Here is a 71844-nt window from a genome sequence, read left to right as displayed (position 1 = left end):
TGGAGCTCTGCCAGTGATTGCTCCCTTTGTGTAGCATCCAGCAAAGCCTGATCTCCACATCAACCCAGGAGATGGCACAGCACTGATTTCTAGTCTGAAAGAGCACACAGAGGTACTCTGAATATGTACCTTATTCATAACTTTCATGCTCTGTGACAGCTACTTTTAGTTATGTCATACCCTGCGCAGCAAACCTCTCTTCTTGTAACACCCAAAGGCAAGCAAAGCCTTGTTGTTTCTCTGGAGTACTAGACCTACTCTTAATTTCCATCCAGAAAAGCCCTTCCAACATTAATTCTGTCCAGAAAATGATCATACATGACAGTAGGTGAAACACTGACTGATATTTTAAAAAGTTTGTCGGCTGCTCTTCTAGCAGAGGAGCCAGGAAGGGCTAAAATTCTAAATAACTAAATAACTAAACTGAATAACTAAAGTTCTTGAATCTCACTATGTACCCCTAATGCCTAAAAAGTCCTTGGGGTGTATATTTTAAAAAATTATTAGATATTTAAATTAAAATTATCAGATTTCAGTCTACTCACATGCCTATATAACATGCCCAGCCACCATCAGTGCTGTTCCATACTGAGTCTAGAATATAATTCAGGACAAAAATCAAGCACTCAGCTGAGCAAGGGCATTTAACAAAGTCCTAGGCTGTCTTCTCTGGTGGGGAAGGAGGGTTTGTGCAGTATGTGATTCCTCTCTTTGGTGTCTTTTGAGCAGGGTGTGAGCAAGGATCTGTCTGTCCATCTGGGGCATTCTCTGGCAGGGCTGGCAGCTCTTGCACAGCAGCTTCTCCATGTGGGAAAGCAGAGTCCCCACTCTTGGTGCCAGGCTGTCAGTCTGCTTGGGGTTTTGCAGTCTGGGCTCACACTCCTGGATAGGTGGGTGAATAACATGAAGAACTTTATTAAAAACTAGGCCTAGGCTCATTAGTACACACCAATATAATTTTTTTTCGGGGCACATGACCATTCAAAATGTGTCATCCTGCATTTGGCACTGCCTTAGGTTCCAGTCTGTGGAAGTTCCTGTCTGGGAGGTGGGTCCAGGGCAGCTGCTGCCCCTGCACCAGGTCCTGATGCCAGCTGGATCCTTGGCACTGAGGTCCCAGGCCACCTCCCTGGCCTTGGACATGCCATGCCAGGGGAGTAGGTGGCATCATTTTGGGAACCCCCCCCTTATCTCAGTTCCACAGGTTGTGGCAGGAAGTTTAATTAACATTTGCCACTGTGGTTTGACCAACAAACCAAAGTGTTTCCAGTGGCCCCTCGCCTTTAAGGAGGATTGGAAGAGTGATGTAGAGAGTTTGGGCTGTAGGCAGCTCCTTCTGTCCTTTCAAAAAGAGGATTCTGGATTTGGATGGCAAATACTTGACTTCAGGCAGGTTTAACCACAATATCTTCCCAACTCCAGTTCTTTGCTGCAGGCATCAGATATATGACTTTGCTACTCTTTTCAGGCTCACTCTGTTTTGGTTTTTAATATTACCACATACATTTCTGGGTGAATTGTTTAATATTTATTTCTGAGAAGAAAGTTTGTTTTTATAATGCATAGATGCATATAGCAAACTAAACTGGTAAATTAAAACTATCACCATCTCATCCAAGTAAAGAGACTACACCACAGGGCAGCTGTATTGCAAAAGTGCCTTGTAATGCCCATTTCATTCTTGTAAACAATGCATCTCTGTAAATGTGGACTGCAAAAATCACACACAATGCTTTGGTTCAGAAATCCGCTGGCTGATTTTCTGAATCACTGTTTTTAATATAGGGGATGTGGGCGTCTGAAAAGCCTTCTATATATAATTCTGAAGAGCCATCTCATTCTGTTTCTGCAACTTATTTTTACCAGTTTCTCCTGATTCATTTTTCAGTGAATGCTGAGCATTTTAAGAGTAGAGACTGAGCAAAAATGCTCTACATAGATCATCACAGTTTGCAGCTCCGTGACTTCCCAAGAGGTTATTATAGCTCAAGCAGTGAGAAACAGCTCTCACTGCGTAAGAAATGATTCCATTGTGTAGTATTATTCAAGCAATTAGAAATCCTACTGTGTACAAAATACTGTATCTCTAGGTAGCAATTTTGGGTGTTGTACCATGCCTACTTAAGTGTGCAGCTACAGCAAAAGAAGTACTATGTTAACAATACAACCCTTTCTAAATCAAAAGACTAACAAATTCATGAAAACAGCTATATGCTGTCATTGAAATGCATTTTTTTTATTTGCTTTAGACATCAAAATTCCCAGTTCCAGAGTGTTCTGGATTCTTGATTTCTCTACCATTTATAAATTCCTTATCTGGCCAAGGAGAGTGAGCAATATTTTATAGAATGGAGAAGATGTTCACAGGAAACAAGAGGTATCTTCCCTTTCCTTCCACAGCACTCCTGACTCTTAACTGCTCCAAGACACCCAAAACCTGGTTTTGCATTTTTCTTGGCTGGTACAACATACTGCCATAAGACTAAGCAGAACATTTTAAAGAATTTCTGAAGACCTGTAGTCAGCCTTTTTCTTTAGAAAATTAGATTGTGTCAGCATATTAACTTGAAGCATCATGTTAAACACAGCTTTGCAAATTATATAGATGTGGGCTAAGAGGGCCAGAGGTTACCAATTACCCAGCTCTTAGGGTAGATTTCTTTTATAGACAGAAGCAGAAAAAAGACTAATTTATTTTTTAAGTCAGCTAGGATACTTTTATTGATATTGGCTTCATTTGATAAGCTCCAAGGTACATTACAGTGATATTGATGAAAAAAAAGTGGCACAACATGCCAGTGAGGTATGGAGGTGCAAAACCATGATTAATACCTACCTAAAATTCACAGTCAGTGCCAGATGTGACCACAGGAGGAAGAGCTCCCATCTTGGATGTGGCATGAGGCTGCTTAAAGAGGAAATGTTTTGTGCAAAGAAGCAGGGGATGTGTGCTGGTTCAGAGCTTGGAAACCCCCCCCAGCTCCTGTCAGAGAGCCCACCACCAAACTCTGAGCTCAGGACCCCCCACCCCATGGCTGTAACTCCCTGCATCCCTGGGGAGGCTGAAGGCATGATGTGAGTTAGGTCTTGGTGCTGCTTCTCCACAGCTGTGACCTTCAGGTATTGCTGAAGGACTCCCCACCCCTGCCTGGAATGGCCAGACACTCACAGGAGCTCCTGTGACAGGTGGGAGGATCCCTGCAGGGCTGAGCATCCAGGGCTGAGAGCACCCTGCAGCAGGCACTGCCCCAGGCCCAAGGCTTTGGGATCCAGGGTGAGGGCACCCTCCAGCAGGCACTGCCCCAGGCCCAAGGCTTTGGGATCCAGGGCTGAGGGCACCCTGCAGCAGGCACAGCCCCAGGCATCCCAGGGCTGAGGATCCAGGGCTGAGGGCACCCTCCAGCAGGCACTGCCCCAGGCCCATGGCCTTGGGATCCAGGGTGAGGGCACCCTCCAGCAGGCACAGCCCCAGGCATCCCAGGGCTGAGAATCCAGGGCTGAGGGCACCCTGCAGCAGGCACTGCCCCAGGCCCAAGGCTTTGGGATCCAGGGTGAGGGCACCCTGCAGCAGGCACAGCCCCGGGCATCCCAAAGCTTTGGGATCTGTTCAGGCTGTTGGCTGACTCTGGGCCTCCTCACAATTCAAGCATCCATAAAAGCCCCAGGGCTGGGGGGAAGGAAAGAGTGAGTGTGAGAGAGGCAGGAAAGCACAAACACCTCTGTATGTGATGTCTGCATTTCATAAGGCTTTCTGTTTCCATGGCAATGAGCAGGGTATAAATACCCAGCCAGATCTCCCTTGTGGCAGTGCGTTCTGCTGCTCCCATGCTGCAGGGCCAGTCTGTGTGCAGACATTTTGATGGGCATCTGCAAACCCTCCCTGGTAAAACTGTCAATGATTTTGTTCAATCTCAAGCCTATAGTTCATTGAGCAAAAGTGCCCTTTCCACTTCATTCACCTCAACTTACTTTCTGGCTCCTACAACCAAGCAAATAAATTATTTCAAAACACAAAAAATGGAGTATTGCATCCTTATTAATTTCTTTTTAGGCTAAATAATCTATAGGAGGAACAAACATTTTAGTTGCTGTAGTTATGTTTGGAGTCAGACTCACCACAAGCATTTCCAATAACAATTAATGTGATGAAAACTGCTAATGCTGTTGAATTTTGGGTTGTAATTGAGTTATAACAGATCCAGGTTAGCCAGTCACAGAGAAGCATAGCCTTAAGCTGAGTGCAATAATTAAAAAATAAGTGCCCATGTTTCATAACACAGAAACACTTCAATTGATTTTTCCAGGATGGGTGCAGTCTTGCATGAGATGCAGACAGAAATAGGTGGATTTTGTTATAAAAATCAAGCATGATCCTATGTACAGAATTAAAATATCTTATTTTAAAAGGTTCACTGCCCCCTAATTAATTTACAGGTATGGTAATGGCAGTGACCAGATTTGCCAAGACATCTCCTTCCCATTCACCCCCTGCTTTTGGAGTGTACAATTGAAAAGAGGAAAATGAAATGGCAGAAGAACAGAATATATGTTCCTTTATATCACATCTATGCAGGAGGGCAAACTACTTCAGAAGGGGAAAAAACATGTCTTCATTTGGAAATGAGGTTTGCTTTTATGCTGAGAAAACTCAGTCAAACTCAAATTCAAGAGTGCTGGTATTTTCCACATAAATTAGCTGGGTAAATTACATATGGGAATCCCACATAGGTTAACCCAACCTGTTGTGTGGAGAACAAAATAAAAATGTCAAGCTGCCTGATTTTATCTTATGGCAGTTAACAGAGGATCAAGCCAAAATGGAAATGAGAGAAATATGCCTTGAAAGAAATCCATACTGGGATTAATTTCTTCCTGTATTCTTCCTGGTAAGAAGCATGTAATATGGAAACAAATGGGGCTGGCAGCAGGAGGAGAGCCATGGAAAAGCCAGGGTTGAAAGAACCCTTCCTGCTACCAACACTGTGTCACTTCTGACAAGCTGAAATTTTCCAGAGCAGCACTTACCCTCCCTTTAGGTTCTGAATAATACAGAGAAGAGCCCAAATGTGAGGGAGAAGCAAAAAAAGAGTGTTAGCATAACACTCCTTAGCATAACTGGGATGGGTTGTAGCTTAAACCATGAAGAGTAATTCTTTTTTAATCCCAATTCCTGACCCTCTTAAAACGAGTCTCTGCTTCTTCCCCCAGTGAAAGTATAGTTTCCTCCATCTCTTCACTTTTTATTTCTAAGCCAAACAATTAAAAATAACAAGGGAGAGCTAGAAAGAGCACTAAAGGAGTTTGGAAAAGGAAAATCTGTGTTGGCAGTGAGAGCCAGTCAAGATGTACATTAATCACATTGTGTAATAGACAGTTCTAATAGAATTGTACAGTAATCCCATGTTGAACTGAATCAGAGCTCATACAACTCTTCACACTAAATAATGTCACGATCCTGCGGTACTTTTAAATTGAAAACTCTTCCAAGAACTGGGAAATTGGTTTGACCTTTCCTTGGACACAGGTGAGGTGATTCATGTAAGGACTGGAGGGGGAAGGGGACACTGCATGAGTCACTTCTGTTTGTTATATGACAAGCACTTTCTCCTAACTGTTTACTTCACCAACTTTCATTTCCATCTGCTGCCCTTTGACCATGACAGAACATGTCATCCCCAAGATGTGGCTTACACTTGCTTCTTAGAGCTGAAATAGATCACAGAGGCCATTCAGTGGACCCAACCAACTTGAACAGAACAGGAAATTCTTGCTTGTACTGAAAAAAACACTTCTCAGCTACTGGCATGATTCTGATCTGGGACCTGTCACTGTGGCTGAAGCCAATGGAGGTGAAAAAAATGCATGAAAAATGGTTTCCTGATTAGCATTAACCACTTCTTATAAAAAATATCCCAAAATAACAAATATCACCACTCCTAATAACAAATATGCCACTCAGTTAGACCTGTAGTCTATCTAGCTCAACAACTCTTTATCCAATAGGGGCCAAACCCAGATGCCTAGAAGAGTTTAGAAGCAGAGGGCAAGTATTTTCCTTAATTTCCCTGCTTCTAGAAGTCCATAGCTCAAGGACTTGCCTGTACAAAGATTCCTGGGACAGATTTCCCGTGCCATGAGGATTCTTTTCTTTACAAGGACAAAAATCTGCCTGCAAGGATTAGAATGCCCTGTGTGCACTGTCCCATGCTGTCCTGAGGATCAGAGACAACTCTTGCCAAAGGTGAATGCTCCTCTGTAACTCCAACTGTTCAACAAGTGCTCCCAAGTGACTTGTGGGGACCTCCCCACGCCATTTGCCTGATGACAGAGAGAGGGCTAATGGAGAAAAAACCCCCAAAAGTCAACATTTAAAAAAATTTTTAGTCAAATATTACAATTTCAAAAGTGTGCATTTGGTGAATGATAAATAGAGAATACTAGGAATGGGCTGAAGGGTTACTTTTCAACATTTTCCTTCCATGTGAGCAGAATGATAATTGTGTCCTTGATGTGTCAACATCAGTCACACACTGAGAGAATTCTTTTAAGATATTTTTTTAACTCTTAAATCAGAACACATGCACCAAGATGAACATGCTGTGGAGGCAGGAATATTGTCACTTCCCTAAGAGTGACAGCATCACCGCTGTCTATCAGTGACACACTGTAAAAAGGCACAATCTTCCATAAAAGCCTTTCCAGTAATTTTGGGAAGCTGTGGGCAGGAAATCCTCTGATGTCACAGACTCTGATGTGCCAACATCAAGAGCATAACCCCCAGGATGTCCCAGATATGGCCCTGTGTTGGCCTGGAAGCTGGACAAGGTTACAATCTGCAGGCTTTGCACCTCTATCAGAAAAGGAGGATAGAGCCCTGGAGTGTGTTACAGACAGGTTCATAAACAGAGATGCAAGTCTTTCCTTTTCTCTATTCAATTTCAGGGCTGTGGGTGAGTTGGGCATGCCTTACCAATGTTCTTTACAGTGAATAAAGGCATTTTTCCTTCTGCTGTTATCACCAAGAGGTGATATCCATGTGCCTGCTCTGCATTCAGATGGCACCTCTGACAGTCTGGCCTGCACTCTGTCCACCAGCACTTGACAGTGGGCTGTGACCTCAGATTAAAGGATGCCTCTGAGTGCCTGTGCATGCTGCTGCCCATGGATGGCTGCTCCATGCCTGCAGGAAGGCTGTGGGAGCCAAGGAGAGAATTCCTACAGGTAGATAAGCATATTCAGGTGCTGCATGCTCTGACATGCAGCAGAGCATCTGCAGCAAACTAGGACTACACTGATGGGGATTAATAAAAAAAAACATTTTGCCTAATGCCAGAGGAGATTTTAAATTGGACAGAGAGGGGAAAAAAAAGAGAAATATTTTTGCGAGATACTAAAACCTCAAAAAAAAATAGCAATGATTCTTTTGCAATTGGATCCATAAAAATATACTCCATAATCCATGGAAATCTGCTACAGTTCTCTGCTTACTGTGGCATTACATCCCTTGGTATTAACTGGAAAGGCAGCAGTGTATGTGTGCATATGAGTGAGTGTGACAGCACTCAGGAGGATGAGAACGAAGCTTTTTTCTTTTTGACTGCCTTTTAATGAATGAAAAATGAAAAATTCAAAGCTTTGCCACGTGATACTCATCGCCACATTTGGCATCTGGGATTAATTCTGCAGGCTTGCTGTGTGTGGATGCCCCTGCATATGTCCAGCATAGAGACACGGAGTGCAGCATCCAGCCCAGGGTGCTGCTGTGTCCCTGCTCCCTGGGGATATTGTCTCATCACAACCAGGAAGAAAAACAAAACAAAAATCCAAGCAGGCATCTGCAGAATTGGCTTATAGACTTAACATTCAGGATAGGTTACAGCAACACCTGACTACCAAACTATTGCATTTGCTAAATATTTCAGCAGACAATGCAAATAATTGCAGCTAAAACCATTTCTTTGTGAGAAAAGAATATGGAGAGACAGGCCAGGATTCTGTTTGGCTTATGCTGGGCATATTAAATGAATCTTAGCTTGTGTTGATAAGTCTGTCAATCCACAAGAGGAGAAAAAATGCCTTAAAGGAAATAAGCAGAGCAGGAAGAAGGAAATCTGTATTCAGGACAGTGCTCTGGGTACTGGATTGCAGCAGTGATGGAGAGAGTGGAGGTGAAAGGGAGAAGCACACACTATTCCATATGCTGTCCTGATTATCAGGCAAGCTGGCTGAGGCACTGAGTTATCTGACTGGGAATAGGTGTGTAAATAGCAAGCAAATGTTATCTCTGATCCTTTTAAGATTTTTAATAGCTTTTTTAGATTCAAATGCTGAGAAACATACAAGGAAGCTGACAAGGGTATGCCTGGAAAGGGTGGAGAGCAGCCACCTCTGTAGTTTCCATGGATGCTGTCTTCACCAAGGGACAATCCTTACCCAAAGGAGTGCAGGGCACTGGCAGGGTGCTGTGCTAACACCACTTCTTTTGCTGAATAAGGGAGCATTTGAAAAAGCATTCAAGTGCAGTTCTGGTTGAGAAGCCAAATGTCTGAGTTAAATCCATGTAGTGCCAGACTTACCATCCCCTGCTGAGAGGCAGGGCCATGTTTGCATGACTGTACAGGCTCCTGCACTGCAGCTGGACAGGAACACTTACTTCAGAGTTACTAAATGCTGTACAAAGGTAAATATTTAGACATCTCTGCATACAAATGCACACTTGATGGGTTTACAAATGTGCTTATGTAGTTAGACACCTGCTCTTAAATCAGTGTGAACCTTCAGTAACGAAATCCTTCTGGAATCCCACCAAGTGTGGTGTTTTGTCTTCCCCTTTCCATTCTATAGGATCCAGCCCACTGACTGTCACTGAGGCTTTATGTACCTTTGTGTCTCAGTTCCCCCTGAAGATGGAATGGAGGCTTCTGCATCATGTAGATAACTTTCAATTTCTATTGTTTTCAGCCACCTGAAAAAGAAATCAAATAGAAGATAAGGCACAGAATCTCTAACAGGGCAGAACTTGTCTGGCTGCCCACATCAGCCTATGGCCACAACTCCCTTCCTCATCCATTGCTTTAGGACTTTACACTGTGAGGATGGACAGAAGATGTCCAAGGCCAGGAAGGATCCAGAAAGGTGGTGGCATTCCCAGGGTGACAAGGAGCACAGCTCCTGCATCACTCCTGTCACAGGCTCCAAACCACTTGGAAGGGCTGGACATGTCCTGCCCAGCCCTGGCACAAAGCAAGCTCATGCAGTTTGCCAGCAATGTTGATCCATCAGGTCCTACAGGGAGCAGTATTATGTGGAGGAAAGGGGGGCAATAATGCTTGACCTGACAGGGACGTTCATTCTAGAGGCTCCCAGATTCACAATAACGAGGTTTCTGGTGCAGCTGATCACATTTCCCTTTGAATTTTCTCCTTCTTGTTGAGTTAACTTAGGTAACCTTGGGCTTACACATATGGAACAAGCTCTAGCCTCAGTCAGTGGACTGGCTGTCAGCCACAGTCAGGTGACATCCTGGCCTACTTTGTATGTGAGCAGCATCTCACAGCTGAATAAATGGCTGATGCTGAGCAATCTCTGTAGAAATCTGTGGAGACTGTTCTACCTGTGACTGATGGGCTCACTGTGCCTTCCTCACCACCTGAGGGATTTGCACTTGACCAAAGTTATAAGTGTATTTATGAATTCCAAACTTTGTTATTGTAATTCCCTAGTCCTGCATATACAATTGCCAAGTTTAAAGAGGAAATCGATTTAGAACATCACATCTTCCCAAAAGCACAGCCTGCAACCAACAATACCTCATCCTCTATACCCTATTCTCAATTCTGCTGCTACCCTGAATACTGAAAAAGAAACTGAAAAATCCTGTGTTCCTTTCCTGGGCTCTTCAGGGGAGTGCAAAATGTCCCAAGGGCTGGCTGCACTGCGTGTCATTTGGATCTCCCACAACACCTCCAGTGCTCAGCTGCAGAGTTTGTGGCACTGCAAACTTTTAGAAGAGAACAGGAACAAGCCACACTTTACTTGAAGAGAAATTCAAGACAATTTCTTTAGTTCTAATACAGCTACTTATCATTTAGGAGGGATACCTAGACTCCTGTGATGAGTGCTAAAGAGACACATATTTTAAAAAGGTGAGAGGAAAATGTACATATACAAAACCCACAGGCATGGACACATTTCCAAGCATTCTTTAAAATGCTGCTCTAACTACCTCATACCATAATACAACCTTATCCTCTGGACATATCACACAGAGGTCTGAACTCCTCAGAAACAAAAAGGGAGGATTGCTGCAAGGTCAGGAGCACTGAGTACTTACTGCAAACACCACTGATAATTAAAACACTTTTTTTTTTTTTTGGTCAGAATTTGTCCATGTAATAATACCTTGCCTTTCTGCAATCAGTTGAATTCCGGCTGTAAATGCCTCATTGTGAAGAGCAAAGCTGTCAGCATAATGGGCACATTTCATCTCTGGGGTGAGATGTGGCAAATCTCAAAGGAGCATCAAAATCCCTCCTCAACTGCAGAGTTCACCTCATGATCCCATACAGAAAAGTCCCAGGGCTCAGTGGTGTGGCAAGGGGCCAGTGGCTCAGCAAGTGTCTTCCATGGAGATAAAAGTCATACCTGAGAGGATCCAACCAATATAAACTCTGAAATTACCCTTCCAGACTTGCTCTTGCAAAAGGGAAGTTTCTCCTGCCTTACATTATCTGAATCCCAGAAACTCAGCTGCACATGGCCTTGAGGGTCCATTGATTGTTTTAAAAGGCTCCATGAAAGGCAATTACCAAAAGATTCATTATGGGGAAAAAATCCTTAGGGATCTGAAAACTGAAAAAAACAAAGGATAAAAGCCACAGGTTTAGTCTTCTGCCTTCTTCATCCTTCCTGGAAGCCTCTACTGGCAAGGTCTGGAAATGCTTTTGATTATCTCCAAAAATGAAGAAGATGAAGGCACTCAGCACCTTGCACAATCAGGTACTTAATGTCCCTACCCTCCCTGGGGCTCTGCTGCTGACAGCAAATGAACTGATAGCTCCTGCTGCTCCCACCAGCCTGGCTCTCTGTGTCATCCACCTACACACCCGCACATTCATTCTCTCCCTCATGATTTATTCATTCAATTTATTTATTTATGTAGGTCATTTTCAGTAGTAGTTTTACAAACAATGGCAAGAAGTGAAAAGAGAGCAAGAGAGAAACAAAGTTAAGGAGAGAGCTGGTGGCAGGCAGGGGATGGCGGGGGAGCTCTGCTGTGCTGAAAACAAGGTGTGTGCCAAGGAGTGCTCCTGATTTCCTCCTCAGGCAGAGCCTGAGCAAATTCCAAGTGACACCAGCTTCACCAGCCTTTGCTGCACTCTGACTGCCACAGCCAACCCAGCTGGGCTCATGCCCTGCTCCCTGGCCCTGCAGGGTCCTTCTGACTGCACTTGAGGTCTTCTGGAGCTCTCTGAAGGTACTTCTCCATGCAGAGACAACTGTTTCATTTTTCCAGGCATTTAGTCACTAACTGTGTTTTAAAGCTTTGCTCACAGGGGTCTTTGCAGTAAAGAACAGGCCTATTTATATTGCCTAACCTGTGTGCCTAAATTAGATTATTTCCCTTTGTTTCCTTTTAATCCAGCCTCAAAAGAAACTCCCTTTTCTACACTGAACCCACAGGAATTCCAGGGAAATCACCTTCCTAAGGATATAATCAGACATGGTAAGCTGATTTTAAGGCTTTCTGTCCCTGAAAGAAGCAGTCTTGTTCCTTCACCTTGTGTGCTTTTTCCTGTCTTCCTCCTCTTCCTTCCCTTAATTCTACCTGTTTCCCACCCATGCTTCCTTAATTTTGACACTTACCTGACCCCTGGCTGAGCCGATTCAGCTCATTGAACTGACAGAAAATAAATCCAGAGACGTAAAAAGAAAAAAAAGGCCAGTTTTCTGATGGGTTAATGAGCTGCATCAGCTCAATGAATATGAAAGCCAGCCCAAGGGTGAGTCAGGATCATGTAGGAGGGAGTGTGAAGAGCAAGGAAGATTGACCCTTTTCACAGTGGAAAGTGATCAAAAGAGCTCAGTTTGTCTCCACTAATGGTATCCTTAGGTGGGAATATAAAGTAGATGCCTGGAAACAGACAGAATTTATCCTTGCTGTTCTGGCTCTGCAGTAATGAATTTATATTTCATTTTCTTTCCTTTCTATGCTCATCTGGCACGTTCTACCACAATTCATAGCCTGAGAGTGTTAGAGACCCCCTTCAAGCACAGCATCTCTACCCTGCTAAGAAAATCTGTCTCTCAGATGCTTCACAAATACAAGAAGCACTGGAAAACATTAGGTGTCAACTATGACCTGCCCTGTTATGGAGTCTAGTGGAGAACCACATGAGGGGAGCTCAGAGCAGCACAGCTGACAGACTGTGAAACTCAAACTGTGGCAATGAAATGAAACCTTGGCTGCTCCATTTTTTGATACCTTCATGTCACAGACATGTTTTCTGAAAAATTCCTTTCCTTAGGATTTTTCCTCCTGAGAAGCTGAGAGGCCTCAGGAACAAAATGTAAACAATGATTATCTGCTTCTGTGAATGCAACAGGTGCATCTGTGATTGGTCTCATGTGGTTGTTTCTAATTAATGGCCAATCACAGTCAGCTGGCTTGGACTCTCTGTCCCAGCCACAAGCCTTTATCATTCCTTCTTTTTCTATTCTTAGCTAGCGTTCTGATGAAACCCTTTCTTCTATTCTTTTAGTATAGTTTTAATACAATGTATATAATAAAATAATAAATCAAGCCTTCTGAAACATGGAGTCAGATCCTCATCTCTTCCCTCATCCTCACACCCCTGTGAACACGGTCACACCTTCACACCCAGACTGGGCACTTTCTTCATGGCATACTGTGCCAAGCATAAGGAACATAACATGTTCTTCTCAGAAACACTGTCAGTTCAGTGAAACTGAAGGCTCTGTGATATATTGAAGGTCAAAGAAAATAATCTTATATTCCATAAATCTGTAAAGCACTGATTACACAATGGGGAAAAAATACACCAAAGCAAGACTTTTTACTTAATGAGCACAACCAACTCCCATTGTTCTTCCAAAACAAAGAGGATTTCTCCCTAAATCCTTAAATTTGGATTAGTAATCCTTATCTAACAGGAGGAGAGCTCCTTTTCTTTTGATCTGTGGACATGAGCACCAAACCAGCAATTAGAGCAATTGCAGGTGTCCTCTCTGTTTTTAGCAAAGTAATTTTTGAATGCACATGGGGCATCTCAGCATTCTCCTAGCAATGTTCTGGAAATGCTTTTGTCACTTCTGCTTCTCCCATGGTGTAAGAAATTATGTGCTCTGCCCCAGACTTTCCTGCTCAGGCTGTGATAGAAGCACAAAGCAGAACATGCATCAAAGGGTTAAATACCACGTGGAGACCTTCAAGGCCCTGAAAATGTAATCTCTATTCTGAATGCAAAATCTGCAGAAGATATTTTATTTCAACAAGGCTCTCAGCCTCTCTTCATGGGTTAAGGAGAAATATTTTCATTTCCTATCTTCATTATCATTTTTTACATTCAGAACACATGCAGACAAATCCAGTCTGAACTACAGACATTAAACAGGTGGGTGCCTGCCCTGGCAATAGTCTGTAACTCTTTTTTTAAGGAGTCTTTCTGTAAGGCTCCTTGAATCACAGTCCTCCAGTGGTCTAACCAGTATCCTAGTTAGCTTTCATCCCCATCATGACAAGTTATGGATTGCATTTCTCCTGCCTCGATTTAAAACTAGTCTGGCTTCCTACAGTTCCTTCATTTCTCTAACCTTCTCCCTTTTTCCTATGACTAACATTTGTTTTTCTGAGTTAAAATTTGTGACAGGTTCCTACCCATGGCCCAGGACTAGTGTAAATAGTGACTATGTTCTGTAGCAAGTTGGTTTCCTGTTGCAACATCACCCACACTGAGGAAACCACATCTGTTCAGACACTGACCCATTTTAAGAACAGTTATTTTTAGGCTGTAGAAGATTGAGACAAAGGGCTCAGGTGAGTCCTTAAAAAAATAGGAGAGTAGGGAAAGCCTTCTGATATACTGAGATACTGGAGGCAGATGGGAGAAATACCATTTGCAGGTTGCTCTGCTTAGGAGAATTAAATTAATTATTATTTCAAGATAGTTAGAAAAATTTTTGTGTTTGAAAATGAAACAGTGCTCTGACAGGAAGGACTAAACAGACTAATGGGTGAAATTATTGTGGGCTACAAGACAGGCTTTTCTACTTCAGTGTGGGCAGGGAGGATGACATCCCCCATCTTCAGTGCTCTTTGCCACTCCTCCTGCATGTTCTGAATACTCTGATTTATGGCTCTTATCACAGGAGAGATTAATGCCCTGGCCAGGTTGATCCCTGCCTGCTGCTGTGCTGTGCACACAGATGGACACCTCCAGAGCCTGAGTGTGTGCACAGGGGCTCCTGTCACCTCTGCCCCTTTGGATGCAGCTCACAGCATGGCAAGAGTCCCAGTCCTCCCAGGTAAAACACCCAGAGCTGATAAACTCCTGCCCTGTCCTTCACCTGTCCCTGCTCACCCCTCTCCAAGGTGTGGGGATACATTTTGCCAGCACAGTGAGGCCCTGGACACAATTTCCTCATGCATTGTAATGTTACAAACACGGAGGTGATGTGATACCTAAGGTGGGAACCTCTTCAACAGGGAAACTTTGGGGTGAAATGAAGGGACAGCTTGATAAGAGCTCAGACTCAGCACTCTCTGGGGAAGCCTTCATTGTTTTCCTGTCACATTTCAGACTGATAAATACCTCTTGTGCATAGAGATTTGTTGCTCTTTTCTGGCTGGATTAACTGCAATTAAGATAGACTTTCTTTGCATGGAGAAAAGGCTCTGCCCAGCTATTCTGGCTGCAGACATTTTGCACTACAGAACTACGTGGTCTCTTTTTACCTATTAGAAACAGATTAACCTCCACTGCAGAAGGACACTGTTTGTACAGTATTAAAGGATCTATCCAGGGAAAGGTGCAGAATAATCAGCTTTTAAGTACATATTTCACTGATTTTCAGCAGCTTTCCCATGTACACAAACTCATCCCTAGAAATGTTAGGTTTCTTATCTACATTCTAGCAAGTCAAAGGAACAGGAATTGGTTTTCGTTTTCATTCCCTGTTTTATTCCAGAAAATGTTCAGTTTTTATCTCCTGATGTACTGGTATTTTATGTACTGTACCTCTGAGTAGGGCTCTACAAGATGCTAAAGAGAAGGGGGATTTTTTTATATCTGTCTTTGTAAGAAAACATATTATACATTTATGAAAAAAAAAATCATCAAAAAGACCGCTCTGTATTTCTGTCTGCTCCAAAGCAGCCTTAACACAAACCACTGATAAGTCCTGTTCATATGCTTGTGCAGGGAACAGGTTTCCAAAGTCCTGTTCCAGAGAGCCCTGATTAGATAACACATAACAGAGAGAAACCACGGGCTAGAGGACTTTGTTTTCATTTGCAGCTCATTAGAGGCAGCCCAGAGCTAACCTAAGCCTCCTGGCTGGGAGATACTGGATCAGGATAAAACCAGGCACAGACAAAATAGCACTGTTTACACTTGATACAGCTGTACCCTGAGTTCCCACAAAACCAAAAAATAATAAGCCACCAAAGGAAGAGGCACTGTCTTCAAAAGCCTCAAAATCCATGCACTCAGATTGCTGCAGTCCTGTACTGGTGGGGGTTCTTGCACTAATAAAGCTGGCCAAGAAAAGCACCCTTAGCCTATGGAGGTGACTTTACCCTCCTACAGTTTCAGATAGGAAATTAGACCAAACTCTCCTCCTGCTGCAGAGGATGACACAGGCAAGTGGTGGAGGCAGGTCTCAACCAGTTCCACCTAGACTCGTCATAGGGCTCCCTTAAACCAAACTATGAATGCCACCTTAGAGGTGGGGAGAAATAAGAGTGTCCATGTGTATCTAATATAATTTCTAAATTCATTTAGTTAAATCAGTATGTGTTATGTGAGCAAGGATTATTGTCAGAAAGCTAATTCTTATAAAATGAGAAATAGAGTGATGTCACCTATTACAAAGGAGACATGGGCTGGAACTACAGCTGAATTGCATGATGCCTTCTAAAAATACCAGAATGCAAGGATTAGGTACAAGAGAGTTAATAAGGTGTTGCATTCTGAAGGCTGCTCAAAATTAGCTGTGAATGTGCTTTTGCTTGTCCTAAATGCATTGCACAAAGACAGATATTTTTTTTCTTCTCTTTCAGTCTTCCTTTGAGCTGTCATACTCTGGAAGTCTGGGTCTGTAGGCACTAGAGGGAGAGATATTGCTCTGTTGTTGCTCTTCTTTCCAATCTTGCTCTCAGGCCTGAAGGAATCAGTTCCAGTGAGTGACATTCTGAGGTGAAGCACAGTCATTTCCCCACACAATTTGTTTTGTTTGCACTATGTTGCCATTGGGCAGTGCTGTGCTTTCTGGTGAAAGCACATATTCACAAAAAGTGCCCACTTTCAGGATCAAATAATTTCCTATAAACCAAACAAACAAAATATAGAAGGGGATAGAAGGGGCTACAGTTCTCCTGGCTGAACCCCAACTGAAAATAAAACATTGCCAGGATTTACTGAGATTCTACTGTGTCTTCTGCATTCTACAGCTGTGCAGAAAGGTTACAGTTTGTAGCATTTTGCACAGTGCTCAACTAGCCACAGGCTATTAATTACTTCTGCAATCAGTAGGGCAGGGAATCTTCCAGGCTCAACTGTAAGCAGCATGAACTGTGGGCTGCATGCAGTTCTCAGGATGTGGTCTGTGCTCCACAAAAATCTCTGAACCATCTCTCAGCCAGGTGCTGCCTGGCCCCACGCACAGGATTTCCTGTCCCTCTGCCACAACAGGCTGTGTTTGGGTAGGTTGAGAAGTTGGTGCTTCCAGGTGAAATACAATCCTTGAAGAGAGCCGATTCCACCCTCAACCTACAATTTCTGATCTTCCAAAACTGGCACTGGCCAAAATTGCTGCCTGCATGGAAGACCCTATAGCATCTGAGAGCAACCTGCACCTATAATCTACTAGAGAATCATTATTCCTGCACTGCTGCAGATATGAGTTTGCCTTTTTACTGTACTCTTCAATTTTAAGGGACAGCGAATTGTTGCTGGAGTTCACTGAGTCAACCAAGTTTTCAGTCACAGTTAAACACATAATCAGCTCTTGAGCCTGGAGCCAAACCTGTTCTGGCATTCCCCGTTGTCAGAGCTGGCATCTTGGAGCTTTGTGACACAGGCAGTGCTTAGATAAGATTCCAACTGCTACAAAAAATGCTGGTGTATCCCTTCTGGGGAAAAAAATATCCCAGTCTAGAAGCTGTGCAAGAAGGAAATTTCTTGGACAGCATCTTAGCCCAGTAACTTCCTTCACATCCAAAGCCTCAGTGGAGGATGGCAGCTCAGACACAATCCTGCATGTCCTTACTCCTGAGAGGGAGGGTCAGCATTTAAACCTCATCTGAGCACAGCTGAGATCTACAAAGAATTTGCAATAAAGCATGTTCTGGTACCCACCTTTGTCTTCAGAGGAGCGTGAGAGTTTGCACTGTCTGAATGTATCAGGCAGCAGCAGTTAAACACAATCGAGCTGTCTACTCCTAAGGTCAGGGCAGAATCCTTCACAGCTGCAGGCCTGCTCCCACTGGGTGTGACTAATCACATCCACTTCCCTGACATTCTCTCCACCTCTTTTAGGTGTTTGCACAGATAAATTCTTTCTGCCCCGAAGTGCTTTCATGTTGAAATAAGGGCTCACTTTGTATTTTTTTCAGCACACATGTATCTTTTTCAAATACTGAGTAACACCCAGGGATGGTTAGACGGGGAGGAATCACAGGGTTTGGAAGGTATTGTCAAATTGTCCAAGTCCATGACTGAAGAGTGCAATTCATCACTTTACCCCCTTGTGCCAGATTGCCAGATCAGGGGCTCTTTCTCCTTTTCAAATATGTGGGGTTCAGAAAGGATGTCACTGTTTTGCTCCCATTTCAGAATTACTTGCGAACAAAGCATTTTTTTATACACAGAAAAAAAAATGCATCTTCTATGGTTAAAATAGTAAATTGAGTTGTAATTAACTTGATGGCAATAATAATGAAAATACAGTCTTTTGAGGATAGCAAGGTCTTTAGCTGGCTTTAGTTCCAGCCTGACAGAAATAAATCAAATTAAAATTTACACTGGATATCAACATTGTTAGTAAAAAAGCCTCAAAAGAAGCTCAAAGTAATACAGCTATGTTCAGTATTAAAAAAAAAAAATCATCCATTTTGCCTTATAATAAGAAAGAGGACTTTTGTAAATTGAAGTAAAATCAAAGATTCTATTTTATGGCTTGGAGAATGTTGCTTTTCTTAAGTTGTTCACAACACATAATTAGAACTGGGGTGTACTTTACTACACACCACACAAGAGATTCTCTGTCTCACTAACCAGAGTGACTGATGGAGAACTCTCAATCTGTTACTATAGGTCTCATCATTCAAAAAAAATAGTTGTCAAACTTAATCCCACAGACAAAGCAGATAAAAAAAGAGACATAAAATTATAATTTTAATGCTTATAAATTGGAGGCTTTTTATTTTTTTAGTTGGTTCCCTTTGTGACCCTTTTAATAAACAGAAAAAAAGCAGAGCACCTGCAATAACCAGCTACAAACCCTCTTCCTTTAACACACACACACAAAATTTTGCAAAGAATGCTTTATTTTTGGTGCAGCAAGCCCTGCACAAATCACAAAAAAGTGATTTGTGGCTTGAGGTACAGGACTGTCAACAAATTAATTAATTTTAAAAGTACTTTTAATTACTAATAAAGATACAGGACATACAATAATTTGTGATTAAAAGGTCACTGATATTTTTCTACTGGACTTTCAGCATAACATTATAGAAAAAGTCTTACATTCATGCAAGTGTTATAATAGAAAAATCTAATATTTTTTCAGTATTGGTGTTTGATTTAATAGTGACACATGAAATCTCATAAGAATTTAAATATATATCTTCACTTTTATTGAATCATAAGCTCTGTAAGTTTATAATATGTAGCACTGCAATTACTGATACAGTATGTGGGAGCTCTGCCACACTATATCTGATTCTCTCATGTCTTCTAAAAAGAATGAAAGATATGAGACTCTTATTACTCATAATTTATATGGGCATTTGGATATAACATCCCAACACTGTATGAATTAAATGATTAACAAGAAATCTTTGCAGTATATTTGCATAGTATTATTTTTTATTATTTAAAAAAATACTTAAATGTCAAGTCCAGGAGGTGCCTGTGTCATTAAACATTTCTCTTATTTAAAAGCCTGACAGAGAAATGGAATGCCCACGCTCTGAGCCACACAAACACAGGACAGCTCAGAGCTGCCTTGTAGAGCACAAAAAGGTCTGGGCTCCCTCACACTGAACATTCGCCCCAGGGCTCCAAGAACAGTAAATGTTTAACTTCCCTGGAAACAGAAAGTCACCTGCTGCGCTTCCCATTAGCTCTGTAACCCTGTCAGCTCCACAGTTAATAGCAACAGGTTCTGATCAACCAACAAATCCCTATCTGATGTCAGGCTTCTGGGCTCCTCAGTAGGGCTTTTTACATACAGAGGGGTGCAGTGACTAGAATCATGGAATCACAGAATAAGTCAAGCTGGAAGAGACCCACCAGGATCATCAAGTCCAACTCCTGGCCCAGCACAGGACACCCCAAGAGTCACACCATGTGCCTGACAGCATTGCCCAAACACTTCTGGAGCTCTGTCAGGTTTGGTGCTGTGACCACTGCCCTGGGAAGCCTGTTCCAGTGCCCTGCCACCCTCTGGGGGAAGAACCTTTTTCTAATACCCAGCCTTAACCTCCCCTAACACAGCTTCAGGCCATTCCCTTGGGTCCTGTCACTGGTCATGAGAGAGAAGAGATCTGTACCTGCATCTCTGCCCCTCATGAGGAAGCTGTAACTGCAGTGAGGTCTCCCCTCAGTCTCCTCCAGGCTGAACAGACCAAATGCCCTCAGCTGCTCCTCACACGGCTTCCCCTCCAGACCCCTCACCATCCTGATGCCACACAGTGGGGCACACACAGGAGCTGGCCAGGCTGATCCAGAGGCTGGCTGCAATGCTGGGCCATCTCCCTGTGTCCCTACCACACCCTCCTGCCAGGCAATCCACTCCTTCCCCTACAGCTCTCAGGCTCTGTCTGTGCTCCATGACAGAGCCAGGCAGAGCTGCTCATCAAGATGGCTGCTTTTCTGTGAGGCCCTGCCACAGGGTGACCAGAGAAACCGTGGATGCCCCATCCCTGGAAGCGTTCAAAACCAGGCTGGATGGAATTCTGAGCAACATGCTGTAGTGATTGAAGGGTGTCCCTGCCCATGGCAGGGGGATTGGAACAAGATGATTTTTAAGGTCCCTTCCAACACAAGCCATTCTATGGCTTGAGCATTGTGCCTAAATTCACAACTTCAGCTTGAAGGAATTGGAAGTACCTTCTTGAAATCTCTTGGGGTGGAGAAATGCACATTCAATGCGCGTATGGGCCAGCCAAGCCTGCACATCAGGTCACTGGGCAGGACCCAGTGCCACTCTGAGTGTCTGTGTGACACCGGTCACTCAGCAGGACCCAGTGCCACTCTGAGTGTCTGTGTGACACTGGTCACTCAGCAGGACCCAGTGCCACTCAGAGTGTCTGTGTGAGGGGTTGTTTGTCTGCAGGAAAGCCTCAGGTCAGAGCCAATGCTTGTATGAGACTTACCAGGCCTGTTATCTTCCCATTGCTATGAGAACATTTGTCACCAGGTTTAAATGGCAGAAGTTGGAATCTGATGAATGAAGAGAATAAACACAAATGAAAATACAGTAGCCTTTGCAAGGAGCTCTCTCTACCCAGAAGTCTTGCTACTCTTTCCAGCAACCCCACTGGCCCAGCTTTCTCCTTCATGTAGTTTTGCCTTTTTCCACCCCAACAGATTTCTGGAACCTACTTCCAGTTCCTTCAAGCTGAAGTTTTGAATGTAGGCACAATGCTCATCCTTCCTCAAAGTACTTGTGTCAAAGAATGGTAGCACTGCCAACCTCAGAAAGGCAACAAGAAGCAGGAAACTGAAATATTTATTTTTCACTACTGTTATGTAGGCCAAACAATTGGTTTTGAAGTCCTAATGCTCATCTCCATCAGTTAAAAAAACTGACCTTGCCAAGTCTCCCAACAGCACAATTGTTGTGGGCACAAAACTGTAATCCTTGACCTCCTGAAATTTCTCTGTAGCTGTTCTTCCTTTCTTTGAAAACAGTATCAAGAGCTTCTCTCCTATGCAGCCACGTGAGAGGAGAGCTCAGCACAATCTGTGCCACAGCACTGATTAACTTCTCTCCAAGAGGAATGGAGCAAGGCAGACACACTGAGGACATCCATCCCTCCAACTAATGCTGAAAACTTCACCAAGACCAGGAAGGATTCAGCAGCAAAGTTAAGCTGCATCAGTATTTCCCACCTGCTTTTTCATTAACAAAGTCTGAGCTTGTGCCACTGAAATCAATGGGAACTTTATTACAGACTAAATCAGAAGAGAAGAGATGGGAATAAGGAGGGAAAACAATTAAAAATCCTGTATTTCTATGTTACAGTTCTTATAAAGAGCCTAATGAGATTCCTGTGTAAGTCAGTATTTTCTTCATTAGTGCAGCTAGCTGGCTGTAAAAAGGAGTACACTGCATTTATTCATGCATGTAGAGTAAAAAAAATAAAAGATTTTCATACATTTGGAAAAAAAAATCTTTAAATGGGCAGACAAGAACTTAAAATACATTAAGTCAATAACCTTTATCATAATATGATCCAGAAAGTATTTATCATTCTATCCTTTAGAGATTAATTTATATAAACAGAACGAATATTTCTTTCATCTGTACAGAAAAAAAAAAAAAACCCTCTCAACTAATCCAACCCCCCCAAAAAAAAACCTGATAAAAAACACCACAATCAAACAAAAAAAAAAAACCAACAAAGGTTAGGTATAAATACATTTTAATGATTTTAGGAGTAAAAAATTCCCAGCCAACAATCATCATCCAGCCCCAGCTCAAAGGTTCATCTTGCTGTGACTGAGGCAGCCCACAAACCTTGCATGGCTCACAGCTGCAGCAGTACTGCCCTTCCTCCCTGGATGGGTTATTGCTATTGTTAATATTATTAAACTGATTACACACTTCTCAGGTTGAAAAATGTTTCCTTTAATATTTAACTTTCCTGGAAAAATATGTGTAAGAGAAGAGGTTTTTAAAATCTGCACTTCATATAAAACAAATAGGACCTCTCCTTTTTAGTAAACCTGGAGGAGTTTGGGTATTTATTATGCTCATTTCAGGGGTTTCTTTGTAATCATAAGGCAAGCATTTATGATTTAACACTTGACTGAATCCTGACACAAACCACCCAGGATTTATAGTTTCCTTACACAGTTCCCTTTGGTAACCAGTACACAACACATCAATCTTCAGCTGTTTGCAGACCTCCCCTCTCCCTCCCTTCAGTAGCGCCAGTTGATCTGTAAGGCAGAAATATGAAAAAGTTCCCAATGGTTTGTGTTTATCCCCGAATCCCACTGGATGTTCTGCTGCTCATGGCTCCCTTTTCTCTCTTTAACAATGATCTCAAAGGATGGTGAGTGCTTCTCACTGGATACCCCTCACGAATGGATCATCAGGAAGGGACTGGCCAACCTGGAGTCCAGCAGAGCCCACTGCTCCTTGACAGCCCCAAGAGCTGCATCAAAGGCATTGTTATAAATGACCAAATCTTGAGCCAAAATTTTCAAAAAACTTAGCAAAGATTTATTAATTTGTCTGTGAGACCCAAGTTTGGTCATCGAAACCACCACTGCCAAAGAGTCAGCGTCGAGCCCGGGATCGGCGCCGGGTGAACACGGATCTGACCTCCAAGCGTCAGAGTCTGCCCCGTTCACGCTCGCGGCTTGGCGCAGCGAGGTTTTACACAGTTTATTCTGCCCAGGAAAAGATGACCGAATGTTCTTTGTGTCTCTTCACATGCATCCATCGCTGCTGCTTTCCATGTGCAAAGGTGGACAAAAGCCTCGTCTAGGTGTGTCGTTGGTGTCAATCGACTCCGGAGAAGCCGTGTATTCAGGTGTATCAGGGTGGCGCTATCTCTACAGATGCAATCGGCAGGGCGATAATAGCTTTCGGGTGGTCCCCGACAACTCGGGGAAACCAACGATTATCACCCTGGAAGCTTCTATTCTTACCTCAAAGCGTCGATGTTTATCTTAACCTGCAGTCCGGGAACTAGATGTATACGAATAAGACAGCTGCTCCCGGCCAGGGTAGTCGAAAAGACATGGTTTGGATTTTACAATATTTTATACCATACATTAATTGCATGAATTATCACTACCATATACTACAGCACTTTTGAGTCTATAATCGGGTTCTCCTTCACCCTGGATTTCAGTAACATCAGCAGATACAGGGGCAGGGAGGGGATCCTGTGCCTCTGCTCAGCCCTGTGAGGATCACCTGGAGTGCTGTGCCCAGTTCTGGGCTCCTCAGGACAGGAGAGACATGGAGCTCCTGGAACTGATCCAGTGAAGGGTGACAAAGATGATGGAGGGACTGGAGCATCTCACTGAGGACAGGCTGAGGGAGCTGGGCCTGTCCAGCCCCGAGAAGGGAGGGCAGAGAGGGGCCCTGATCCCTGTCAGTGTCTGCAGGGAGGCTCAGGGCATGGACCAGGCTCTGCTCCGTGGGGTCCAACAATGGGACAGGAGGAACAGGCAGATTGATGCATAGAAGTTCCATCTGAACATGAGGAAGAATTCCTTCACTGTGCAGTGACCGAGCACTGGGACAGACTGCCCAGAGAGGGTCTGGAGTCTCCCTCACTGGAGATATTCCAGAACGGTCCGGACACAATCCTGGCCATGTGCTGTGGGATGGCCCCGCTTGACCCGGGAGGTGGGACCAGACGGCGCACTGTGGTCCCTTCCAGCCTGACCCATCCCGGGATCGAGCGGTCCCGTGGCGCACGGGCAGCGCCATCCACATGTCCCGTCTGTGTGTCCCTCTGTCCATGCGTATCCCTGTGTCCTGTGTCCGTGTGTCCCGCCTGCGTCCGTGTGTCCCGCCTCCGTCCCCCCGTCCCGCTGCCCCCGCCCCGCCCGCGCTTCCCGGAAAGGTTCCCCGTTCGCTTCCGGTTCCGTGCCCCATCATGGCGGCGGCCCCTGCGCCCGGCGGGCTCTGAGCGCTGCGGAGCCGCCCCGCTCCCGCCGCCCCTTCCCCGCTCCGTCCGTGCGGGGCGAGCCGGGCGCGGTGCCGGCGCCACCGGGAGCCGTTCCCGGGCTGCCGCGCGGCTCCTGCCCGGGGCCGAGGCGCCGCCGCCGCCATGGCGCCGGTGCAGCTGGAGAGCGCCCAGCTGGTGCCGGCCGGCCCCGCGTCAGCCCCGGCCCCGCCGGCCCCCGGTGCCGTGACAGCCGCCGCCAGCCCCGGCTACCGCCTCAGCACCCTCATCGAGTTCCTCCTGCACCGCACCTACGCCGAGCTCACCGTGCTGGCCGACCTGTGAGTGCCGCGGATCGCTCCGTGCCCGGCTGGCCGTGCCGCCTCGCAGCATCCCGGGAGGATGCGGAGGCCTGGCCGGGATCCGTCCCGGAGCTCATCCGGGGCTGCAGTGGGGGGAGGTGGCCGCGATTTCCCATTCATAAAATGGTTTGGTTTTGAAGGGACCATATAGATCACCCAGTTCCAGCCCCCTGCATGGGCAGGGACACCTTCCCCTAGCCCAGGTTGCTCAGAGTCCCATCCATTCTGGCCTTGCACATGCCAGGGATGGGGCATCCACAGCTTCTCTGGGCAGCCTGTGCCAGGGCCTCACCAGCCGAACAGGGAAGAATTTTTTTCTATATCTAACCTAAACTTACTGTTTTTCCATTTAAACCCATTCCCCGTTGTCCTGCTCTCATAAATACCCTTGTCCATCCTCCCACCCGGGCAGATGCCTGTGCAGGCACGCTGGTCTCTGCATCAGGCTGTGTCCAGAGCACAGTGAAAGCTGCTGAGTGCTTTGTCATAAACGGAGAAAATGACTCTGAGAACTGAGAGCAGCTGCACATTGGCTGCTTAAATGCTTAAGTCTGTCCCCAAGTTACTGCCAAAAAACCCCAAGTGGAGTACTGGTACTGATATCAATGTGTGAAACTGGAACGTCTAAAACCGAGATATTTTCAGATGCTGCAACTCCTTGACTTACCTCTGTAGTTTTTAAAATACCATTTGATTATTTTGGGGAAATAAGTTATTTTCATTTACTTAATGATTTGCTATGTTGGTGTTGTTGCAAAACAAAGGGGTGGTTTTGGGCCAAGAAAAACTTCACTTAAAACATTTGGACTCTGAATAAACCTGTTTCCCCTCTTACTTTGTGGGGAAGCTGTGTGTTTCAAGAAGTGACATACAGAACAAATGGGAACAGATAGGTATAGCTGTTGTACAGTACCATGTCTGGTGAGGGTGCAAACAGAATTTTGCCTGGTGTGAGTTGAAGAAGGTTCAAACTCTGGAAAGGATAAGGAATTTTAGAGTTTTAGTTTGCTTTGAAAAAACTTCCAATATATCGGTCAAGAAGTCCTTCCTGTATGTTTATGGCACATGTAGAGTAACTGATCTCAGCAGCCTCCATCAAACTTTTCTGTTAATTTGAATAGTTCCAGTGTTTTAGTGACAGGTGACCCATGGTGTTATTTTTTATATACTTTGTAGTTGTGTAGAATTTCCTTTAACTGAAAGTGTCCAACAAAATTTCTGGAATGTAATAGAATGATATATAATACGTCTTCTTTTTTCCCCCTCTCTTTCATATAGATTACCAAGAAAGACTGATATGGAAAGGTGAGTTATGATAAGAGAATCTGTAATACATATTAAAATATAGAACTTCTTTAGGATGTTAATATTGATATACTGTTGTTTAAATGAAATCTTTTTCACGTAATTTTAGATTTTATGCAAGAAAAGAAGCTTTGCCTGTCTTGCTGTCCCTACATAGTTTCAAGATTTTACTCAGCATCCTGACAATATTGGGATTTGTTGGTGTTTGGATTTATAGATTTTTGGGGTTTTGTTTTGTTGCTGTTAAAGTAGGTGAACTGTTAAGGGTGTTTTTCTCTTCATGAATCTTGAAGCAATGAATTGACAGTAAAGCTGACCTGAAAGAGAACTTTAGAATTTCTACAGATTCTAGTTAGTGTAATAAAGAAATGTTTTGTTCAGAAGAAACAGTTCAACAATGACAACAACGTAAAAATCTTTTTTCTGCATTTTTCCATGGTTACCTGGTCTTTCTTATCATGAACAGTTTTCTGCTCCTGTTCTATGTGGTTTTGAAGTTTGAAAATTATTAGAGAGCAAATGTAAGAGACCAGAACAGCATCCTGCTGAGATGAAAAGAATCCTTTTACTTTTCTGTTTCTCATAATGTTATGAAACTTGTCAGAATATTGTTCCCTTTATTTGACATGTTAACTGACCTAAATTTCTTCACAGAGATATAGGAGCTATGATATTTCTAAGAATCTTAATAAGAAATTCTGTGTACCAGGGTGATCATTAATTGTTATCTCAAACCTTCCCAAACTCTCATAAAATGTGGAATTAATCCCATTTTCATGGAATCATAACCTGGAATGATTACTTGTACCCATTTTCCTTCTGCATAGTGTTTTATTAAGAGAAACAGTGAGGGTTTTGATTTGGTTTAGTGTGAGTTTTTAATTATCACAGTATTTACTGAAGAAATTACTTCTGACCTGGATCCAGAGCTCCCTTGTACTCATGGGAAGGCTTTTCCCATCTAGATATTTAGCATTTCTAGGTAAAGTTGGATTCTACTTTGTTGGGCAACAACAAAGGGTGTGGGGCAACAACTTAAATCCTACTGGATTAGAGAAAAGAAAATAAGACAACTTTCAATGTACAAAAAATGTCCTTCGACTGAAATTGTCTTGAAATTAAATGTTCACATCCTTGTTGACTTTAACTCAGAACTTCTCTTGGTGGAATGGATTTCCTGCTCTTGGAGGAGCTCATCTGTAGGAATGTGGCTTAATTATCCATATTTTCTCTAGCTTTGAGACTCTGATGGATTCTCTAGTTGGGCTTCAAGCTGTTTCTTGCAGCTAGAGCCTGGTCACATGGCACATACACTTGGTGAAGATGTGGTGGTGTTATCCTCTAATAAAATTCACATAAAATATAAATTCTGTACTACAACACCTATTTAAAAGATGCTGGGATAAGAAAACCTGATGAGAAATTATATGTCATGATGCTTTTTTTCAGGGTCATTTATTAGTTATCAATTATAGGAATAAATAACTCTTACATGAACGTGGTTGGATTAAAAAAAACATTAGTACTGTGGTGGAAAATTAATAGTGCTGAGTTGTGGGGGAAATCCAGGGGCTTTCTTCTGGGTAATGGACTATTGTTATCTTTCTATGGATGACCTACTTCAGTCTTTGACCACATCACTGTGTTTGTTTCTTTTCCTCACATCTAACTAGTTTTTCACTGGTTTAGTTTGTAGCTGTTGTACCTTGGCCTTTTGCACTTCTGAAAAGTGTCTGATTCCATCTTCTCTACAATACCCCTATAGATACTTGAGATGTCAGTAGGATCTTGCCACAGCCTATTCTTCCTAAGCAGAAGCAAATTCAGCTTCCTCAGCCCATCCTTGTATTCCACATGTTTTCTGGAAATGTAAATCCATCTTTTGATCTCCCATTGACCACAGAGCAGTTCATCCTGTAGAAGGCAATCTGTTGATCAGGGGTGGTTTGCCCTCGGCAAATTTTGGTAATTGTTTCCAGGTTAATTTCATGCTTGGTGTTTATCAGGACATAGCTTAGAGAAAGATTTGTCCTATGAGATTTTTTTCTGAACTGAACTTCGGCCAAGTGATCTATAGATCCAAGATCCTCCTTTGCCCTCTTGAAGAAGGACATGGTGCTTGCCTTTTTGCTGTCATCAAGACCTTTGATCACTGTGGGTTTTGAAAATGATAGAGAGCATCTTTACAGTGGCATGGATCAGCTCCCTCAGAATCCTTGGATGCAGCCCATCTATCCAATGGACTTTTTTATGTCAAGCTTGCTTAAGTGGTCCTTAACTTGATTTAATTCTACTGTAGCTAATGCTTTACTCCCCAGACTCAGCCATTAGTCTGAAGGATCTTAAACCTGAGATCCAAATTTAGCAGTGAAGACCAAGGGTAAAAAATGCAGTGAGCAACATGGTTGTTAGAAAGATTTTTAATCTTTGTTTCTTGTTCTTCTTTCCTTAAGTTTCATCTTCCTTGAATGTAAAATTATGTGTAGCCCAGCATGAGGTTATGTACCTATAATGAAAGGCAGTGTAGCAAATTTGAAGGCCTTTATGTTTTATTAGAGAAGTAGCTTCCCCATGCAGTTGTCAGTCAGGGATGATGGAGGTGGTTCTGGAAGCAGGATTCTGTCAAATCAAAGTAATAAGTCTTCTCTAACTTCATTTAAGTGTATTAATGGAACAGTTACCAGAATTCTCTGTCTAGATTTGTCAATCATTTTCATTATTAAATTGTTGTGCTTTTTGGGAGCTGTTTTTTTAAATTTCTTCTCAGTCACAGAACATCAGTTTGAATTTTTCCTGCTATCGTGCTGCTTTCGCTGTAGATGTTTGACATAACTTGTACCAATGTCTATGTGGAGTTCATCTGAGAGATTAGATTGCTGGCTTTCTAAAGTCTCACTGTAGTCATCTTTCAAATCTCATAAAGTTTTCCTGAATCTTTCAAAATTCTCAACATGTCGTTTTCATAGTGTGGTTACTGTTAGAGCACTGTGTATGTGTAGCAGTTTGACCACCACTTGAAATCTTAATATCAGGCTGAATGCCATTCCAAAACGTGCTCTAGAACACAGAGGCATTACTGGCTTAATGCCAAAGTTCTTGGATGAGGTTCACAGTATGTAATGGAAGAAACAGGACCAGATGGTATTAGTTGTGCTTCTGGCCTTACATGTTCATCTGCTACATGCAGATAATGCTTGCACAGAAGAGTTAACCTCATTACAACCAGCCCTCTCAGCAGAATCAGGCTCTTTTTGTGTCATGAGTTTGTGTTTTACAGATTGGGATCAGAAGGAGATGCAGCTTCTGTTTGGTAGAGGCCAATATCTTATGCACTAATTAATGTTCTTTTTGTCCAAACGCTTCTGTTACTTCAGAAACCCATATCAGGAAAACAGCTTAGGTTTGGGGTTTTTTCCAAACTAAGTAGAAAACCATGGTGAAATTAGTAAATTGAACATATAGAAGGGGAGGAAAACCTCTATAAATTGTTGATGAGGTTGTATTTTGGAGTGTATGGTATTACAGGTCTACACAGTAGATCTGTGTCTTGTCTGATGCATCTCCCGTGTAGATCTGTAATAAAGCATGAAAATCTGCATGTGCCCCTATTGCATTCTCTTTTACAAAAAATAGCTCTGAAGGCATGCAGACATACACTCCTTCATTTTGACTGTCTTCTACAAAAATGATGGGAGGAATACTGAGAGTCAGTAAGTTCTTACCTTAATTTCTTTGCAAGGCAGGAATGGAAAGCAAAGGTAAAGGATGGGTTTTTTGTGGTCTTCCCCACCAACACCCTATTTCCATATTGTAGCATACTGTGTAAAGATATTGTAAAAATGCTAGAATTTTGTTTAGTATATTATCTATCTATCTATCTATCTATCTATCTATCTATCTATCTATCTATCTATCTATCTATTTCTAGTGTACATAAGTGTATTGTTACTGTCAGGTCCTGTAATCCTTGGGTATGTTGCCTACTTCAAACTTAACCTTAAGCCTTGGGGAAATCCTATAAAAGCTGTAAAGATAATTCAGTTGAGCTCACTATGGAATTGTTTCTCTTACAGTCAGTAATTAATTCCTATTAATATGCTTTTTGTTTCACCAGACAGTCATGATTTGTTAGAATCCATGTATGTTGTTAAGTATTCAAAACAGAGACTTTTTTCCCCTTTATGCTGTTAATCAAACAAGCCCCACTGCATATTACTGATGCCTGCATTAACACAATTAAAAGTTATCGTTATAGCTTTTTTTTTTTTTAATTGTCATACAGTTAAATTACAGCTTTATTATGTATCTGAACACTGGCTTAATGTGCCATTTATTTTTTTCTAGAAAAATAGAGATAGTGCAGTTTGCAAGTCGCACTCGCCAGCTGTTTGTTCGTTTGTTAGCCTTGGTCAAGTGGGCTAATAATGCTGGGAAGGTGGAAAAGTGTGCGGTAAGTTAGACAGTCTGGCATGAAAAAGGTTCTGAGGGATATTGCTGCACCCTGGCTTCTTCTTACTACAGAAATTTAAAAAATATTCCTGTTTAGAAATTGTATAATCTTGTTATTTACAAGTCGTGTTCCCAAAAACTCATCAGTGGCATCGAATGAAAGGCATGTCTGCACATAGTGTCAGAAACGATTTGGGTTAAGATAACAGGACAGGGAAGATGGTGATCTGAGTGTGTTAGTTCTTATTATCACTTTCATCCTGATCTTGGATAAATAAGAATAAAGTCCAGAATGTTGCAGAAAAACAAGCCTCTACTGATTACAAACAAGTATGGTTGCATTCCAGTAGCAATCAGCAGATAAAGAACTGGGTGCTGTACAGATCCCCCACAGCAGCAGGAAAGGCATGTGGATTTTAAGTGTCCTTGCATGTGAATGTAAGCAGTGGCCAGAATATTCATTCTTTCTTTGTTTTGTAAATGCAATTACTTGAATTGGAAGTAACAGATAAACTAAATATAAAGGGCCATTGATTTGTGCATTTTTTAATTTGCTTCTTTTTTTTTTTAATTCCTTGTCCTCTACAGATGATATCCAGTTTCTTAGATCAGCAAGCCATCCTGTTTGTGGACACTGCTGATCGTCTGGCATCGCTGGCTCGAGATGCTTTGGTTCATGCCCGGCTGCCCAGCTTTGCCATCCCGTATGCCATTGATGTTCTGACAACTGGATCCTACCCTCGGCTGCCCACCTGCATTAGGGTGAGGAGCTGCCCTGCCTGGGGGGTGTGGGAATCCCCCGCATGGTATCAAATGCACAGTAATCAAACTAATTGTCCATGTGCAGATGGAGCTGTAGCTCAATGCAGGCCCAGCGCCAAGGCTCTGCAGTGTCAGTTTCTCATGCCGAACACTTCCTGTTTGAGCAAGTTATGCTTTCCCAGTAAAGCATTCCCTCCGTTTGTTTAGTTCCGCCAAATTTAGTGATTTTATGCAGTGGTCAGTCTTGGGTAAAATGTAATCAGCTAGAAAGCAAATCTGAGTGTAAGATATAAACTTCACTGGGCAATGGCCTGTAGTATTTATATTTTCAGACTTCTGGTCTGGCTGGTTTTCACAATTGCTGCTATCAATCTGTTATACATGTCTGAGGTACATAGACTTGCTTGTGTTTATTGCAACAGGATAAAATAATCCCTCCTGACCCAATAACAAAGAGTGAGAAGCAAACTACACTTCATCAGCTAAACCAGATCCTTCGCCATCGACTCGTGACTACAGATCTCCCTCCACAGCTGGCAAATCTTACAGTAGGTAAGAACTGCAATTATTTCTTGAAGGATACATTATTGCAGGCTGATATAAAAGTGCTGTTTTAACACTAAAGCAAAGCTAAATGATAGCTTAATTGAGATCATTAAGGAGCTTCATCTATTAATACTGGGATCCGGTCTCTGTATGACATCAAAACATGTGGTTTTCCCCCTGTTTGAAAAATGACAGCACTGATAAAATTGCTGAAATATTATTTATTTTCAGGAAGAAATCCTATGCAGGTAGTGCCAAAAAGTTTTAGACATTATCTTGCTCTTTCAGTAAATGTTCTGTGAAAGTCTTTGGGCTACTTCATCTTAATTAAATTTTATAATTAAACTGTTAGGTCTTTCTGCAGAAACTCTTTGAACTTGAGTTTAAACAAGTCACTCAGTGTTGCTTTTTTAAGCTGTTTATATATTCATGTTCAGGCACAGAATTTATTCATATTTATGCATGCCTTTTGTTCAGTGGCTCACCACAGTACAGATCTCTTAACCTGTTTTGGGATCTGTTTTCATTTAGCCCAAACATTAAGACAACCTTTTGTATAGGAAGGATGGCTATAAACTGGACTAGGTTATTGCAGATTCACAGAGAACAGGGTGGGAATGGACCTAGTCCATGCTTTTAACCAAGACAAGGTTAGCCATTTGTAAACCATTCCCCACAGACCTAGATCAAAGATGTTCCTGAAGAATCTTAGTGCTAGTTTTCTCTAGTCCCTGTGTGAGTGCTTGCAGTATCAGTATCAGAGGTATTTTTGTCTAATGGAAGTATATATGAATGATATATGAATAATATGTCTGAGCTCTTAAGAGTTTTCAGTCAACTAAACATTTCAATAACTGTTACTTTCTGGTTTAGAGTGTGGTTTGTTTTAAGAGTGTGCCTGGGGTGCTCTTGAAAATGAAATTTCCTGAGTTAAATGGTTAAGTGTTTTGCAGGAATATTGCTAAATGTCTTTAATTGTAAAGGTATATAACATAGTTTGTTAAATGATTGAGAAGGTTGACCTGAATGTCAGAGTAAAGACTTGTACTTACTTGTTTGCTTTGCCTCTCATTCTTTTTATGACCTTGCTTGCATAGTTTTAAAGTCCTTGCTCCCAATTTGTGAAACAGATAGCAGTGTTCACAGGTGTGAGGATGCACATGTCAATTAGATAAATAATGTGCATAAACTTTGCTTGTTGTGTATGTTTAAATTATGCAAAATATGATCTTCCTCTCATGAAAATGGATTTAAAATATTCTAATATTAAATAATACTTTGCAGTGAGATGTGTTTTCAGGGCTGGATTTCAGCCTGGGCTGAGATCCATGTTCTGAATGTCATTTGAGTATTGCTGAAAGCATCCATTGTTGATAGTAGCAAAGAATAGGAATATTTCAGCCAGATGTTTTGTTTGTCAGGCTGGTGGTCAGCTCAGTGTTACTCTGTATTAGAGAAGCACAAGTGTTAACAAGTGATCAGATTTAACAAGTTAACCTCAGGACAGTTTGTACATCTCTCTGTGCTGCTTATTGACATTGGGTCTGTTGCAGACTGTAAAATGTTCACAGTTGCCCAGAAACATAAGCAACAGAGCAGAAATGATTGGGAAGTAATCCATTATGACTACCAGGAGCTACCACACTGTTATTTTTCAGGCATCTTAGGAGGCTGAGTGAAATAAAACATTCTTGTCTTCCTCAGCCAATGGCCGTGTGAAGTTCCGAGTTGAGGGTGAGTTTGAGGCCACCTTGACAGTGATGGGTGATGACCCTGACATCCCCTGGCGCCTTCTCAAGCTGGAAATTTTGGTTGAAGACAAAGAAACTGGTGGTAAAGAAAAAATTCAACCTTTACACTTTGTTTTTAACATGATATTAATCTCTGACACTTTATAAGTCTTGTTTATGCTGGGTTTTCTGCATATCACCACTTAAGAGAATGAAGTTAGATGTACTTGTCCTGTTTTGACCTTGCTTTATAGGCACTTAATACCTTAATAAAGCTGTACAGTGACTGTGTAGTAAAATGACTGAGTAAACCAAGAGTAAACCAAGAATTTCCAGAATAAACCAAGAATTTTGTTGTTTTGTTATAATACCTAGTATGGAAATTGCTTGGTACAGTTGTATCTTTTTTATTTTTAATTTATCAATTTACTGAATTAATTTGAATACCTACTTTCCTGATGATTAATGTGCCTTATTTTTCATTTGCTAAAGACGGTCGAGCCTTGGTTCACAGCATGCAGATCAACTTCATCCATCAGCTGGTCCAGTCCAGGCTGTTTGCTGATGAGAAGCCCCTCCAGGACATGTACAACTGCCTACGTATCCTTCTGAAAGGGGCTTCTGGGTTAGGGGTCTAATGCAGCCTTGCTCTTGTTAGCTGGAAGTGAGAAAAGATGAATTCCCTGCTAAGCTTGGGGGAAATGTCTGGGCAGGAAGTTATGGTGGCCTTGAAGTAAAGGATGGCCTTGGAAGCAGTAATTCTCAGGTGCATGTCAAATTTAATTCTACACACTAAATCAGCAAAGGTGAGGGTGAGGTATTCAAGGCAGCAGGTTGTGTGGTAAGTCAGTGCAGCAGCAGCAGGTAATTTTGGAGATGAAATACAGAGCTGACTTGGAAGTTCTGGGAGCTGGCAGTTCTTGCTACCAAGAACAGCAGTAAGGTGTGTTAACTCTGTTGTATCTGTGTGAATAATGAGAGGAGATACAGGATGTGCAGTGATTTTCCACTTGGAAAGGGCAGATTGCTCGACAGTGTGAAATGGATTTCAGTGAAAGTCTGTCTGCAAAAAGAGTCATGTTTTTTTAGGGTCACCATGGGAGTTTGGGTTAGTGGTAACTATAGGGTGGGTGGAATTTCTTTGTTAGTAATCATCTTTTCAGTAAAAGGTAGTGACAACCAGAAATCTGTAAAATTGGGCTGCGACTTTCTTGTCTATCAACCTGTGCTAGGTTAGAGTTTAGAAAACCACAGAAATAAACCCCTTTGAGAAATACTTGGTGCTGTTTATCTATCTGTATCTCTGGATTAGTACATTTGCATGTTTTCAGACAGCATCTTATGTGACTTAGATGACAAAAGGGTTAATGCAGTATACAGAAACAGCTTTGTGTAGTACAGAGACTTCCTGGGCATCTTATATTTCCTTAGCTCCATGCATTAGACTCCTTCTGCCTGGCTCTGCAGCTGGAAGTGCTGCATTCCCAAACACTAATGCTGATCCGAGAGCGCTGGGGGGACCTCGTGCAAGTGGAGCGCTACCATGCAGGGAAATGTCTCTCACTCTCTGTTTGGAAGTAAGTTCATTTCAAAGGGATTGTTAACAAACAATTAATGAAATAACAGGAGGGATTATGTTTACCAAGCTTGGGGCATAATTTGCAGAATTGTACTTTCTTTTTGATGTGAGACTCCTAAATTCTTGTATTTAAGTACTTACATGTGTTACATGATTTGCAAATTAATGGACATAGGAGCAGTAGATGCAGTTATAAATGAGTTTGTATTTACACAGATATCTAAAAATTGATTAGATCTCTGTCAGACTTCTACTGTATTTATTGCTTGACTTGCACTAGATAAAATTTTAAAAAGCAATCTGAGTACACTTCTGATTGTGTTAAATTTGCAGTAATTTAAAATTCTTCATGTAGTTACAGTTTACCAACAGTTCAGCTTTAAAATGTCATCTGAAACAAATGCCTTTTTCAGTTCAGCTGGCATAATGTTGTTTTTAACCAGAGCACACAGAGTCAAGGTTTAGCTACTGAAAAACATATTTTCTGTTCTTCCAGTTGCATGGTTTAATTATTCTATTTATTTTAAGTCAACAGGTACTTGGCAGGAAAACAGGGACTGCATCTGTCCATAAGGTCACTATAAAAATTGATGAAACTGATGTCTCAAAACCCTTACAAATATCTCATGAGCCTCCACTGCCAGCCTGTGATTCCAAACTGATGGAAAGAGCCATGAAGGTAAAGGTTTGCTTTGCAGGAGACATCTAATATTGTGAATCAAAAATTCAAGTGCTTTACACTGTCGGTTTGTTCAACTTTGATTCCTTTTAAGGAGCTGTTTCTAAGATTTCTAGTAAGCAGTTACTTTGGGTTGTGTAATGTTTATGTGAGGACTTGCAATTGTTATTACAATTTATTTTCCTTGAGTTAATCTTAGAAATTGCACCTACTTCACAGTGCATTGTACCACTTGTGAGATGGAATGCTGAAGCTAGGGGGAAACAACAGCAACATATTAGTTATTATTAGGATTTGGCCTGAAATGCTTTATAGAGACACAGTTCTTCCCTTTCCTGTCTTGGAGCTCCTCTGAAAATCAGCTTCTCCTTATCACTGGAGTTGGCTACCTAGCAGTGCTATGCACTTTAGAAAATATTACATTATGATTTGGAAATCTTGTGCTGAAGAGCTCATGTGGTTTGTTTGTTACAAGTGTTAGGTGAAACTTGGTTTTACATTATAACTAACCAGATTATATCATGTGGCTTATCTCAATGTTCAAATTCCTGTATTTTAAAGGTGGGATTGTTGCAATGATCCAGAATGAGTAACTGCAGTTAACTTCCTACTTGGATCATGCTTCTCTAGGGATAATTCTAGATGTTGGTTAAAGATTATTAAGAAAAGCTGCATTCTGGGTATTATAATAACTCCTCTGTAAGTCCCTCAGCAGATGTGGCTGTGATACATCAGGATGTCTGTTTGTCATTATTTCTTTGGGTTTAGGAGAGTTAATAAACTGGAGTGAATGGTGTAGTCTTCACACTTTCAGTACAGTTTTTTCCCAGGGAGAAGCTCCCCAGCTCAGATCTTTCACCTGCCTCTACCTCCTGATGGTATCCTCCCCCTCCTGCACATACTTTGTGTTTCAGCCTCTTGGCCCATCATGTTACCAGTGCTGACAGACAAGTCTGCATGGTGAATGTCAAGAACTACCAAGGTTTCAGCTACAGGGGCATGTGGGAAACCTAGTGAAGCATGGTAGCCTTCTACTCTCCTTCTAGAGTAGGAATTCTACTGTTAGTCTAGTAAATATATACTACATTTACTAATTTAGCTACTAAATATAGAGTTGATTTAGTAAAGGTGCTGTATTTATGTGTAAATCTAAGAACATACTCTTTATTTTCAGCATCTGCTGAAGATCCCCTGGAGCTGACACAGTCTAAGCTCACTGAATCAAGTCTGCAGCCTGTAAATTAAGATATGAGGCCACTGTAAATTTGAGATATATCAAAGTTAATGCTGTCCCCCTTTATGAGGACTTGCTTAGCAAAATTATCAGCTGTGGTAAATACAGTGCTGTTGTAGTGTTTGAGGAATGATCTCAGCTGTAATGACGTAGATGGCACACTGGGTTTCTGTTTGTTTAAGATACTGTATAAAACAGTGGCACAAACAAACATGTTTATCTGAGCAGGTTGTTCTGCATTAACCTACTGAAAATTGGATGGAGCTATAGAACATGTAGTCACTTAGAGGGGAAGATTTAACCCATTGCAGCTGCTAAGGTGAAATGTTGTAGTGGATAAAGACATCCATTTTTAAGGCCTTGTCTTGCAAAGCTTGTCTTTAGGGGAAGGTCATTCTGGTATGCAAAAGCTTGCACCACATATATAATTCTCTTCTGCATTTATCTCCTGTGCTAGAATAAAATTTGAGTTTAATTCAGCTAGAACAGCTTTGAAAGCAATGTGATGTTACCTAGAAAAAAGGTTTTGCTGTAATCTGGAGCTTTGCTTGTGCAAAATATGTGAATAATGTGACTGGAATGTGAATGAATGTGATTGCAAATGCTTTAATTTAGATTGTACAAGTAAGTTACAGTGAATATAAGTATAAGTGGTGGCACGAGCTTCAGCACTGGCAGTGCAACAGAATGTAGATGCATGCCCCTAGATCCTTCTGTGTTCAGTAGGGCCATACTCAGTGTCTGTCACTGCACTGTTACCCTGTTAAACTTGGTGGATTTCATGTTACAGCTGCATTTGTGTTTGTGTAGAGGCAACCATATCCTAATGAATTGTTGCTTTGGGGTGTTTTGTGTTTGGTATATTTTTTCTTTAGCTTCAGCTAGTTACCAACGGCTGAGAAAAAAAACTTAAGCTGAAAATGGACCAACCTTGATCCAGAACAAATAGGTCTGCACAGGGAGTGGCAACAGCATAATTTGTAAACTGTCTTCTATACCTTCTTTTAATCTTAGCTCAAAACTCCTCCCGCTGCCTGCACGGACAGAATCTCATGGTAGCTTGTTGTATTTTATAGTTCTCCAAATCCTCGAGTTAATAGTCAACGTGGCTCACCACAGTTCTAAGCAAATTGTTTCTGAAGTGATTGTTTCATTAAGTACCTTTGTTCCAGTGTGCTAATGCAGAAAGTCTACACATCAAATATGAGCTTACTCAAGTATTTTTCTTTTTTACAGATTGACCACCTATCAATAGAAAAACTCCTAATAGACAGTGTCCATGCAAGATCTCATCAAAAACTCCAGGAGCTGAAAGCCATTCTTAAGAGCTACAATGTTAATGACAATTGTACGTGTTTTCTGATGAAGTTTTCTAGTTCATTTCCAGTTGTGTCTAGGGATGGTTTCCTTTTCTCTTGATGTTTCTTGTTTTCATTAATTTAGATTTAAAAAAATCAAGGGAAATGTGTTCAAAATTAACAAAACTTAGCTTTGAATTATTCTGCATTGATAATTGTAAAATAGCCATACATCTAAATGCAGTATAATAAATGAAGCTGGTAGAATATTGTAGTCTGGCTTGAAGGGTTAAAATTTGCCTACTGTAAAAGTTGTTTGTTGTTATTTCAGAATTGAAAGCAAATCTTTTAAACTACTTTTGGATGAGACTTTCTTTAAATGCTCTTGAAACTTTTGGAATTTAGATTGATAATTGTGAAGCAGTGAGTTAAAGGATATTTGAGGATTAATAATCTTCAGTTTTGGTCTGCCTTTTCTCATTGGTTTGTCACTGTTTTCACAGAGAAATTCTTATATTCAAATTCCTCTCTATGTCAACACTATAATAATGTGCAAGTAAAGTTTGTTTCTCTAAAAACAAACAGGGTTTTTATTATAATTGGCTAAGTTTTAATACAAGTTTGAATTTTGAGTGAAATTATTAACACCAATTTTTTTTTAGCGTTCATTGAGACAGCTCTTCCCACTCTTGTAATTCCAATTTTGGAGCCATGTGGTCGATCAGAGTGCCTGCATGTATTTGTTGATCTCCACTCTGGAATGTTCCAGCTGATGCTGTATGGTGTTGGTAAGTAGGCCCAAAACCAGGAGATATTTCATATCTTGCAAGAATCCTGTGCTATGAGGTAATTTTGTGGGAGCAATTCTGTGAGATCTGCAAAGTTTTGTGAGCAAATGAACCCCACACTTGGGTCAAAATCTAGGTATTGGAGTTTGAGGAATAGAAAAGAGGATCTTAGTGCTTAAGTGTCACAGTTCAGTTAAGATTACTTTAAGAGGACAACAGATAATTATTGCTGGAGGTCAATGCACTTTATATTCTTTATGACTCATGATTCCTGGCTTGTGCTGTTAATGGATGGGGTCATTTCATGTGGACCTGAGAATTGTATGATGTGACCTTATACACTTTGAGTTACTTTTGTTCAAGTCTTAGCTTCAGGTTTCCCCTTGCTTAAGAAAAGAAAGGAAGTTATTTTAGTTTATTTGGTTAATAACATCCTGCTGTGGTCTTAAAAGCATTATGGATCATCTGCTGGTACAAGGGACAACAGTTACAAGTTGCATCAGAAGTTTAATCTCAATATGAGAAAGCAATTCTTTACAGAAAAATCAGACAACGCCCTGAGAGTTTTAGTCGAGTCTGTAGCACTGGGAGGTGTTGAAGATGCAGTTAGATCATCTCATCTCTGCTCCCTTCCCCACAAAAGGTTGGACCAGAATGTCCCCTTTGAAGCCTGAACCTGGGCTGTTATATAATTATGAGATCAGTTAGATGAGACACTTTCAGTGAGAGTTTGAAGTTTTGTTTGAAGGACTGATGCTAAGACCATTCTCCCACCTGATGTTCTTGCAGATCAGCTGACTCTTGATGACATAGAGAAGTCTGTTAATGATGATATGAAGCGAATCATTCCTTGGCTTCAGCAGCTCAAGTGAGTGACTTGTACAATTCGCTTTGTTTGCATGGAACGAATCACCACATTTGTATTCTGCATGAGGACACTTGCATGGCTTTGGGTTGTACCACACTAGGGGTTATACTTTCTCACTATTGTAAGCAACCTTGAGTATTTGTCATCTCTTCTAAGCAGTGAAGGAAAGTCTGGTTTTATTTGGAATTGATTCCATAGCCCTGCTTTAATTTTCCCTCTTACAGGTAGCCTCATGCATTGCCATATGCACACTTTGCTTGAAGTCTTTTCACTTTGAAGTAGCAAACCACTTGCTTCCTGAGAATCTCTTTTTCTGTTCATCCTCTATGTCCTTTATTCCACTCTGTTTCTACAGATGAGCTCTGCTTGTTTCTCAACAAGAATGATCTCACTTCTCACAATACAGAGGAAAAACCAGGAAGTGGCCTAGGATGATTTAAATAATACCTGTTTATCTTCTTGCACTTCAGCCCTTGCTGGTTTAAGTCTCTAATCTTCCTTCCATAAAGCCCTGAGATATAAGCACAAGATACATTTGGCTCCCATAAGAGGTTGTAGCAAATAATACAAACACAGTTTGCATCTGCATGAGAACTGAGTTCCACCTGCTCTGTCATTTTGGAAATTCCCAGTGCTCTGAGTTAATTGCAGGGTGAAATCTCTATTTGAGGAATTCTGCTTCTAAAAGAAGCTTGATGATGCATGAAGCACTGGCACCCTGGAGAAACTAATCAACCTCCCTTTGTTATAAATAATGTACTTGAGATAATGGCTTGGGTAGTGCTGCAGTTTCTGAGCAAGCTCAGCAGTCCACAGAATGTCTTTTAGGACTGCTGTATCTGACATGTAGTGTTGTGATGGAGAGGTGCTGAGCACCCCCACTTCCCACTGCTGTTGTCAGTGGAAGTTTAATGAATACCCAAGCCATGCATTTCTGAGCCCTTTCAAGCCTAGCTGGTCTCCCTGGCCTTGCCACTATAGGCAAAATCCATTGGAGTAGGACAAAGTTAAATTCTAAACATGAGAATAAATTTGGTGTCTTCATCTCCAAACTTATTCAGGTGAATGGGTTTGTTTATAACATAGCTCAGAGTGACATCCAGCTTCAGTGACTTTCTTTTACTGTATTGCTTAGCAGCATATGGGAGCAAAGATTTTCCTTTCTATACCAAAATGTAATTGAAGATTCCAGATTGTCAAGTGGCTGCAATCTGCATATTTTTTTAATGTTTTCCTTCTATGTTTTATAATGTTTGTAATTTCATATTGTAGTATATAAAAATTTATTCAGCAAATTATTTCAGGGCTTTTCTTCTTGAACTAACAGCTGTCTGTTAAGCTGAAGACAAGATGTAAAGCTAGTGATAAGGAAATATAAAGTAATGACATTTTCAATGTGATTTTTCATTATTTAACTTGTGCTTCAGTGATAGATGTTGGCTTAGAATATGACTGACTCCTAATTTGACACTAATGCTGTAATACACTGCAGTGTATTAGAATCATGAAACCATCTCAGGGCACTAATACCTTTATTTCCATGCAAGGTTCTGGCTTGGACAGCAGCGCTGCAAACAGTCTATAAAACATCTGCCTACAGTGAGCAGTGAAACTCTTCAGCTAGCTAATTATGCCAGCCACCCAGTGGGAAACCTTTCCAAACACAAACTGTTCATCAAACTCACTCGCCTTCCCCAGTACTACATTGTAAGTAACTGAAAAGTGCTTCTGTCTTTTGCTTCCTGTCAGGGATATCCCAGGCAGTCTGTTGTACTGTTAACTCTTAACATTGGCAGCCGAGTGGTTGATGTAATGTTTAATTCCCTCCTCTCCCTCTCTTCTCCTGTGGGTTTGTTAAGCACTCGGGTTCACAGAGAAGAAGGCAAATACAGATTTATTACTCAGCAACCTTCCCATTCTCTGTGTTTCCTGGAAGGTTTGGTCTTTCTTCTCTTCTTGGTTACCTTTCCTAGCCATAGTAATAATACATTGAAAAAACTAATGTCTGTTCTTTGAAGACTTACTCGTAGCTTGAGAACTTTCTCGATTTGTTTTGTTTAAATACAGGTTGTAGAAATGTTTGATGTTCCTGGCAACCCCACAGAACTAGAGTACAAGTACCATTTTCTGTCTGTGAGCTTTGCTGAAGGAGATGACAGCCCTGCCACTGCAGTTTTACTACAGCAGTTCAAACCAAACATTGAAGAGTTGGTACTGGACACAAAAAGTGGCAAACAAATGAAAAGTGGTGTCAAGCGCAAGGTACGTGTTCCAAAAGCCACGGGGGTGGTTACAGAGCATGAAAGCTCAGCACAGGTTCTGAGCATCAATTCCAGCTCCAGTAGCCATGTTTCCAGTGTTTATGTGACTGACATCTTACTTTGGACTGCTTCCCTAGGGAGATGCTGGGAAAGTGTTTAGTAACAGTTGTCCTTCAGTTCATGCCAGGCCTGCTCTGCTGCTCTCAGAGCCAAGGCAGAGCTCTGTGCAGAGGAGTGTAGAGTGCTGCTATCTGTGTGATACACTTTGGGCCATGTGTGGATTTTGAAGGACTTGCAGGGGCTGATAAGAGTTATTTCTTGGGGCCAGGCTGACATGACTTAGTGATCTCTTAAGTACTGTTTTAAGGACAGGCTTTAACTGAATTGTTTCAGTCCTGAAGTGGATCCTTCCAGGAGTTTGTGCTCAGGGTGTGATTCATTTAACACTTAGAAGAATGAGGTCATTCTGTGGCATCTCTTCAAAGTGTTTACTCCAAATATGCAAGTACATTGGTTTTTATTTTAATTCTAGTTATCTGGAGATCCATGTTCCATAGAGCCCAAGAAGCCAAAACGGTCGGGAGAAATGTGTGCCTTCAATAAAGTGCTAGCTCATATTGTAGCCATGTGTGATACAAATATGCCCTTTATAGGGCTTCGGATAGAGGTAGGTATTAAAAAATATTTTTTTCCTTCTTCCCCTCCCCTGCTGCTGATTCTGGTGTCTAGATGTGACTCTTGTGGTCATGTGCTCATTCTGGAGTTCCCCTGCCAGCTGAGCCCTGGTGACTCAGTCTTCTGCACTGTGTTGCTCTAGTCTGACTTGTTAGAGCTGCTTCTCTTAGTACCAAGCACTGCAAAAAGCTTGAAAAGTTGAGGGAAAAGGGAAAATGAGGATGAAAGATGCACTTGTGGGAAGGATTGGGAAACAACTTTTTACCAAATTTGCACAGACTGTTTTTTGGCTTTCCAGTGCTTGAGGATGTGAAACATCTGTCACCCTCAGGGGGAAATAAAAAAGTCCTTGAAAATGTTGCAATTTCTTTGCTTGCCTTTTTACTTGGAATAACATTTTTCTTGTTCACTCCTAGTTATCCAATATGGACATTCCTCACCAGGGAGTACAAGTAGAAGGAGATGGCTTCAGCCATGCAATACGTTTATTAAAGTAAGAGGATATTCTCTGTGTTTCCTTTTATTACTGTACATACACTTGAGAGAAAAAAAAAAGACTTGTTTGGAGATAACAATAAGAATATCAGGACAGGGATAGGATTTTTGTTTGGGGTTTTTTTTTCCTTTTATTTTTTGGAGGGATGTTAATACTGTCTGTCTTCTACTTGCATGTGAAGCAGTGCTAGAGAAAGGGGAAAATTAGACTAGACTAAGAGCCAACTACAGATTTTTCACTTCATTAGCCTAAACTGAGGGGCTCTGAAAACAGTTTGACAGTCCTCCGTCCTTAAATCCAGGCAGTGCTAAGGAAGAAGTGGTGATGATTCATGTTTCATGCAATTTTAGATCAGATCAGAGGCCTATATACTCCATATGGTATTTGACAATTATGTGAAACTGCAGAGGAAAATGCCAGGAATCCCAGAAAAGACAATTGCATGGTAAAGAGGTTGTAGAGGAAATATCTGAGAATCATACAGTAATTTAATAGGTTATTTAGGCCCAAGTGCAGGACTTGGTATTTGTTTTGATGGAATTCCTAAGATTCCTGTTAACTTGTTCCTCCAGCCATCTGTGATCTCTCTGAAGGGCAGCCCTGACCTCCACCATGTTAAGTGCTCCCTTCAGTTTGTCATCATCTGCAAATTTACTATTCTTCTGTATCATATAGGTACTGAAATAGTTAAATTGAAATTCTTAATAGCAGGCCAATAGTATCTGCCTCTGTGTTAACCCTGAGGAATCCAGCCACAACCAGCCACTAACTGGATCTGCAACAAATAAAGTTTAAAGCAGAAAACCACAAACCCCAAAGACACCTCCTAGAGTAAAACCTTCATAATTCCTTTTCTGCTGCAGAAATCTACAGTGACATAAAGGCAGCAGTGTCCAAATGCATCAGGCCCTACCTTTTTAACTTTGCATATGAGCAGAGAACTTGTGAGCTGAAGTTAAGGGTAGAACATGAGATTTCTGGCTAGATCCTCAAGGAATTTGAAAAAGAGTTTGGCATGTTTTTACTTAAGCTTTATTTAGTCTGTCCCCTGAGCTCAATTCACACATTGGGATACGAATAAATTAGTGAGTACCAAGGGAACTGCCGGGGTGTTCACTGCATGTAGAGCAAGCTTGTTCTACAAGGCAAATGAATTCAGATTGCCACAGAACTTAGTTATTTTCATCTTTTTTTGGCTTATTCCTCTGTATAAGAGCTTTATATTGGTGAGCTCTTGGTTCACCAGGAGATAAGGACAATTCAACAGATCCTTAAACAGTCTGTAATTTGCAGGTATTGAATCCATATAAAAAGTGGTCTTAGCTCAGAGTGTTTTTGTGACACACTTATTACAGTCCTTGAAGAGGAACAGGTTATCTCACTGGGCAGTCCAGCTGCCTCTGCTGTTGATTTGTTCATTCTTTCATGTGCAGACTAGGGAGTCCTTCAGGAAATATTAGAAGGTAGTTACTTGTGGAACTGCACTGTGTCTAATGGAGATTTTGTTTTTGTCATGTATAGAATTCCTCCCTGTAAAGGTGTAAATGAGGAAACACAGAAGGCTCTGGACCGATCTCTTCTTGATTGCACTTTCCGACTACAAGGTAGAAATAATCGCACGTGGGTGGCTGAGCTGGTGTTTGCAAACTGCCCTCTGAACAGCACTTCATCCAGGGAACAAGGCAAGTTTCATTGAGGAACGCTGGTAAATTCTGTTTCTTTGTAGTTTACATTGTCTGGTACAGTAGTTTTAGTGTCTTGGTGTAACTGGACAGCTGTCTGCTCCAGAGATTTCTAATAAACAGCGATGTACCTTAATCAAAATTCTGACTGCTGAGTTGATGCATCTTTGTTATTTCAATGTGCTTCCTGGTCACTTGCCACAGTTCACTCACAGTCTGTAAACCACAGCTCAGGAACCACGGGGTTGCTCAGTATTTCCCATCTCCTCACACTGCAGGACCAACCCGCCATGTTTACCTGACGTATGAGAACCAGTTGTCTGAGCCAGTTGGAGGACGCAAGGTGGTCGAGATGTTCCTCAATGACTGGAGCAGTATTGCTCGGCTGTACGAGTGTGTCCTGGAGTTTGCACGGTCCTTACCAGGTACAGAATCACCTCCTTTTTGTCCAAGTGGTGGGCTTACAGATGACTTGTGATTTTCTCACTTTAACTCCCTTCCCTCCTCTCTCCACAGACATCCCCAACCACTTAAACGTTTTCTCAGAAGTTCGGATCTACAACTACCGAAAGCTTATCCTTTGTTATGGAACTACCAAGGGGAGCTCAGTGAGTAACTCCTAAATGCATTTCAAATGTATGACTGAAAACAAAATGGGTAGGCTTAGACTTATCAGAATTTTGCTGCACAATTTTTCTTTGTAGTGGAATTAATATAGATGAAGGTAGAAAAGACAGAGGGTGCCACATTGCTGATTTGCTGGGTTGCTAGAAGTTCAGTGTTTTTGAGAATTTCTATTAGATGCTTTATATTGTGGGAAGGACAGTTGTGTGCTTCTGACTGACAAAGGCTGGTGTGGCATCCTTTTTCTGAAAAACTTTTTGTAATATTGTTACTGCTTACTGCTGTACTGGGATATATGGATGGGTATGTGTAAGCTGAATGCCTAATTCTGCCTTAAAAGACAGGACTCTAACAAAGTTTTAAATGCATGCTTTCAATGTGGTGTTTATTGATTATTTTGTAGCAGTGCTGTTCTCTTGTTCAGAACTCTAGCTTCTTCTGTAGTATTTGAATTTTCAACTTTTAATTACTTAAATAACTGAGTACTTGCTCACGTCTTTGCGTTAAGTACAAGGTAGAGGAGGAAGTCAGTGCACATTTATTTCAGATTAAGAATATAGTTTTGTCTGTAACTGATGTGAAATAGCTTGCAGTTTGCTTCCTGGGACCTTTGTGTGTTCATTTTCTATACTGAATTTTATAAGAGTATTTTTATGTGCATTTTTGTGGGAAATGTGTGCAAATAAATAAAAAAAAAAAAAAAATATATATATATATATGTATATGTATACATAAATACGTACATATGTATATGTATGTAAGTAGCCAGAGCAGCAGTATGGACTTTGCATTTAACTTCCTTACATATTATCTAGTACTCATTTTTGTGTAATGTAACTTAAGAAAACCAGTCCAGCTCAAACAACTTACTAATCAATTTTCCACACCACAAATCTCTCAAAGTTCAGTTTTCTCTCTCTCACTTTGGCAGAAAAGATTCTTTTGCTTTTTGGTTGAGTTGCTGATATAAGCACCCAGTTCTTTGGTTGCCAACAATCCAGGCAGCTAAATGGGTGTTAAACCTGAGGGTGCCTTTTTTTTTTCTTCACAGCCTCAGCAGCTTTTGAAGAAGGTGCATTATGAATCTGTTGAGGTTTGATAGAAAATGGGGGGAAGATTAAATCTGACCAACTTTCTTGCTATAATCTCTTACTATAACCTCGTTATTACAACCTACTTGTTCTAGCTTCCAAGACCATTTTATGTTTGTGGCATTGCAGATCAGCATTCAGTGGAACTCCATCCTCCAGAAGTTCCATATTTCACTGGGAACAGTTGGCCCAAACTCAGGTTGCAGTAACTGTCACAACACAATTCTGCACCAGCTCCAGGAGATGTTTAATAAGACGCCAAACGTGGTGCAGTTGTTACAGGTAATGTTCTAAAATCTTCTATCAAGACAATTGCAATACACTAGGGAGCTGAATTCAGATTAAACTGTTCTCTTCAAGGGTGTTATGATTGTTTATGAATCTCATTGCCAGAAAGCAATTTTCCCTGCTATGCCTCATTTTCCCTGACCTTTCCTTTTGGATGAGCTACCTGACCTCTCGCTCTCCGCTCTCTCCCAGGTTTTGTTTGACACTCAGGCTCCACTAAACGCCATCAACAAGCTCCCAACCGTGCCCATGCTGGGGCTGACACAGCGCACCAACACTGCCTACCAGTGCTTCTCCATCCTGCCCCAGTCCCCCACGCACATCAGGCTGGCCTTCAGGAACATGTACTGCATCGACATCTACTGCCGCAGCCGCGGCGTGGTGGCCATCCGCGACGGCGCCTACAGCCTCTTCGACAACAGCAAAATTGTGGAAGGGTTTTACCCCGCCCCTGGGCTAAAGGTGAGCACCCCTCTGTTCTCTGGCAGCCTGTAAAGAAATGAATAAAATGAATTCTCACTTGGAAGTGTGAATGTGAGGTGAAGAGCTTGCTGAAGGTTTTCTTTGTGGAGGTCTGCGGTTCTTCCAAAATTCTGAGTGTAGAAGGAAGTTTTTGATTTGTAGATCTGTTAATTAGTTTGAATTAAAACATTTCCTTTTTAAAAAATAGCATCAAGTGCTAGGCTTTTTTTTTCTTCTTATCTGTGTATTCAGGCATCCTTTTGTTGAAACTTGTGTCTAGGCTAGATGTGTGGTCCAGGATTAGATTGTTCTGTGTGGCAGTACAGTGCTCATAAGTTGCAGGTGGGACAATACTCCATGTCAGATGATTCTAGACAGAAACTTCTCTTTTAAAACAGTTCCCATCAGCATGTGGCAGGAGCCTGTGTCTTTCCTTCTAAATGCAGTGCTGATTCACTCTTCCTTAAAAAGGAATCTGTGCACACTGACAGAATACCTGTACCAGGTATTATACCTGTACCAGTGCTAGTTATACTGAAATACTGGAAAATGGCACCCTTTAAAAAACAGATTAATTTGATAATTTTTTTTTTCCTGACAGTTGCAACTGAATATTGATTTTCTTATATTGCATTTAACTGATCCTGAACATCTGCCTCTTTAACAAATGCCAAATGAAAGGCTAATGGAAAGAAGGAGATTGTAGATACCAGTGTAAAGTGGTAGAAGAGAATGTAAATGGGAAGGTAGAGGAGGAACTAATTGAATAAAGTTGGCAGATTCCTCTGGGTAGAAGAGAATGCTGTGGAGCAGGTGACTTAGATGTTCTTAACCAAACAGGGCAGTTGCAGGTGTGATACAACAGCCCTGTAGGTTCTGGATACTCAGGAGTTGTTCTGGAACAGGTGTTTTTAAGTGTAGACTTTTCCTTATCTTTAAGGAGAGAATAAAAATGTTGGTATTTCAATTTACTGGAAATATTTCTTGTTACAAAGCCAGGTGTCTGTTTATTAATTGATATATTTTGCAGACTAATTACACTGTAATTAATGAATGCCCACTAGTATTTAGTTCCAGAGACTTGCCTGTCTCCTATGTGCTGTAGCTGATAAAGGTAGTTTTAAAGCTTAGCAAATACTGCCTTCATTTGTATAGTAAAATTTAAATGGGCAAACTGCTAACAAAAGTGCTTTTCCCACAGACATTCCTGAACATGTTTGTTGACAGCAACCAGGATGCACGGAGACGATCTGTAAATGAAGATGACAACCCACCCTCTCCCATCGGAGGAGACATGATGGATTCTTTGATATCACAGCTCCAACCCCAGCAGCCACCACAGCAGCCACAACAACAGGTACCCTTCAGGCAAAATAAATGCTTATTGTCTCCCACAACAGTAGATTTCTAAGAACTTCATGTTCTAAAGGGATTAGCAATAACAAAATGGAAAGGGAGACTATAAACCCACTCTGGTGTAGAATTCCCCTTCGGGCAAAATGTATTAATTTATTTTGCATTTCTCATTCCAGTGTAAACAGCCCTTAGCATATGAACAGCAGCTTTGGAAGGTCACATGAGACTTGCTGCCTAGAAGCAAAGGACTGAGGGAGGGAAAACAACTGTTTAAGATAAAAGATGGGAGGGAGAGTCAGGAGGCTTTGCTGTTGCAGGGTGACAGATAAAAGGAGAGAGGTACAGAGGTATTATGTCTTTAGAAGAAACTGAAAAGAACAGTGAGCACTAAACAAGATAGTCTAGAAAATCACACAACTGTGTGGATGAACCTGTAAGACCAAAGCCTCATTACTATTCTCCTGCATATACTTAATTTTTGTTTTGGTACAAAATGATCAAAAGTTTTTATTGTCCTGTGTTGACAATTTCAGCCATTTGCAAAACAGGCAGGAGCCTCTGGAGCATATCCTCTCACCTCACCACCCACCTCCTACCACAACACCGTGACACCCTCCCCGTCCATGATGCACACACAGTCACCAGGTAGGATGGCTGGGTCCTGTCCTAGAAAAATAAGTCTTTGTGCTTGCATGTTTTTTCTATTATTTGAGCTGTGTTTAGCCCCAGATTAGCCAAGAGAATGCACCTTACAGTGTGGGGAAAAAAAGCAGGGTCCTGCCATGCATGTTTTAGAAAGTATATTTTGAAGCTAAAAAATCCCATTAAGTAAAACTGCTGTCTTTAGTTGTGTAATAATGGGGGCATTTCATCATTACTGTTCATAACTTGCTAAGACATAAACCTGTTAATTTTCAATACCTGCTTTTTCAGAAAAGCTTTTCATCACCAAAGTTCTGCTTTCTGCTTCTAGCTGTTGTAGAACAACAGCTGAAAATATTTAAATTTGAGGAAGGGCTGGGCAGGGGGGAAATGCCATTCTTCAAGCCAGATATAATGGGAAGTTTCCTTTGTGTGGTAAATCAATCTGAAAAATATAACAGTCATGCATGTACAAAATAAAGTCATTGAGTGCAAAAACAAATTCTCCTGAATCTTGTTTGCTGTCTCCCTAAAAATGAGGGAGCAGTTGATAGAAAAGAATTAGAACAGAAAGATGGGAAATGTGTATGTCAAATGATGTGATGTCTTTGATCAGGAAATTTGCATGCTGCAAGCTCTCCTAGTGGGGCTTTAAGAGCACCATCACCAGCATCCTTTGGTCCAACTCCTTCACCTTCCTCTCTTGGAATCACAATGGGACAAACAGCTAACTTTGCAAGCCCACATGGTGAGTTCTTTACTGGCAGGTAAATGTACTGACAGGGAGGGCAGATTTGCTTCTTAAAATTAAGTCTTCCAGAGCAGATCTCGTTAATTGAGAAAAAGTCATTGGCTCAAGTAGCTGTTTTCATATATGTGAGTGTTAATTGTTAACAGTAGTCAAAAGTAGCTGCATGGCATGTTGAGGTGTTCCTAACATGTTAAAAATGGGCTCTCAGTCACTCCTTTCTGCTTACTAATGTAGGGAAATTCAGTGTGGTCTTGTAGCAGAACAGTGGCTGCAGCTTTTAATGAGCATTTTCTTTTGTTAGATTAGTTTAGTGGATTTTCCCTACTTACATTTCCTGGAAAAATAATTGGAACAGGTTAGAAATCCACATACTTGCAATGTGAAAATGTTGTCAAAGTCTGGCTGGTTTGACATATCTGTATGTGAGCAACATGCCTTTTGGTTGTTTCCTGTATTAATTTGGTTGGTGTTTTTGGAAAGCTGCCAAAACAATCCTTTGTGTAATCACAGTGCATTGGAAACTGTTCTATAGATCACAACAAATGAACAGTTCAGATGGTAATTTCCACCCATCAACAGTTTGACTGTTGAGATGAACAAAGTGAGAGAGATGTACCACAGGGTAGGTTTAAGGTTCTGATCAGTCTGTAGAGCAGAGATACCTTTGCAGCAATAACTGTAAGATACTGAATAAATAAGGAACTGTCAGGCTGAGCCTTCCTTTGCTAAGGAGCAAAAGAAGTCCAAGTCTGTAAACAAGAGCTGCTTTTGGTTTAGAACCCATTACTTGTTGAACATGACTATTTTCCTTAATATTCTACTTTTTAAAAAACACAGCCTGGAAACCCTTGAAGTCTGTGTCTTGATTTTTACTCTCTGCCCCCACTCGTGTGTTTTGTGTGGTTGTAAAAAGTGGTCTGAAAGCTTGCAGGCACTTTCATGCCTTACAGATTTTGGTAAGCCTCTTTTAGATGTTTCTATTAGAAAGCCTTTTACTTTTTAAAGAAATAATAATGGTCTTGTAACATCTGTAGGTACCATAGACCCAAGCTCACCCTACACCATGATGTCACCCAGTCAGCGTGCAGGGAACTGGCCGGGATCCCCGCAGGTCTCTGGTCCATCACCAGCAGCACGGATGCCTGGAATGTCACCAGCCAACCCTTCCCTTCATTCACCTATCCCTGATGCCTCTCATTCCCCACGAGCTGGAACAAGTAGGCTTCTTTATCAGTGTTATAACTGTGAAACACTCATGTTTAACGTTTCTAGTTGTGTTCTTTCTGGTGGTTCTTGTGTCAGTCTAACAGTCCTTACTGTCCTTGTGCAGTAAAATGTCTAAGGAAATTAAGCCTTGATTCTGTCCTACTTCAAATCTTCAATAACAAATTGGAAAAGTGACCTAAGGCATACAGCATAAATGTCAGCAGGATTGATGGTAGCTTTTCTTGCAGTGCAGAAATCAGTCTGAAACTATTGAACTCCATGACTAAGAGAAAAGTCTTCAGAGTGAGAGCAATGATAGGCACATTTGCCAACCCAAATACTAACTTTTCACATCATAGATTTGTGATGCTGCTCTTGCACGACTGATTTAGCCATCTTTACATCCCATTGAGTTTGTTGTGCAAAGTTGCTGTCTGCTGGCATGCTGCAGAAAGAGGAAAAGGGAGGAGGGTTTTAATGTTACTGAGACTCTTTGCATGGGGTCAGGGTCAAAACTAATTCCTTGTCTGTCTGATGCCTATCACTAGGCAGGCAAATTCTAAAATAAGAAGGATTGAGCTTTGGTCCAGAGGGTTTATGAATAGAGATAATTGAAGTGAACATATATCTAATGTTTCAGCTTAAATCCTCCCTTACTGCAAGTCCTTGTGTCCCCACAGGTTCCCAAATCATGCCAACAAGCATGCCTCCCCCCCGGAAACTACCTCAGCGCTCTTGGGCTGCATCCATTCCTACAATCCTCACCCACAGTGCCTTGAATATTCTGCTCTTGCCCTCTCCTACCCCTGGGCTTGTGCCAGGACTAGCTGGCAGCTATCTGTGCTCCCCTCTTGAGCGATTCCTTGGGTCAGTGATCATGAGGAGGCATCTTCAGAGGATCATTCAGCAGGAAACGGTAGGGTTTCAGTTTGAACGGACCTGTGGGTATGTGACTGCTCTGTGTCCTTCAAATTGTACACAAACTGAAATGCTTCCAATAAAATAACTGTTTGCTGTTAGACTTGTGCTGTACTTTTCTGATTTTTGCCATCTAAAGTGTCAAAATTTAGAGAAATCTTTTACTTCCACTTCTTTTCCACACAAATTATATTTGGTCAGGTGAATTTTGGTAATTGTTAAAATAGCAAGTCTATGACCAAGTTTCAGATCTAAGTCTATGACCAAGTATATGATCTAAGTTTCAGATGCTGTGGGTTTTTTGGGTTTAGCATGTCCATTGGGAGTTTACTAGAAAAGCCACGGGGTTACTGTGGATAGCACTCCTTGGCAGGATTTCCAGAGAAGTGAGTTACTAGTTAATGTTAATACTCAGTTGGGAATGTTGCTTTAGGGTTTGGAACAGACAAATGTGCCTCTTCACTTCTGTGGCGTGGATTCAGTGACAGAGAAAGAAGCCAAATCTGGCATAAGCTTATTTCTCAAGACAAATTTACCTGTATTAAAATATCACGTGTTTCTTTCTGGAAAGAGAGGTTGATCACTACAGTTTGGGGAGGGAGTGAGAGAGTGTGTCTGTCTGTGTGTGTGTGTCTGTCTGTGTGTGTGAGTTTATGCCATTTAATGAATGACTAATTGACTGTCTATCTCCTTTTTATTCAGCTACAGTTAATAAACTCCAATGAACCAGGTGTCATAATGTTTAAGACGGAGGCACTGAAATGCAGGGTTGCTCTCAATCCCAAAACCAACCAGACCTTGCAGCTGAAAGTAACACCTGAAAATACAGGACAGTGGAAATCAGAGGAGTTACAAGTTTTGGAGAAGTTCTTTGAAACAAGGGTATGTACTCAAATCAAGCATGTTGATGTTTTCATGCTTTGCTTTTAATCTCTGGTGTTGTTTTGAGTGGTCCTGTTGAGTTTCACTGGCATGTGTAAGAGCTGCAAAAGATAAAACTAACAGCTGTGCATGCTGCTTGCATATTTATTATCTAAATAGGTACTACTAAACAGTGTCTTTCTTTAGGTTGCAGGACCACCTTTTAAAGCAAACACCCTGATAGCCTTCACAAAGTTACTAGGGGCTCCCACACACATCCTCAGGGACTGTGTACACATCATGAAACTGGAGCTGGTAAGTCATCTGTTCTATTTATTTAATTCACCCAACTTTGGTTGTTATATTTTTGAAAAAAAGCTGATGTATCTTTATCTACAAATACACAAATTACTCTAAATTTATACGTAAGTTATTTAATGTTATTGGAGAAGTTTTCATTTTGCTGCTAGCTTTCCTGGAAACGCTCAAAATTTCCTCATTTAAACTGATGATTTTAAGGAACTGCAGACATGTTACAACAGGCACATGCATAGACTGACTAGAATCTTTCTGATTGTGTTACTGTGCTCAGTCCTTTCAGAGTTACTCTGATTTCTCTAAACCTGGCAACATCTGCAGGTTTAGCTAAAGAGGCACATTGTACTTTGTGGTGCTTCCCTGTTTCATAGCTGTGTATGTCACTGACATGAGAACTTTGCTGTTCTTTCTCTGTGCTGCTCTCTCTCTGAGCAGTTCCCTGACCAGGCAAGTCAGCTGAAATGGAACGTGCAGTTTTGTTTAACAATCCCTCCCAGCGCTCCACCAATTGCGCCTCCAGGAACGCCTGCTGTTGTGCTGAAATCCAAAATGTTGTTTTTCGTAAGTAGAGCTATCTCTTTTAAAATTCTAACCCTGCATGTCTCTGAGATCATCACGAGTTCATAGCAAAACATGAACCCACTGTATCTGACAGCTGTAATAGCCGAAAGTGTTGTGCTGTTTGGAATCCTCGATTTGCTTCGATCTCTTTTGTAATGAGTTCGGTTTGTATTCCTACTCTCCTTCCTACTAAAGCACAGCAGCTCCTCGTGTTTCGTGTTCTTGGAGAGATGTTGACAGTGTATAAAGTTCAGCTCCCTCTGGGCTGCATTTTCAAGTGCTCCCCTTGTGGGTGTTTAGTTGTTCTTCGAGGCACGAACCACCTAGATGGGTGAAGTGCACATTAGTGGTGCTGGGAGAGGAGAGAGGGATGAGATGTTCAGAACAAATCTACATTAGTGCTGTGCTTTTCAGAAGACAATAGTCTCCACCTGACTGATAATTTCTCTGTTACAGAATTGATGTTTGAAAACAGGGGTGGGAGTACATGCTGTCTGTAGGCCTGGAGTGTTTATCTGTATCAGAAGTTGCACTGAAGTACATGGTCATTTCATTTAACACACTTTTTGGGTTGTTTCCCCACAGCTTCAGCTAACACAGAAAACAACAGTCCCACAGGAAGCTGTTAGTATTATTGTCCCAATTATTTATGATATGGCTTCGGGTACAACGCAACAGGCTGACATTCCCAGGCAGCAGAACTCTTCTGTTGCTGCTCCAATGATGGTTAGCAATATTCTAAAGAGGTTTGCTGAACTGAATTCACCACGACCAGGTACTGTACATGTCCAGTAGATATATTCTCTTCACCCAGACATCTGTGACAAATCTCCAGTGTAAAACTAAACTTCTCTTAAGTCTGACTTCTTCTTGGTTTCTATCTTACTTCTTTAGTGATTACAAACTCCTGATGTGACAGGCAATACATAATTAATAGGAAGTACTGGCAACACAGCAGAAGGTTGCACTGATGATTCAGGCTGGGTTTTGCTGTTCTGCCCAAGTGATAGAATGCACCCACCTCTTGTTGGCCCAACTCTTGCTGCTCAGTAAGAGTCACACTTTTTGACAAATGGGCCTAGAATGAGTCACAAGAAATATGCTATGGCCAAGTGTCAGTTTTCATGGTTAATTATGAAGTTACTCAGCTTAACAGTAGCATGTAAAGGGATATTAAAATAGTTACCAGAACTTGTCCACGTGCTGTGAATGATTTAAAAGTAATTGCAGTGGTTGTATACTCCTTTGTCAGTGTGCCCACTAGCAGAGGTGCATACAGTTCTGTCCACCAGATGTGCTGTGCAGTGTTTGAGCTAGGTTGTTCTGAGTGTTCATTGGCCTGTAGGTAGTGCACTGTGAGCAGCGTTGTGCTTTGCTTTCCCTCTTGTTTGTCATACCTTTTATTTTTCTTTTATTATCTAAAACATGGAAGAACAGCAGCAGGTTCTTTGGGCAGCATGTTGTCTGTTAGCAGTGGTTTGGGGTCCTAGCACACAGATGGCTCATAAGAACAGTAACTTTCAGTTCTGATGAAGAACATAATTTTTCCAGTAATCCAGTGAATAGATTGAAGTTGTGAATCCAGAGGTTGACTCTTACTTCTCTTTTGTATAATTACTCATCTCGTTGTTATGCAGTAATTTTAACTATGCTTGATGGATTATTTTGATTGGTAGAACATGAGCAATGTTTACCTTAAATTGGTGTGGATATGCAGACATTTCTGAAGCTTGTGATGGGATTTAAATTAATATGCACTTTCTGTTTAACATGTAGTAATAGTGTAGGTAAATAGGAGAGAAGATAATCTTGAGAGCATGTGGAGTTTCCTGTAGGAGTTCTGTATGTGGAAAAGAGCTGTTGTTTGTATGACACTTTTATTCCAAAATACTTTAACTAAACTTCAGGTGTTGCTTTTGGAAGGTGCTTCCCTACAGATTTCCCCTGGTGTGGGGAGGGGTAGGTTCTTGCTTTGCTGTTTGTTATTGCCCTGAGTTGTGCTTTAAAGTAAACCCTCCACAAAATACCATAAAATACCACAAGCAGAGCAAGTAACTGTCAAAGCTGCTCTGGAGATGGGTGGTGAGATGTTTTCTGATGGTCACTAGATAGATCAAAATGGACAATTTTTGTTTGTCGTGCAAGTTTTGAAGCAGTTTTAGAATCCAGTACAGGGAGCAAAGTATAGATGGGGGAAAAAAGCATAGGAAAAGCATTGGAGCCACAAGCAGAACTGGCCCAGGCAAAGGAAAATGTAGCTGGCTGAGCAGAGGAAATTTCTAGTAGTCCTTCCTCTAACTTCCAAAAGAAAGAATGAGTGTGTATGATTTTATTTATTTCCACCATCACCCAGCAAAAGTAGGATAGTAGGATCTTCCCTGAGGATACTTGAAACGCAATTTCCTCTGGTTTTATTGTCGAAACATAAATTATTATAGCTGATCAAAGAGAAGAAGAATACCTTCTTTTCTTGACCATTGAAAGGTGATAGGAGAGCCAGCAGATAAAGGTAGATAGCTGGGAGACTTCTCTTAAAACAGCAGGACATGGGAGATCCCAGATGTGTGTCCTTTGTTATCTGATGCTCCTCTGTCTTCTGCTGCTCCTGTGCTGTACCCAGGATTTTCCTGACTTTCCTACCTGTTAGCTCTCTGCTGCACTAATTGCAATCTGCTTGGTTAATAAGGGAATTTTTCACTGTTTGAGTCAGGAAGGAGCAGGGCCTCCCATCGTGCACAGCTGATGTTACTGGCACTGTTGTTGTAACCTGGAATCAGTGTTGCCTTGTTCTGGCTGTATCTTTTTTACCTTTCTCTCTTTGTGAGAAAGTATTTTGTATTCAGCTTAATTTTCCTCTTAATAAAATGGTAGTGCCTGAAAAGTAAGTTCTTTTGAAAGAGTTTTCTTTTCAGATCTGTGGGCAAACACATTCTGCTGTGTTTAACAGTAAAGTGTTGACTCATTGTGAGTACACATTGTCTAAAACCACTTTACCTATGCCTCCATGGGAGAAAAGACTTTACTTTGGGGAAATGCTTGTATGAACTGAGAGAAAATCAATGCCCTGCAATAAAAAGCTTAAACTTGAGTTGTAAGTCCAAAACCTACAGTATGTAGTGGACATCAATCTGGTAAGGAAATTAAAGTCCCTATGGATGCTAGAGATGACCCTTAGAGAGGAGCCCAAAGGACTTGTGATGATTCTTAAAGCACTTCACAACTAAACATTTTTCAGTGTCTGTTTTTCAGTGATGCAGTGGATGGTATTTAGCCCAGATTTGTAGCTTTGATATGATAATGACTTGTCCAAAATAATCTTGGGAATCCCTAGTCTGGCAGTTAAGATTAATGCATCCCAACAGGCTCTGCTCTTATCTCTCTGCTCACACTGTTGCTCCTTCAGCAGCAAAATTCAATGTCTTCTAATTGATATTTCTTGAAATATGCAGGAAAAATTCAGCCCACAGTGACCAGGTTACAACAGTGGCTACTAATTGTATTCTCTTAGCAGGAAATAGTAGATGAAAATCACAGCTGCCTGTTGCTTCATCTTTTGTTGTTCTTACTAACCCTTTCACTTCTATTGGTTTTAACTTCTTTAAGCTATTCAGAACGTGTGTGTTTTTGTCAACAAGTGCTATTTAAAACTTGGGGTAGCTGTGGCTGGTTTTTCCTCTCATTATTGAATCTCAGCTGTCTGAAACAAAGTCCACCTGCTCTGTATTTTATTTTGCAGTTTGGATGTCAAGGGTAGACCCAAAGCAATTTGGTTGAAAGAAACAGATTGCCCAGTCTTGGAATTAGAGATGTTTCCAAGACTAAGCTTAGGACAGAAAACATCTTCCAGCTGTTTCAGACTTGAGTCTTTCAAAATGTTTAGTTTCTGCTTGTAGTCAATAGAAATAAAACTTGAAAAAGTTGGGTTATTTTTTTTGTAAGATGAGGTGCTCTTAATTAATAATATACAGAAAAAATCCGACCACAGTCCATGTGCAGTCAGTTCTAGCATAGACTCAATCTGACATTCAAAAGCAGTTAAAAGTTAAGAGCTACTTGCAATTCCACCAGCAGCAAGAGTAGTTCTGGAAAAGCTGGAGCTCCTTCAGCTGGTAACTCCCACAAATCCCGACATGCCTGGAGGCTGCTGGGGTTTGGGAGTGGCAGCCTCTGCTCCCTGGGCTCTGCCCTGGAGGCTCGGTGAGGAAGGGCTGTGGGTGTGGGGCTAACCTGTCTCTTTTCCCTGCTCCAGAGTGAGGAAGGGCTGGCCGGGGCGCGGTGCTAACCTGTCTCTTTTCCCTGTTCCAGGTGAATGCACAATATTTGCAGCCGTTCGTGATTTGATGGTTAATCTTACGCTGCCCCCTGGGGGGCGTCCCTAGACACTTTTAAAAGAAGGCTGAAAGTGAGACAAAACAGCAAAAAAAATTAAAAAAAAAATAAAGCCTTCAGTTAAAAGAGGACGTTTTAATTTTACCTTTTTTTCTAAGAGCTAACTATAAACTGGCAAACTTTCAGGGATGCACTTTCATCACATGAGTATCACCACGACTTTTGTATAGTGCTGTTGTATAGTGTGTTTTAATGGGAGACACTTCAGACTAGGTAATAGATTGAAGTATCAGCTTGCTGGTAATAGATTTAATATTCTGTTTTATACTATAAAGATTATGAAAATGCCAAACTTGTTCGTTTTTCTGTTTTTCTTATGTTTTGGTGTAATAGTCTTTTTTTAAGGCAGGTCTGTCATTTTTGAATACTGTAAAACTGTGACAAACTTTATATTGAAGCTGTATTTTAATATGACTGCTTTGAATCCTTAAACAATTTATTTGGGCTTGTTGTAAACATGTCCCCAAAAAGCAATATTTAATAAACTGGATTAAAAAATCTTAAACTGGATGTTGTATCATCTTAAACTTTATTCTTCTCTCCTGTAGCCACTGATCAGATCTCTTATGTTCACACTTCCTGCACTATCTCTTTATATGATCTTGGTTATACACATACACACACGTGCTGCTAACTTAAAAACCCAAACAAATCTTTATTTATTTATCCTCTGGGTTCCATTTGTTCCAAATCAGAGTAGAACAGAGTTTGTTCATTTTCCTGGTTGTAAAAATAATCAGTAACTACTTGAAATGGTGCTTCATTTCTTATACCAGGAGCTACATCTCTTCTGTCCCAAAAGTAAAGCTCAGTGGAAGAAAGAACCTTTTGTCATCTTCTATGTAATCTGTAATGACAGACTCTTGTCTTATTGCAGAGGCAGGTAAGGTAGAAGTTGGACCTGCTGCCACAAAATTGGAGAGGCTGATCCAAAAAAGAAACAGCCTCGGGCTTAACTTCCTGAATTGGATGTTTGTAGATAATTTTGTCAGTAACAACTGAAGGCTCTTGTAATTTAATAAAATGTCCATTCTTAGGAGTTAATGTCATTTAACCATTTGTCCTCCTGGATCAGTATTCTTAAATTTTTATGCAGGTGGTTTTGTGACTTCCTACAACAGTGACTTTCAGCTTTGCTGCCTCCCTGCCCTTGGAGAGCTCTGGCAGCTCCCTGCTCAGCTGAAGGATGCTTTAAACTAATTTTAAATACCTTTAGGTGAATGTATTCCAGCCTGCCTTGCTGTCTTCAAGGCTGCTCTTGTGACTGTCACAGTGCTTCTTTCTCTGAACCTCTTGCTGCTAGAAATCACCTTTTGGTTGGTGCCCACCTCAGATTTCAGCCTTGGACCTGTGGTGTGACAGTGAGTTCTGTGTCCCTGCTGCTCTTACCTGTGTGGATCTAACAGATGGTTATACAGCTTCTGCTTCTGAACAGCAAAACCCATCCCCTGGAGTCAAAACCTGCAGTTTTTAAATGCTGCTGCTGCTCAGTTGGAAAGAGCCAATATTTTTGCTTTTTTACAGCTAAACTAATGTTTTAAAATTGAGAGCTTTCACAAGGATGTCTGACAAACACTGGCTGTTGTTCTGGTCACTGGTCTGGTTTTGAGGTGGGAGCATTCCCATGCCCAAAATCAGCTTCCTGACACGTGAGCAGTACCTGCTGCCCTGTGAGAAGGGACAGGGAATGTTGAGTGTGGTGGCAGCAGAGCTTCAGCACTTGGAAATAAAAGGGAGGGGAGAGGCCTCCCCACAGGGCAGAGAAAACAAACCATGTAACTACTGCCAGATGGTTATGGACTGGCACTCCAGATGATGGGAAGGTTGAATTTTGTTTTATATTATACACAGCACTCAGAACATGCATCACATTTTAAACATTTCTCCTAAAAAATTAAATTCTTGAGGTAAGCACTACTAGTAAAAGGAAGCATTTCCCACTCACCAGAGACACTTGTTTCTTTCAAAGCAATGACTGTATTTACAATTGCAGTTTTAAGTTTTGTTTTCCCATGTGTATTTACAACTTCAGTTTTAAGTTTCATTTTCCATGTGTTCAGTCCCTTTTTCTGGCAGCCAGATGATGTGACCACCTGCTGCATTGGGACTATTTGTAGATTTCTTCCTTATGGTGGATTTCTTTGTCGATTTATTTTGCTGCAGTAACTCCACATCCTTCAGTATTCTAGAGGTTTCTAAGTTCCTGATCAACCCACCTGTGGGACAAGGATGGGTTATTGAATTATGGAATTATAGAGAAGAAAAACAGTTGTTCTGAGCTGATCCAGAGCTCTGGCTTAGGAATGTTGGCCAGTGTCAAATGGAAACACATTTTATGCGTCCAGAAAGCCATTCCCAATGGCAGCCATAGATTTTGTGGCTTTCCAGATAACAAATACTGATCCTATTAAAGTTTTCCTCAAGATAGAAAATAGACAAGATGCTTTTTTGAGCCCTGCAAATACTGCAAGACAAGGAGTGGAGTCAAGGTGAGGTGATGGGGGTTTTGGTTTGAAACTTAAGTTTTAATTTTTGTTATCTTTCCACATTTGAGTGTTCCACAGGTCGCCTTTGAGTCTGCAGATGTTTTTTTTTTTTAACTGAGTTTACAAAGGCTGCAGGGAAACAAGCTCTGATGATAAACTGCTGAGACAAAACAAAGCTCCATAAAACCAGAAGCTGTTTTTCTTTACGAGCTGCAGTTTGTCTTTAGGCATGTGCTCGGTTTCATCTGTCAGTTCGAAGTTACTGTGGTTCACAGGCATTTTAAAGCAAAATCTTCTGTATGAAAAATAGACAACTAGGAGAGTATTTGGGTCATTTCAATCAGATCTTTGATTAGTCTGTCAAAGGTGTCACTTCAGAAGTTTTGCTACACTGACCATCTCAGCTCAAGTGGTTATAGTTGTTCGCCTGGCCCAAATTTTCCATCTACCACAGAATTTCAGAGCTTTTTAAGGTAAGAATGTCTTTCAATAAATTAACTTGTAATTGAAATGTATTAACCATATGTAGCATCGAGGCTGTAATTACCGAGCAGTGACTCTGTGTAACCCCATAATGGCGATGTAATTGAGACTTTCACATTTAGATTAAATCATGCTGACTTCAAATACGCCACGCTTTTCCGGAGGTGCTCCAGCAGCCGCCGGGGGTTTGCTGCTCAGCGGCTGGATCATTATTTAGGGGAATGTTTTTAGGGCTGAACTTTGGCTCCAGGAGCAGGTGCTGAGCTGCCCCCTCACTGCGTACCGTGCTGTACTCCCAGCTCCTCACGTTCCTCCAGAGCAGGAATTAATTCTTTGGGAAATGACCCTGGTGGAGGCTCTGGCAGGAAGCGTGCGGCCTCTGCTCCGGGAGATAAGGGATGCTGAGAGGGAAGGGCTGGGTGAGGCTGTGCACGGCAGCACGGATGTGGCAGCTTCAGCCTGGGCAGCTTCAATCCCTGCTGTGAAAAACGCCAAACACTTGGTTTTAAAATTTTTAAAGTTTAATAGTAATAAAATGGTTATAAAAATAGCAATACAATTAGAGTAATAGTAATTTGGACAAATTGAATTAGGACAATATGAGACAATAGAAACAAAGAGTTATGGATGTCCAGGTACCTTTTACTGGGCAGCACGAGCCCAAAAAATGACACCTGTTAACAGAGGATTAACGCTTAAAAACAACAACCTGTTGCATATTCATACACTTCATACATGATGCATAAATTCCATTCAAACACAGGATTCTGTCTGGTCATCGTCAACTTCTTCCTCTGAATCCTAACAGCGCCTTTGAGGTGGGAAGAAGTTTCGTTTCTCCTGATAATGGGGCAATAAATTCTCTTTCTCTGAAAGATTTAGGTGTCCTGTGGCTGCTATCTCAGTGCTAGTCCTTTCTTTAAAAAAAGTATCCTACATAGCATAGTTTCTATTTTAACATTTTTTATAATCTAAAACTATATTTAACACACTACTTAAGAGAATGAATACAGCATTACTTTCTAACACAACACATATCATATTCATTTTAATATTTGTGAAAAGCCAATCATAAAATGCGCATTTTTCACAGTGCCCTAGGACAGGAGCTCAGAGGGGCCTCTGAAGCGCTGGAGGCACAGCCCCTGGAGCAGGGCTGCTGGAGAGCTCGGCTCACAGCCAATGTTTATTGGAATTTAATACCAATATAGCTGGACAGGACATGCCTGGGCTCGTCTGGGCCTTGCTGCTTGAGCAAGGGTGGCAGATGTGGTGGTTTCACCCCACAGACACCTTTGGCCAGCTGGATGCTGCAGCTAGGCACTTGGGACAAGTCCAGGCAGGCAGGAGCTCAGGTTTACCTCTGGCGGAGAGACTGTAGGTGAAGTGAAGGAAAAAGGAGTCGGTTCTGCTGGAGGGTTTCGATCCAGAGCTTTATTTCTGGCCCACAGGCCTCTGAATCCAGCAACAGCTCCAACAGAATTCCCCAACCACGTGGTTGCTGGCTTTTAATCCCAGGGAGAGAAGGAGGGAAGGGGTAGGGATCCCACCAACCAGGTAAAGGGAGGGAGTCTCAGGGGACAAATGACACCTGGATGGCCCAATGTCCCCCAGGGCTGAGAGGCATCTTTTGAACTTCGTCAATCCAAACTTGGAATGCCAAGATTGCCAGACAGCACTCAGCAGGGGCAAGGGAGGGGAAGGGAGAGGTGATTGGCACACCTGGGGAAGGAACCGGGATAACTGAGTCAGGCAGTTATCCTGTAATAACTATTACATCACACCTCAACAAATGCTGCAGGAAAACGTGTCCCTGCCGGGCGGGACAGGGCTCCCAGAGCGGGGAACGTGTGCTCAGCCTTGCCATGGGCCGGTTTTACTCCTCCGGCCATGTCCCAGCTCCACACGGGGCAGTGGAAGGGCTGCACTGAGGCTGCCGGAGCGCCGGGAGCGTCACCCGCACCTGCACTCTTGGAGGGCAGCGGCTGAAGGGGGAGCTCGTCAGAAATGACAAAAATGGGGCTGTGAAAGCTCCAGGGTGGGAAGGGGGCTGCTGACATCCCTGCCCGGTGTTAGGGCAGGCAGCTCCCTGGGCTCAGGGAGTTCAGGCAAGAAGGGGTCCCCTCCCTCTTCTGTGCCCCACACAGGGATGTGCCTCCCTCATGGATGTTGTGCCTCCCTCATGGATGTCCAACCTCCCTCAGGGTCACGGCAGCTGATCAGAAACAGACGTGGAGTCCTGCCCACCCTCGGGAAGCCTGCCCGTGGCCCTGAAGAGCTCAAATCTCCCCATTGTGATGAGCTGGTGTGTGTGGGCAGGGAGCCCCATCTCTCACCTGCAGCCCCCCGGGACCCCCGGCCTGCCTCACTGCACAATACTCCTTCCTGCACCTTCAGTTTTGAGGCTTCCTCCGTGATGAGTACACCACTGAAAGCAGCTGGCAACCTGGCAAAGCAGCATTTAAAAGAGACAGAGAAAAGCACTCCTGTCCTTTGGAGCTGATTTTGCAGCAGAAGGCTGGGGGGCTGCAGGCCAGGCTGGGCCTTGCTGTGCCTTCAGCACAGATCTCTGTGATGGCCATCCCAAAAAGCAGGGACAGATCCAGCCTGGCACAGGGCTGGGAGCTGTGCTGCTGCCTCTGGTGCTGCTCTGCACGTGAGCTCTCACCTCACTGCTAGAGGTTACAGAGGAAGGATAGGATAGGATAGGATAGGATAGGATAGGATAGGATAGGATAGGATAGGATAGGATAGGATAGGATAGGATAGGATAGGATAGGATAGGATAGGATAGGATAAGAAAAGGACTATTTCAGTTGGAGAGGACCTGCAAGGATCTTCTAGTCCAACTGCCTGACCAATTCAGGGCTGACCAAAATTTAAATCACGTTGTTAAGGGCATAATCCAAATGCCTCTTAAACACTGGCAGGCTCAAGGCATTGACCACCTTTGCAGGAAGCCTCTCCCAGTGTTTGACCATCCTCTCAGTAAAGAAATGCTTCCTGATGTCCAGTCTAAATGTCTCCTGACAGTGTGGGTTTGAACCATTCCCACGCATCCTGTCCCTGGATCCCAGGGAGAAGAGCTCAACACCTCCCTCTCCATTTCCCCTCCTCGGGAAGCTGCAGGGAGCAATGAAGGCACCTCTCAGCCTCTTCTCCAAAGGAGACACGCCCAGAGTCCTCAGCCACTCTCCACAGGACATTCCTTCCAGCCTTTACACCGGCTTTGTTGCCCTCCTCTGGGCACATTCAAAGATTTCAACATCCTTGTGAGACAGACAGGCCCAGCACGGAGTCCAGTGGGATAATCACTGCTGGCACCTCACTGTGCCATGGCTGGAGCACCCCGGGATGGGCTCTGCACTCCTGGCTGCTGGAGCAGCACTGACTCCCCCTGATCCCTTTCTGCAGGGCTGCCTCCAGCCACTCCTCTCCCCCCTACGAGGCCTCTGCTTGTGAAGTGCTGAGATATTGTAGAAACTTGTCAAGGTTTCCACACCCAGCTGGGGAACCACATTGTTCACCATGCATGTGCCCCCACAGAAGCTACTCCACAAGCTGACACTGGGATTATCCCACTGGTGCTGTGGAATTACACTCTGGCTTGCTGATCTGTGTAAACATCAGCTGGCAGGACAGATACATCTTGTTTACTTACAACTGTGCTCTGTCCTCCCATCAAAAGGAGGACAAGGACAAGGCAAAGAAAAGAGGTGTTTGTGCACATGTGCCATCAATGATCTTGAAGAAAAAAAAAAAGGAAAAAAGGATGTATGCTTTAATTCCTTGGACAGCCTGTAAAGCTGACTGATACCTAGGGATTTAGCTATGTGAAAATAGCTGTTTTGACAACAGTACTGTGTGAGAACTGAAGTGTAACTCCAAATACTACTGAGACATCCTCCCCCCACACTGAAGCAGCTGCTTAAGCCTAGCTCAGTCCTGCTTGGCTGTCACCTCAGTGCCCAGAGGAGAGCTGCCAGCTCCAAGCTGAGACCTAACCCATGTTTGAACCCAGCTCTACCCTCTCCACCTGCTTTGCACTCAGAGTTCAAGTTTTCCAGTTCAGCTCTCTATTAAGGTGTCAGGACACCACACCAGAAGCTGCTCAGTGGCTCCCCAGCAGCACCAGCCCAGCAGCTGGAGGATGTGCCAGCACCAGGGCTGGGAGAGAGGCCGCAGGGCAGGAGGGAAGAAGCAGCCAGGGGCTGTCCCCCTCTCCAGCCCTCTGCAGGACACTGGGCACCTCTGGGCCAGGCCCTGCTGCTCTCCTCCCTCTGCTCCCTCCACTCCTTAACTTTAACATCAGTCTTTGAAACAGCTGAGGCTCTTATTGTTATTGTTCTTTGTGCTAAAGAAAGAAGCAAGATGCTTCTAAAATCACAGCTGCTGTGAGAAACAGCCCTTGTGTTGTCCAGCATCACAGAGCTCCAGCAGCCAGGCAGGGGTCGGCTGGGAACCCAAACTCAGACCTTGGCTTTTGCCAGGCGACCCTTGTCCCCTGCAGTGGTCCCACTGTTAAGTTTTCTGCTTGGCAGGAGTCTCCAAAGGGTGGTCTCTGTTTGGGTGTGTTTTCCTGAAGTGGATAAAGTGGATCAGGTTTGATTTGCTGTGCAGAAGCTGCAGGACAGCAAGATCCCTGGCCCTGTGTGGGACTGCTCCATGGAGATCTCTGCAAGCTGAATTGGCTCAGGGTGGGTGTGGAAGCGTTTGGGTGTGAGTCAGTCAGGGATGTTTGTCCCAAGGGCCCACAGTGGGCTCTGTCCCTCTCACTTTACAGTGTAGGCACCGTCCCTCCCTGTCACAAAGCTCCAGGGTGAATGTACAGGCCTAAGATGCACATTCAGGGTAGCTCTGGATGCTTGGAAACAATAAATTCCTTATGATTTCTGTGGGCTGGAATTTACCTTGGGAGCAACTGTTGAACTGGGTAGTGCCTTTCCTTTCATGGTACAGGGACCGGGGCAAGCTTTAGAAATAAATTATTTCTTTTCTATGCTCTAGGTGCCCAGATCCATCCATAGTTGGTCATAGTCAACTTCGATTCATTTTAGATTTGAAAACACACTCGGTAGCTGTGGAACAAGGTTTGTGAGTTGCTTTTCTTGACACACTTTTGCATTTGTTTTTCTGCTTTGTTTTGTTGCAGATGGGTGCCTTAAAAAACCCAGAGTTTGCCCACACACCTCCTGCCTCTTGCTCACTGCACAGCTTGGCACAGCGTGGTACCATCCGTGTGCAGCTCTTACCCAAGAGTCAGCTGCTCAAACAGGGAAAGATTTCTGAAGATTTTCAGGGATAATGTTGAAGGAATCAACCTTTTATTCAAACACACTGTTGTTTGCAGCACGCAAATAGCACATCCTGGGCATCCTGGAAGAGGATTATTCCAGGTTGTTTAATTTAATTTCAAACTCCAGTGGCATTCATGGTGGGTAGTGTCTGCAGACAGAGCTTGCTGAGGCCCGAGGTGACCCATCATCCCGGTGGGTTTTGCTGGGCAGATTTCCTTGGCTTGTGGGCAGATGAAAGTTTTTGGGCCTGTTTGGTGGAGCACAGCAGCTCTCCTCCATCCTTTGAACTTTTGGGACTACAGACATCGCAAGAAAGTCACAGAGGTGACCCTGACCAGAGGATTTCCCAAGAGTGCTCTTTGCTTTCACAGCACACAGCCCCACACTGTGCAGGGTGTCTGGGGGCAGCAGTGCCACAGCCTGAGCTCAGCACAGTCATGGCCCTGCAGGGGCACTGCTGCAGCTCTTCCCTTCTCCTTGAAGGACTGCAGACCTCAGTGTTCCTCAGAAATGAGAGTTTCTTCTTCCTCATGGCCAAAGGGATTTGGGAGGGACACAAGATTCACTGTGTGCAGTGCAGAAGGTGCCATGGCTCATACAGCTGTAAAAAGAAAAATAAAACAAGGGGTTCTGCTTTGGATTCCATAAGAAATGTAGGACTGGCAGTGCCCTCCTGTGTCTCCAAACCCAGATCCATTACAGGCAAATGTGCTGTAAAATGCTGTTTATAAACTTGGCAGGCTGTGTCTTAATTACAGGCTTTTGCCTAAACTCCCAAGGCCTCCCTGAATTCCCAGGGAGGGAAGCTCATGGAGATCCTCACTGCTCTGAGCTTTGTGGTGCTCTACAGAGATGAAGTCAGCCAGAGAAAGCTGTGAGCATGAGGTGCTATTTGTAAGAATCCAAAAAAAACCCTGCCCTTTTTTCCATCTTGTTTCAGTCCCTTTGGGCAGAGTTAGGAGCAGAGTCAGGCAGCTGCTCTAAAGTTGTGATTTTAGAAGCATCTTGCTTCTTTCTTTGGCACAAAGAACAACAACAAAATCCTCACAGCTTCAGCTGTTTCACAGACTGATGTTAAAGTTAAGGAGTGGAGGGAGCAGAGGGAGGAGAGCAGCAGGGCCTGGCCCAGAGGCGCCCAGTGTCCTGCAGAGGGCTGGAGAGAGGGACAGCACCTCCCTGGCTGCTTCTTCCCTCCTGCCCTGCGGCCTCTCTCCCAGCCCTGGTGCTGGCACATCCTCCCTGCAGCTGAGAGGGAGCCAGAATATCCTTCCTGCATCACTGTTTTCCTTCAGTGCTTTCCATACCTTCATTTTTAACTAAAGAGATCAAAGTCTTACTCTGATTCTCTTCGCCTTTCCTAATTTTCCTCCCCATCTGCATTGCATGGGCATTCAAATAAATAAATAAAAGTATTTCTATTTTATACTCCTCCATCCCATCCCAAATCTTTGCCAGGGTGTCCCATGTTGCCGGTGCAGGCTCAGCCTAGTTCAGGGAGTGGCAGAGGGCAGCTTACAGCTGATGAAATGAAGATCACCTGAGCTGTGCAGGAACAGGTCAGCCCTGGAGAATTCATTCATGTGTCCTCCTGAGTGAGGGATGTCCTGAGGAATAATGTCCTGTGTAGGAATAGTTAATTCCATCAGAATAGTCTTGTCCATTTGTGCTACTCCAACGCTGGCGAGAGGTGCAGATTATAAAGGACTTTTTGAAGGATTGGAGTGCAGGGTCTACAATGCTTCAAATAACAGAAACATGGCCAAAGCCAAATTTTATCAGAGACCAGAGAAGAAGAGCTTTAGGAGAAAAAAAAAAAAAAAGGAGTTGAGAATGCATATGTGTTTATTTTCCAGCTAAGATTAAGCTGCACATTACAGGGAAATTCATAAAGGAATTTGTCAGTATTTAAAGACTTCCACTTTTTAGATTATTTTCCCCTCTGCCAAATAGTTAATTTAGGCTACAGTAACCAATTACTCCCACACAGTGCTGGAAATGATGGCTAGTGGGACTGGTTTCACCACTTCCAACAATCTGAATATTTCAGCATCTGTGGAATTTTTAAAGAATCAGGTTTGTGGCATGGAAGTGGCTGGACACAGGGTGGAAAGTAGAAATAAAGGTGATTCCTGTGCTAGTGAATTCCTGGGGACCTATGGATTAATGGGAAAAAATCAAACAAAGAAACAAAGCAAAACCAAAAAGAATAAGAAAAATAAAAACAAAATAAAACAAAAAAAGTGGGGGGAAAGGGAGCAGAGGAGGAAGCAAACTGCAGAGTGGTTGTTTGTGCTGCTCCAGTCTGGACGGTCTGTCCCAGACAGGAAGCTGGTCTCATGACAAGATCATGACTGCAGCTGTGACAGGTCAGGGGCTGCTTTCCAGAGGGATGTTCCTGGGATGGAGTGGCTTGTCTGGCAGCTGTCCCCTCACCAGGAGCACAGGAGGCTCCAGCTCTGCCCTGGGATGGCTGGGGAAGCAGAGCTGGAGGGAGCACTGCCCTGAAATCTCTTGCTAAAATTTCAGGTTTCTCACTGCTGTTTGGGGCCTGGGGGAGTGAGGAGTCAGCCCCTCTGACTCTCTGTGTCTCCCCTTTAGTGCTGACTCCTCCATTCCCTTGGATAAAACACAGCACTTCAGGCACAGAGGTGAAATCAAAGTGACCCTTGTGCTGCAGGTTGGCACTGGGGCTGTTACACTCCAACAGCACTATTTGTGTCCTGCCTGTTTTCCTAATTCACTTGTGCTTATTTTTGATGGATTATTTTGTTTTTCTTGTGCTTATTTTTGATGGATTATTTTGTTTTTCAAAGACATCTTCTGGTCAGCATCACCTGTGGGATGATAGTGATATAGGCACAGTTTTCCTGCAGATTTTTTTCCTGGACATCTTTTTTTAGGTGGATGTATTCCTGTTCATCTTCTGAGTTTATAAATCCTCATTTTTAGAAAATATTGAGCATATTTTTTTTTTCCTTTTCAATTTCCTTTAAAATATAGAAATAGCTTAACAATATTTTCACTTTTTATTAAAAATGCTGTTTTTAATGGGGGGGGAGGAAGCTTCTCCCAAGGTTTCCTTTGTAAAGACCCATATAACACCATGTGTGTGCATGCAAACATGCAGGAAGGAGATCAAAACCATTTCATATATAGAGAAAGCTTATCTTAGTTTGTGCTTTTTCCAGTTAAGCCTCCTCACCCCATCTGCTTCCCTGCATGACTGACAGCTGATTGCACTTCCTATTTCTAGCCTGTTTTCCTGTCAGGTTATCCAGAGCTGCTGCCATTTGGGTGCCACCAGCTTTCCCTGGGGAACATGACCCCGTTCAGCCCTGGAGCTGAGCCTCCCTGCTCCCAAGGAATCCACCACAGCTTGGACACAGCTCCCTGGAGATTTCCAGAGGGGAGAGCAGCACATTCACCGTGGGGCAGAGGTGGTTCAGCTCATCTGTCCCCAAGGAGTCAGAGGTGCTCTGGAGCTGGCAGCTCTGCCATGGGTAGCACTGGCAGCAGGGTCTGGCTGCCTCTTGGCTCTGCAGAAAAGCTGGGATGGGCTCATGTGAAATAATTGGTACAGCTGTTTTTATTAATTTTTCCCTCCTTTTTTTTTTTTTCTACAGCAGAGTCTAAAAGTGACAGAAATAGTTAAGAGCTGATTTTTTTTCTTTCCAAGCTGATGCTGTACCACAGTCAAGATTTTTATTGATCACCTGCTGTAGGGTATGGCTGGAGCTCCCCTTTAGTTCTCCAGTGTTCCAAATGCTCTGACTGATCACTCAGGTCTTGCAGCAGACTTTTTTTAATATCAATTGCCTGGGTACTTGGACCATGCCATTGGAGAGAAGTACTTAAATAGAGGAGTTGATGAGGTGAGCAGATTGGCAGCACTGAAATTGTTCAAGTCTGTGACTTTACAGTGCTTCCCATCAGCTAGCAGCTAAAATATTGTGAATTTATTTACCTTAGTCACTGCTTCTGTGTCCCTGGCTAGTGAAAAGCATGTGCTCACTAGATTAAGGACATGTAAATTTGCCATCACAGATTCATGGACTGGAGCATAATTAAGTGGAATTTGACTGCCTTTGTGATTTTGTGCAACCAGCAATTTTGTTCCCTGTATGAAACATTTTAAACACTTTATGTTGTGTATCCATGCCAAGAACTTAGCTATGTATTTTTGTTTATGTCGGGTGACATCAACAACAACGCTAAATTTGACTGCCAGAGTCCTGTACTGTGCATCCATCCTTCAGCAACAGAGGAATTTCTGTAAACTCTGAAAGCACACAAGCATGGCGTTAGGTCTAGGTGCTGTCCTCAGCCACTGTAGGGTACAGATGCAGTACATGCCTTTTTGACCTGTTCTAGAAAATAATTCATGAGAGTTGTTACACAGATCCAGGAGAATCTCCACACTTCCAGAGCACTGGAAGTCCCATGCATTGCTGGTTCATACAGCCACACACAGACACCATCTGTAGCAGCTGCTTTTCCAGCAGTTCAGGTAGGAGAGGGCATTGGAGCAGACTCTGGGTGTTTGGCTTTGTGCCATCCATCAGTTTCTGCTCTGTTTATTTGAGAGGAGTGTGGCCACCTGGGCTTTCTGTCCCTGTCCCTGTCCTGGGCAGGCAGGACACGTTGCACAAGCCTGGGCAGGAACACCAGGGTGGTGATTTCACACCACAAGCTGTAGGAGCCCTTGTTAACATTCAGTTCCTCCACAGCAATGCTCTGCTCTAGTGGCACAACAGGACAGGAAATAAACTTCTGGGTTCCCCATTTTTTTCAAGTTTCCTTTGTTCTGACAGATTTGAAATCTGATAGTTCCACTTTCTGTCTTCCTTGATCTTGCTCCATTTCTGTCCTGCTATACTTGTGTGGAAATGTTCTCCCTGCTTCTACAAAGATGAAAATTCCTAAGAATATGGTCCATGGCCTGTAGAGGAGAAAATAAAAAATGCAGGAGAGTCCCAAACCGTCACTTGAGCAAATTGTTTTTTTTTTATACAACATTTGTGACTTTTAGCTCAAAGCACCCATTTCACCATAGCCAAAAATTGTGTCAGTATAGCATA

The 71844-nt window shown here is 42.4% G+C and overlaps 1 protein-coding gene across 1 annotated transcript; it reads left to right on the top strand.

Annotated features, from left to right (window-relative positions):
* The first annotated feature begins 24484 nt into the window (after positions 1 to 24484).
* MED14 (mediator complex subunit 14) lies at positions 24485 to 58984 on the top strand. The gene is made up of 31 exons (XM_058045791.1): positions 24485 to 24660; positions 25960 to 25986; positions 30331 to 30436; positions 31024 to 31197; positions 31620 to 31749; positions 33448 to 33576; positions 33966 to 34073; positions 34918 to 35050; positions 35581 to 35731; positions 38202 to 38313; positions 38926 to 39051; positions 39841 to 39919; positions 41467 to 41626; positions 41987 to 42181; positions 42713 to 42847; positions 43272 to 43348; positions 44873 to 45033; positions 45312 to 45458; positions 45550 to 45641; positions 46878 to 47030; positions 47229 to 47498; positions 48700 to 48855; positions 49388 to 49499; positions 50113 to 50244; positions 51282 to 51464; positions 52134 to 52369; positions 53074 to 53253; positions 53440 to 53547; positions 53986 to 54111; positions 54697 to 54886; positions 58417 to 58984. The coding sequence occupies exons 1-31, from the start codon at positions 24485 to 24487 to the stop codon at positions 58488 to 58490; spliced, it is 4338 nt and encodes a 1445-aa protein (XP_057901774.1). The 3' UTR covers positions 58491 to 58984.
* Positions 58985 to 71844: the final 12860 nt, after the last annotated feature.

The sequence above is a fragment of the Melospiza georgiana genome, chromosome 2 (assembly GCF_028018845.1).
Source record: "Melospiza georgiana isolate bMelGeo1 chromosome 2, bMelGeo1.pri, whole genome shotgun sequence".
NCBI classification, from domain to species: Eukaryota; Metazoa; Chordata; class Aves; order Passeriformes; family Passerellidae; genus Melospiza; species Melospiza georgiana.
The sequence above is the reverse complement of the archived record's forward strand: the minus strand, read 5'-3'. Positions and strand labels throughout refer to the sequence as shown.

What these genes read in the sequence shown, in the direction of transcription:
- MED14 (XM_058045791.1), top strand. Translation starts at nt 24,485, where the DNA reads ATGGCGCCGGTGCAGCTGGAGAGCGCCCAGCTGGTGCCGGCCGGCCCC. An exon ending in CACTTCATCCAGGGAACAAG is followed by an intron (nt 45,034 to 45,311) that starts GCAAGTTTCATT and finishes CTCACACTGCAG; the next exon opens with GACCAACCCGCCATGTTTAC. An exon ending in GATGCACACACAGTCACCAG is followed by an intron (nt 49,500 to 50,112) that starts GTAGGATGGCTG and finishes GTCTTTGATCAG; the next exon opens with GAAATTTGCATGCTGCAAGC.